Raw genomic sequence first — 72,089 nt, forward strand, 5'->3', positions numbered from 1 at the left:
TTTAAATATATTGTAACTCATCAAAATACATTACTTTTTAATTTTAGTATTTGTAAAATTATTATTTCTTATTTTAGTCCTTACATTTTTAACAATCGTTAGTTAGATCCATTTTGGGTTTGGAGAAGACAACTAGAGTGGTCTACATTTTGAAGGAATGCTTTCAGTAGCTCGGGGAAAAGGAAGTTTTGGATGGTATATGGCATGCAGTTGGGAACGTTTTACATCCTTTCTCAAGATGGGAATTGGGATTATGCATTCTTAGCTCAGAAATTGGGGAATTATATTTCGAATTGTGCTTAAAAATGGATACCTTGTTATTGAGTTATATATATGGTTCTGCTAGTAATCTTTCTTCGGTTTTATCAGTTTAACACATAATCAAGTAAAACTTCTGGATACTTTGTAAAAGTCAAATACTATGTTGAAAGAAAATGTTTAAAAACAAAGAGGGGACACGTTTTTTATTTTAAATTAAAATAACTACATATCATTTATAATAATAAATATATTAGTTTATTTATTTTATTTTAAAAATTTATTAATTTAAAATAATAAAAAATTGTCGCCACTTCTCTTTTCGTCCCTTGCAAAACCCTCTTTACGAAGCAAATGTAACGGGCTGCAGCAGCTTACTAATATATTGTATGACCATGCAATTGGTCATGTGGCATTGAAAAAGCCAGAAAATTGGGTACGTTATACTGATAAATTCACAAAGTTAAGGAATACTCAACTCAAATAGCTTCGTAAGATAAGAATTACTTTAATTTTTATCAGTTTTTATTTTACTATATTTATATAAGATGTGGGATTTCAACGGATATAAAGGTGTATATGAGTTTGCATCACTGGTCAGGAAAGTGACTGTGATCGGTTGAATTTTAGTTCTCGTGTTCATGGATCGGGTAAATCCGATTAGAAACTAAAATAAACGGGTAAAGTGTTTAGGTGTAGTCGGGTCTTAATGATTCAAACCTAATCATTTATGAGATGAGTATTGGGTTTGTTTTTTATTTTATTTTATTAGATGAACCTAATCCAATTTAATTACATATAAAAAATTAAAATTTTTTATAGTATTTGTATTTTAATATTTTTAAAATTTTTATAAATAATTTATTTAAACAAAAATATTTATAAGAATAACACTTTGTCCATGCTGGGTTCCATGAAACTACAGTCGTTCTAGTATGAATATTACTTACATGCGAAGATTGAAGAGAATAGGTAAATCTTATGATCGAAATCATAGTGGAAGTGGTCTTCAACTGGTTTCTTTCGGACTCTTCCAACGGTACATCATTGTATCGTGTTGAATGTTATGACTAAGAAGCCGTACACGAAGATAAGAATTACGTGTTGAACTCGTATGACATGGACTACATTAACAATAATGGACAAATTTTTATTTTTCACAATTCTAGAAAAATAGACTAGTGACCTTTTAAGTTTTATCAACTACTAAATTTCAAACAGCATATCCTATTCTTTCCATTAATATATTAAATATATAATAATTTGTAAAAATAATATAACGGAAAGAGAGAGATATAAAACAAAATAGATAATATCATGAAGTTAAAAAGTAATATATATATAGAATAGGATCTTCTTACAATGGTATAAATCTAAAAACTCTTATATTGTATATATAAATTTTTCATTTAACTTAAATTTAAGTTGTTAAATTTAAATTAAATGAAAACTTATACCAATGTAAGATGATCATATATATATATATATCGGTAGAATTTTAATATAAAAAATATTATTACTCATTTTAAAAAGATGTGTAATTTTAATTTCTTTTTTTATTTGAAAAAGTACAAACATAATAAGTATATAGAAAACTAAAACAATGATACAGTATATTCAAAAATTTGTCTGTGAGAAGTTTTACTTGTAACTAAATTTTTTAGTTTAAAAAAACATGATTGGTGATTTTATATAAATACTATAATCATGTAATTTTTCTTAAAAGACCATATCTTGATAATTTTAAATATAAAATTCAATATATAAAAAATCCCAATTTAAAAAGAGCTAACTTTTAAAAAGAAAAAAAAAAGTTGAAGGTGATTGTTTTAAAATTATTTTAAATTAAGTTGGTTGAAAAATCAATTTCTCTATAACTATTTTTTTTTTTATCTCTATTGTACTTCTATAAATAATAGACAAGGATGTTTTCACAAATAGTTTTAAAAATACATTGATTCAGTGAAAAGCTACAAGAAACATGTATTTCAAGAGGAAAAAATTAACCAGCCCCTATTATTGGGAGACACTATAACATAGAAAAATAATTTACACTTTAAAGTGAAATAACATTTCAATTTTAGATTATATTATATATATATATATATATATATATATATATATAAAAGATAAAAGCTGAAAGATAATTATATATAATATCATATATAATGCTACATTTTTATAAAATTAGTTTACATTTTTTTTTCAAACACAATAAATATTATTACAATATTAGGCAAATACACACGTCAAAATTTTATTTCAAATGAATTTTCAGATTCGAATATCCATATCTATTATATGGTCATAAATAAAATTTTTAGTTAAATATTCTATTTGTTGCATTTGATACAAAATTTGTGTAAAATGGAGGTATTTTTTTAGATTTAATTCTTTTATGTGAGCAATTCATTTTAGTGAATATTGTAAGAAATTAAAATAATTAATTAAAATTTAATAATAAATAAATAAATAGTTAGATAATTATTTATATATATATATATATGAATAAAATTATGATTTGAATGATTAGTTTTATTAAAACTATAAGTATTGATTTTGCTTTCTAAAATAATCTATTTTAAAGGAGTAATACTTTAAAAATAATTTTTGAAAGTGTATTGAAGGATCTATAAAGAAAAATTAAATTTTTATTTAAAATCATGAGACTTAAGGACATATTTTGATCAATTTTACCCAAAAAAGTATTAAAATAAATTTTAAAAGTTATATAAATATTAAATTATATTTTCTTTTAAAACACTTCCAAACGTTTTCTAAATATAATATCCGATTAAATGACAATTAATTTTTTTTTATCTCAATCTTATTACATTGTAATTAAGTTTGTAAATATTGTTTGTTATTTATTTTTTTACCTTTCTTTCTTTATTTTTATTTATCAAAATAATAAAAAATTTATATGATAATTTTTTATATTTATGATTTTTTTATCATTTTTGAATAATTTTTTATGTCTTAATTAATTTTTCTATGACAATCGAAAGAAGGTGTGACTTAGTAAGCAACACACGTTAAGATTATAAGAAAAGTTAAAGTTTAATCTTTACTAAACAAAAAGGATAAAATATCATAACCTTACTTAAGCTTTTAATTTGAAATATTCAACACTCACTCTTATTTGGAAACTTCTCGCTCAAAAGGTTCAAATATTTATGTGAAGACTCCTACTTAACAAATTGCCTACAAAATCTAATCTAAGTAGGTATAAAGTACTTTACACAAAGGACAAAACAAATTGTATTTTTTATGGTAATGTTTTTGAAGATGCTACCCATCTATTTCTCTCATATTCCTTTGTAATGCAACTATGGCATCAATGTCTACAATGAGGAAATCTATTGCTTATCTTTAATTGTCACATATTAGGTTAGCTAAATAAAATTATTAGTTTGTTAGCTGACAAATAATTGAATTTACTAACTAACCCGAACATTATCAACTTTCATCAATTTTTTTATAATATGCACCACTTTTATTTGACCTCACAACTTTACCATTCTATTTAGTTGTCTTTTCACATCATCAATGAACATTTGTAACACACTTACTAAAACTTTTTATTTAACATATACATATAGCAATATCATGAGAAGTAATTAATATAGATAATGAAATACCTTTCATTACCCCAAGACGTGATGTCAAAAAGACCATAAATATCAGTGCATATCAACTTTAGAAGTTGATTGCTTCTTATGGTTAAATTCTTTAATGTGTATTTAGTTTGTGTTCTTTTAATACAATCCATACATACATCCCAACATAACCTTGATTTCCTGTAAGTTCCATGTATTTTTAATGGTATTGTAATTCACCTAGAACTGACCAAACTTAGGAGGGAATGAGATCATAATGAACTGTACTAGAAAGACTTCTTTTACCTTCATGCCTATTGATTTCAACTTTCCCACTTGATTGATCATATCAGTCATATGGTCATGAATAGGTTGTGACTAATCAAATTTTTTAATAATTAGCTCAGTTAACAAGGTATCTAAGCTGAACTTATCAATAATGTCTAATTGTGCATACTCTTTTACCTTTGACATAAATTCTTTGGCATGCTCAGTCTTTGTCATTGATGGCTTTATATTTTCAGCCATAATAATTTTCAGTAAGCTCAAAATCAGCCAACTAGACTTTTTTCTAGCCTTATGAAGAGTCTTTTTCTCTTTTATACTAGTTTTTGTAATGGCTGCAGGCTTTTCTTTCATAATTATTACTGAGTCCATGTTCATAACATCGAGCTAGAATCGAACTTACTCAGCCCAATCATCATAGTTTAGTCCATTGAATTTGACTATACCACTGCTTATGCGATACATATTCACGGAGACTATAATATTTAATACACGTTTAACATTTATGTTTTGAATAAACTTAATAGATTCAAACAATTAACCAACATCAATTATGCATCAAACTTTACCTTTGGGCAGTACTTAAATACACAATTCATCTATAATGATGTTAAACAAACAATCTTTAATAGACAATTCGCCACACTCAATCTAATATGCAAGCTATCTTTAGATAAACAAACATATTATGAAGTACCTACATGTGTCTTTAATATCATTAATCATAAGTAATGATCTACCTTTAGATGATCTTCTAGCATTATAATTAATGAACTAAATTGTTCATCCTTAATTTTATGTTTCCATACAACATTATACAGTTTTAAATTATTTACAACATACAATTAAATATTTAAATAATCTTTTAAAGGCATATCACTTTGGTGACTAACAAGTTACCCGTATAGTTAAGCATTAAATTGTGAACTTTCTATTATGATCATACAATTTAGAATTAACTAACCTATGGATTTAATAACTTTGATGACTAAAATCTACTTTGATGTAATTCTAAAATGATCTATAAACTTTGTGAAATATGTTTTATATTTCGCTGGTGAAGTATGGTTATGTTTTTCTTGAAGTACGACTGTGCTTATCATTATGCACGGGTATGCATACTTCTATATACGTTACTTTACAAATTTAAGATATAATATTTTTAGCTTTCAAAACCTTAAAATTTTTATTTATTGAATCCTAAACTATTATACAACATCAAAATAATCGACAATCAATCCTATAAGCACAGTTATTGGCTAACCTTAATCCTCAAAACTTCTTTCTTAAGGTTCATACAATTTGGAAAAACTTCAATGGAAAACTAATCTTTTACGAAAAGTTACAAAATTCACCACCAATACTCTGATACTAACTATTAAATTTTAATCTATTATGTAATTGATATCTTTAATCTCACAATTATGAAATTACTATTTACATTGATCTTGAATTTTATTGATCTCACGTTGACATATAGTTTTCACTCAATTCAATAGTTTAGAAAGCACTAACTTAAATTTATTGTCTCTTGATGTGATCTCTCTTTAATGTTCTTGAACTTTTGATATTTTTTCAATTATTCGATCATAATGACATGTAGTTCTCACTCAATTCAATAGTTTAGAGAGCACTAACTTAAATCTATTGTCTCTTGATGTGATCTCTCTTTGATGTTCTTGAACTCTTGATATTTTTTTCAATTATTCGATCATAAACTACAGTATTGATAGAATTGGGGATAATACTAACTTATGTTATTGTTATCAGATTCTCACAATTTAACAGTGTCATTTAAGCTTATTTGTATGACTGTTAATAGTTATTGGTTTATCTCAACTAATTTTTTCTCTTTTAATCTGCTTTTGTAAATTTACCGGTATCACTAGTACCTTATTAATAATATCTATATAATTACTGATAAAAAAAAAAAAAAAACCAACACTAATATAATAACTAAATGCCGGATGAATTAAAAAAAAACAAAAAGTTTATGAATGATGCGAATCGTAATTTACAAGCAAGCACTTGGCGTCATAAGTCCTAAATGTCTGACTTAGATACCTCTCATGCGCTATTCATGATCCTTAATAAGTTAATATTGGGATGTACGAAGCAAATTTAACTAATTTCTTTGTTAATATAAGTTTCATAAGGGAGTAATATGTACAAATAAGCTGATAATAGTGGAATATTGATGTAAGTGGGTTAAAGCATCTCTTGCATCAATCGAACAAAAAATAGTGTTTCTCAAAGACGAATAAAGAGCGAGGGGTTGAGTGAATCTTAGACTCCATCTACAGTGTAAATAACTAAACTCTTAATATTAGTTGGAGGAAGTAAAGGCAAAGTTCACCCTTAAGTCACCTACCCAACATTCTTTTCATTGAAAAGTAGTGTAGCTGTAACATATTCCTTTTCTCTACCAACCAATGCAGAAGGCTGATGAAAAAGATTGTAAAGAAATTAAGTGCTCACTCGTAGGTGTCAAGCAAGAGAGATTCCCAAATTTAGCACCCATGAGTCTACATTCACTTTCCAGTTTCTTCTTTGTTCTCTTCGTAATAATTACGAAGGAAATTAAACTATATACTATAAAGTTGTAGAATAGAAGAAATAAAAAAGGAAAGAAAATAATAATACCTATATTATAAGCTCAAATTTATAGAACCGTTTAAGCATAAATGTGCAACCCTTCTACTTGTATCTTTCAATTAGCTTGGATGTTCCTAAATCACAAAATCATCTGCAAACCCCTCACACTATTATAAGCATGTTTTTATATATAAAAGGAACAAGAGAGACAACAGAAAATAAATTTCTAAATTGATATTATTTAAGATGTATTACAATAAAGTGTATATATGATATTGGAAACATATATCAATATCGCCAATTTATAATAATAATAATAATTACTATTATTATTAAATAAAAATATATCATTAAAAAATAAAAAATTTAGAGAAATAAAAATACGGATTCCAAAAAAAAAATATAAACTACTCTAAAACACAAGATCATACACTTTCGCATATTCTAATAAAGTCTTTGTATTTATACAAAATTGAGCAAAATAATAATAATAACGCTAAATCAGCAAAATCTCATGTTTTATATACATCAAATATACCCCAATCAAAAATAATAAATATAAAAAACAATATCCGATAAAAGAATTAATCCCATTCTATCATTCTATTGTAAATATTTTCAGTTCAAACGAAGATTAACTTCTGTGATGAATATGTCCCAACCCAATGAACCTGTAAGCCTCAAAGCAGAGCGATGATTGAACGAAGAGATAAGAAGAAAATCAAACACAGGCATGGCCACCACCGTCACAAGTGCAACCACCGTTGCCAGAGATAATATCATTATCTTGTCGAGGTTTTGTGCTGAGGCAACAACACATAAGACCCACCAACAACATGAATCCCCATGCAGAAGCCAAAGCCTGTGCCCAACTCAAGTAATTCTCCATTATTTCTTCTTCTCATTTGCATATATGGCCTTAGCTTTCTCGATCTCTTCCTTAGATCTTCATTTCCTTCCATCACCTAATATCATAAATGGCATCAGTAAGGTTAGTTGAGCCATGAGAATACCATAGGAGTGCTGTGATATGATACGATATGATATGATATTTACCCTTTAGAGAAAGAGAATAATGGCATCAACTGGGATGATGATGATGACGACGACCATGATGATGATGAGAGGTTTGAACGAGACATGGTACTGTCGCACATGGTATGAGCTTGAAAGAGTCCGAAATAACATGGGCCAACCTGTGAAATTTATAGCAAGGTTTCGACTATTAATTAAAGCCACAACTTTATTTGTCATGTTTTCAAATATTAAAAGTAATGTTTAGCATAAATATGTTTTCGGGGAATCTTATGATTATAACCTATTGAAGGTTAAAGGTGTTATTTCTTTAATTTATATTTAAGTTTACATGAAGAAATGTAAACACTATAGGGATTATAAACCTTAATTAGAAATAAGTTTTAATTCTGATTGAATCAATTTGATGAAAGAGGTCCACATAAGGACTCGAATCTATTGTTTCCTTTGCCGGTTGTTTTTCTATGTTTTCGATTGAAAAATGACAACATTGTCTCTTAATTATTAGTATTTTTACCAAAGTGTTATTTTAATTAAAATATAGATACTAACACTATTAAAATTAAACGTCAAAATTTTAAGTTCCCATAATTTTTCATGTTTTAGATTTAAATTTTTTGTCCAAATGTTAGTTTTTTTTTTTATGATAATTACCTCTGCTAGCAGGTCCTTTCGTGTGGATCACTAAACTTTTGTCTCGTACTCTATTTTCATTGAACTCTTACTTTTTTTATTTATTTAAAAAAAAATTAGTTAAAAATTTATCGCTCTTTTTTCTGTCACTTGTTTTGTGTTCGCTCTCTTTATTTTTTTTATTTTTCTTTCTTTCTATGTTTCTTCCTCGTCCTGTTTCAAGATATCATTTTATATTATTATCAACATTGAGGAATAAAAAAAAAAATTACATTGAGGGCCACTATTGGGGATTAGAATTGGTAGAAGAGAAGACATAAACAAAATGATGAAGGAAAAAATAAAAAAATAGATTTAAAAAATTAACTAAAAATTATAAAACTTCTTATTTTCTCTTAGCAATGGTGTATTAGACTAATTTATCTTTATTGCCTATTTATTTAAGAAAATAAAAATAGCAGTAAACAAAAAAGAGGTGAGTGGAAGTGGAACTTTATTTTATTTCGCGATCTCTTTATTTCATTTTTAACTTCGCTAAACTTTAGACTATTAGCCCATCTGATCTTGCGTTGCTGGATCACATACAATGGAATCACGACAAGTAAAAAGTTGCCATTTGACTTTATTGAATCACACATTAATGCTTTTCGTACTTTATTGTTGAACATAAATAATAGTTAGTATATGGTATGCCTCCTTTCAAGCTCACCTTTTTAATCCTCAGCCATGATCAATTGCATCTCGCCACCACAAAACTATGATTCGGATTACATAGCTGGATCTTGCTGTAAAGGTAAGTGTAGCAATGAGCTGAGCTGAGCTGAGCTGAGCTGAGCAGAGCCGAGTTCTCTTAGATTTAAACCTGACCAATGTTAAAATTTAAATTTTGAGTTTAATTTATTTATTAATTTAATGTATACTTTCTTTTCAGACTTAAGTATGATAGGAAAAAAAAAAGTCTCATTTTAATCTTTTATATCTTTTCTAACTCGTTAAAAAACTATTTTCGAATAGGTTGATGGACATAAAAGTTATTTTTACACTATTAAAAATCAGTTATTAATAATTTAATATTAAATTAGTTTTTCCCAGTATAGATTTAAAAAAAAAAACTTAAATTGTTAGTATAGAGATTATGAATTCACACTAATAATATAATATATTATGCTAACAAATGATTGTGTTAGTAAAAAAATATTATATTATCAATATATCAAATGTTAATATAATACATTTATATAAATCTTCAAAGTTTGTATTAACAATTTATTTTTTATTAGTTAAATACTATACTAATAATAACTATCTTATCACTTAAAATTTTTTAATTTTAATTAAATAAATTTTTTTATAATTTGTAAGCAAATTAAAAAAAAAATTATGTACAATGAATTATCCAACCCTTAAATGTGCAACATAGAATATATGGGTAATTTGGGATAAATTTGACTTATCTCATTATGCGGGACAATTTGGCAAGTAATATGTAACCCAACCAATAGAATATGGCTAGTTTGGTAAGTTGACTAAATATAACTTGTTTTGAAACTAATAAATTCACAAATATATTTACACTAACTTGTTTGGAGGAAAGAAAATTTTCTAAATTACAAAGATTTTTACTAAACTTTTGTGGTAGAAAATAGATTATGTTACAAAGAGTCTCATTCTTTACTGAAAAGAAAACTACATTTTGAGGAGTTTTAATAAATTATAAGTAGAGTCTTATTCTTCATGGGAAAGAAGACTGTATTTCGAAGAGTTTTAAAGGTCTTGAGAAGACCCTTAGTTTCTGTTAAAGAATACTGCCTTTCAAAGAGTTTTGAAGATTTTCATGTCACATTTTAAAGAGCCAAAACGTGTTGAAATAAGAATCTAGTAAGGAAAATTATTCTAAGTCCACAAGATAAGGTGGAACTCACTGATTTTCCCTAAAACTTGTCAAAAAAGGAGTTGAAAAAGAAAATTATTCTAAATCCACGAGATAAAGCGGAGTTCATAGACTTCTCTTAAAACTTGTTGAAAAAAGAGTTGAAAAGAAAAATAATTCTAAATTCACCAGACAAAATGGAGTTCACAGACTTTTTCTAAAACTTGTCAAAACAGGAATCGACAAGAGAAATTATTCTAAATCTAAAAAGTATGATGAGGCTCAAAAGTGATATAGAAAGAACTAAAAGGTCTAAAGCAACTACCAAATCAGCAGTTACCAGTAGTTATCGTCAATTAGGGTCAAAAACACAAAGAACTTATCGTGAGTGACTGGGTGACAATGGTTACAGAGAAGCTAAGATCACAGGCACTATCATGAGTGGTTATGAATAATAGATGGCAACGGTTGAAGGCAAGTACGTGCAAAAAGCGGTTATAAGAGACTCACAAAAGGAAGAGAGGGATTAAGATACATTACCTATAAATATTACAAAGCTTTACATTAAGAATGACGCTTTTTGCTCTATACACCTGCACTTAAATTTTTTGCATGCTGAAATTCTGTACCGAGTCAAATACTAGTTACCAAAAGCTTCACAGTCATTGGTGTTCATTGTTACTAAGAGACGTACATTATTTTCTCACACATTTACATTCATGCAATTTATTTTCAGTTTATTTTATATTTTTTTTATGCAATTTCATTCTTGTCTAGTACTTTCTGTAATCTTTTCTACATGTAGTTTATTATTGTTTTACTCTTATACTATTCCTGCTTCCTTTGTTTTAATTATTTGCTTAATAACATTGATTTCATTGTTGCGTATAAAACATAAAAAAAAAAATTAAAGAAAATCTAAAATTCAACCCCAAATTACTCTTAAATTTATTAATTTATAATTTACAATTTTCACAGTAAACACTAACATTTCGACTCCTCTGAATTTAGAATTAAGACTACACTAATAATTTGGTTTTCATCAAATAAAAATCGTACCAACAGAAGCAAACTTAATGCCTAGCTGTTTTCGGTTAGTATATATTTGTTTGTATATATGTTTATGTAGTGTGATCGAAAATGCCACAAGAAACAAAATAAAAATCAAAAGAGAGGAAATATTTATGTTCATTAAATTGATATTATGTTTTCTCATTTCAACATGTCTTGGTTTGCATATATAGAAGGAACTTGGATACTTAAGTATGTGATTTTAGGTCCAATCACAAGATTCATAATAAAAAATAATGTTGACAAAACTTCGCATTAGTGTCTGATTGTATCTTGAAAAATTGGTCTCTCTCGCCTTTGTTCGTTTGAATTGTCTGAAACCTTCTTGATGGATGATTGGTTATTGTTTGTGTCAGCTGAGAGGGACCTATTGTTGACATTAGTGTGACTATGATGACGAGTCTTGCCTTTGTTTAGTGGCACAGGTAATGGGTTAATGGGTTTGAGATTCTAAAGTCTCTCAAGTTTTGCACCTATGAGTGAAATTTGTTTAAGGACAATGGCTCTACATGTAAATATTATTGTGTATATTCATGGAAAATCACCTAGTTCCAGTTGATATATTCCATGAAGAGTAACGTAATTTTAATTGGTGTTTATTCTAATCCCATCATTTTAATTTGTACTTCAAGAAAAGTCATATAATGACAATTAATTTCTATTTGTGTAAAACTACGTCTAATGCAACTCACCTGTCATTAGTAAGCTTAAGGCTTAATTGGGTTGCGTCTAGTCTAGACCAAGCATTTCTCTGCGATGTCATTGTCAAAGATTAGTGCTTTAGGAGTAACGCCGGAAGTTGATAGTTTTAGCATTAGGAATAATACCAAAGCAAAAACAGGTATTGAGTGATAGCAATATCAACGCCCCAAGCAGATTATAACCATAAAAATGTAGTGGTCATACAATGCTTTGATACGTGTTACCTGGTAGAAAATAACTTTCATGAAATTTTAGAAAAGTTGTAGGGGACCATGGCTCCCTACCCTAGCCTCAAGAAGAATCTGATTGGTCCCAACAACCTCTTTAGTCCATTGCAACGTTGTAAACAAAAGGACGTGGATGTCTGGTGTCCCCAATTTCTTTTCCCATTGCAAAAATAAATTTCTTCCTGAATGCTAACTGCATGTGAGAAATGCTCGATTAATTTGTGTGTGTCATTTTTTAGATCGATTAAGTTCTTATATCAGGCAAAATTGGTGTGACTAACTCTTAAAAATTTATTCTTATGGTTTGTTTGGATTAGAAGTAAAATGGAGCGGAATGAAATAGAAAGGAAGTAGTTAAAAAGAAAATAGAGTAGAAATGATATATTATTAGATGGATAGAAATGAAATGAAAATAATATTTTTAATTATTTAGACGAGTGTAAAAAAGAATAGAAATAAATAATTCAATTATATAAAAACTTATAATATTTAAAAAAATAAATTTAACTTTAAATTTTGATATTTTTTGTTATATCTTTTTTCTGTTGATATAAATTATTAATCATTTTTATAATTTTTTGGTTATATATATATATAAAAGATTGCACTGCAACTCCCCCTCCATGCTTTATGTTTTTTTTTTTTTGACAGCCCCTCGATTCCATGATTTAAATAGAAAGGGAATTGTCTTGATTTGAGGCCCTTGAAAAGAAACCCGTTTCATCCCTGAATTTCAATCAAACCAAACCAGTGAAATGATAAAAACTACATTTCAATTCTTGCAATTTCAGCCCTCCCAATTTCAGTTAGAGAAACGCAGTGTTGATACTCACAGTTTTCTGACACCAAAACAATAGGAATAATAATCGGTAAGATCTAAATAAAACACTATAGCACTAATTCTCATATCCATTAAATTAACAACCTTGATTTACATTTCCATATCTATTAGCATCTAAATTCTCATACTTATCCACATTACAGGCAAGCAATTCAATTAATTAAATACAATTATCATACCTTTTTACAAATTAAAAGAAAAATATATAAAAGAAATATAATACAAATTACAATGATCACCAAAAACAAAAATATAATATGAACATCCAACGTTAAAGTACTAAAGTCAAACATTATAAATTATAATATCATTTTATAAAAATAAAAATAAAACAAAATGCAAAAAATATAGATGTAGGGAAAAAATTAAATATTAGGTAAAAATTGATATAATAGTATTATAAATTACAATATATTTAAGACAGAAAATTAGAAAAATATCATATTAAAAAAATCTAAATTTAACATTGCATGTTTATTATATAATAATATACAATAAAATATAAATTACACTCACTCTTACTGATATATTACACATTAAAATAAAAATATACAATAAAATATTTACTATTTTTATTTTTGTATAAAAATGTATTAAATTAATATACTTAATACGTCACATTCTATAAAAATTAATAAATAATATAAATATTCAAATTTGTTAACAAATACTAACTCAATGTAAGGTGCAAGTAAATGAAAATAGATACTATTGTTTCTATGTCCATACAATTTATCAAATATGTACTAAATACGCAAATCTATTGAACAAATAATTATCATAGTCCATTGAGATAATTATATATATTCACATCAATTATTATTCTCGTTACCATTCTTTAATGTCAAAGGGCCCATGATCGCTCTAATCCAGCAAAACTCCTTCCCTTCTCGCAACGGCAAAGGGTAAGACCTTTCAAAATTACAAGTGTAAGTTGACCAAAAAAACGTCTCAATTATACCTTCATTTTTGTTCTAGAAATGTGTCAACTACTTTTTAGTCTCTAACTTTGCATAATATCATTTAGGTAAATATTTTTCCTTCAAAAAGACAATCACTTTAGTTGTTTAATTCAACATAAAAATATAATAAAAAATAAATAAATTGAATGACATTTTATAAAATCTGAGACCGAAAATGTCAGACTAGTATCTAAAGAACTAAAGTGGAGGCTTGCTCTCACCAGTTTCCCTTACACAAAATGCAAAAAGTTACAAACACATGGACTCAGTCTTACTGGAGCTTGTCCATGCATACAGAAAATAAAGCAACAGCATGTCAAACAAAATAACAGGCAAAACAAAGTCAACAACTGTGATGCAAGAACTGAAGTTCTACTCACCCCGTGCACTAAAACAAACAGCTTTAGAAACGCATCACACAAGGCAAGCAACCATTTTTTCAATCTTTACCGGAATGCAACCACAATATCAAAATAAAAGAAACCTACAAATATGAAACATACAAGAAATTGAAGTATCTTACATCACCAATTTCTAGAGCAATTACGAATTTTGACAACTAGAATGGTGAGCGAGTCTAGATTACAGCGTCTATCAATATTCCAATGCTTCCGCTAGATATGATAAACAATGAGAACAGTGTACTACAAAAACAAGATGATTCCTGAAAATTTACAATCTGTTGATAGTCTCCAATGGTTGGCAGCCGTCCCTAGAGTGCTTCATTCGAATAAAAGGATATTACTTCGACTATAAAGCAGCAACACCTAAACAAAATTTACATCACTTCAGTTTTGAAATCAGTATCGGCATAACAAAACACTACATAACAGGTACAAATATTTCAAATTCAAGAAGTTAGAACTTCATTATTTCCAAAAATCACGTTAGTAATTGAATACAGGATCACAATTATACTCCAAAAATGACACCACAAAAGGAGCATAACGTGAACATGTCAAACTGAAAAGAAAGAAAGCAGGTAATGGCCCCAATCAATAAATGCATAAACCTCCAAGATTCAGTAGCCTGAATGATAGATTCAAACACATATACAGTAGGAGAAAGAAGACTAGTCAGGAAATAAAAGAGTAAATAACCAATTTTGTTAATAGTGGACAGCTGGCTCTTTTAGCAATATAAATAAGAGCACAAAGATAGTTAGGAGTTTTTTAGCTTTTGGAGTTGGAATAGAATATACTGGTTTGGAGAGTGAGGTCTCTCGAATTACCTCAGGTTATTAGAATCTTGTAACAATTCTTCCTACTCCTAATCTGTACCACATTGGTGTAGCATTGGGAATTAGGTTTAGCAATAAAGAAACATTCTTTCATATTCAGTTTAACATTTGGTTCTATCACTGAACCTGAAGAGACATCTAAACTCTCATCCAGAGAAATATAAAATTCCAAGTTCACACTTCAGCACATTAGTAAGCCAAAAGTCATTAAAAAAATCTGACCCTAAACTCCCTAGTAGCTAGGCATAAGTAAAAAAGAAATATAAAGTGATGACATATAGAAGGTAAGGAAATCAGCATTGAGCACAATGTAAATGTACATATCTCCGGGGATCATAAGGTAGTCTATCACTTATTTCATTTCAACGTAATTAAAAAACTGAGCACATTATTAAAAGTTTAAAACCATTCATACACCCAACAGTGATGGGAGAAGCATGATAGTAACTTCACATTGAGATTCAAGACTGAATATATTTATCAACCAGAAGGGATGAACCCAGGGGTGAAGAGTGGAGTTTGTGTCATTTTCAAACCACACTGAATTTTATTAAGAGAGCTTATGCTTGTTTTACAAGCTTTTCCACATGTACAAAATAACATAAAATAACATCACATATAAAGCTAAAAGATACAGAACTAAAGCAGTAACATTAACAGTCAGAAACATCCCAATATATCCAACAATATTATTAAGAAATAAAGATAAAACTTGGGTACAGTTCCTTATGTGTTGTTTACTGATCAAAATTAGTGTTTTACCTCAGTAATATGCAATAAAATTAAATGCAAATATTCTACTAAAATAAAACCCTAACTTTAATTGGTAAACGCTAACAGCACCTAAAGAACAATACATAAGTTATGTCCAAGAAATAAATGGGAGGTCAACTGCATGCAGAATGGGATGTCAAGAATTCTAGCAATGCCAAAATAAAAAACCTGTAATGGACCCCCAGAACCTCAATAGCTTTAGGATAGGATTACCTCCCTCAACCTTACATCTTTCCTACCTTCTCCTCATCCCCCCAAGCCTTTCTATACCACACCTTCAGTCATGCTGCTCATCCTCTCTCTCCTCCAACTCATCTCCTTCCCTCCCTATAAATAACCCACTCAATTGGCAGTACTCTCTTATCACATAATCATTGCTATAATATCTTATGGGAAATACTCTCCTAATCTCCCTGTTCTTCCTTCTTTCATGCACTTGCCACTCCTTTATATTTCTGCTTCTGTTATTGCACTAATTCCCCCCCTAGTATAGGCATTGCTTACATGTCTATCACAAGACCAACCTTTAAAACAAAATAACCAGCCTTCCCATATGGAATGTTCGTTTGACCTAAGTTTTGATGGTGCATACTGACTAAGAATTAGATTTATTTATCATATGTGAGATCATATAATAATAATAATCGAAATCTGTAACTTTAGAGGCTACATTTTCACCCTAACACATATAACATACATATCTGTTATGCAATCATTTCAATGTATAGTAGCATTCTACAAATTTTGTCAATAAAAAAAAATCACTAAGCATATGAATATGTACAAATGCTAAGTCAGAGAGCACTCACATCCAAGTCCAACAAATTTTATGCAAGCTAAAGCTCACTATAATTGCGCCATACTGCACGAAATTCTTCACGGAAGGTGTTTAGACGAGCTTTCAAGTTAGGTGTTCTAAAGCTTGCATGCAGGATGGTAGCTGAAAAATACAAGAAAAGTCAACTTATAACAAGATTGTAATCGCTAATAATATTGAAGTTTAAAATTTCTTAGTGTGCAATGTACCAAGAAGACCAATAGCAAGTGCCCATAAAACAGTCAGGAGACCAGCAGAAACAAACCAAAGGATGAAACTTGCTGCAGAAAAGGGGAGAAAGTAGCACTTGAATAAGAAATTGGACTAGTACCAAGAATTGACAGAGCATCCTAAATTATTAAAGATTTAAAAAGACCATCACAGAGAGTTCATTTACCAGAAGAAAATATCAAGACAAACACCCAGCGTGGCCGACCACATATATAAATTGCTCTCTTTGCTGATGGACGTCCACGAATAACAGGCCTGAAATTCAAATAATTGATAAACATTCATAACATTCCAATGCTCTACATAGATGATAACAACAAAATATGCTTACGTGAGAGGAGGTCTCATCTTGGCAGCTAAATGGGGTGAAAATTGTCTAACTGTTCTTGTTACCTTCTCACTAAAGGTACCTGCAAAGCTGCACAAAATTGACAATTAAATTGACGTGCAAAAAATGTATAAAACAAATAAGTGGACCCTAAAAAAACAAATAAGTAAGCATTTCCATTACAGCAAAACAGGACAGATTAAATGAAGATTTCTGTTAGTAGTAGGCCCAAACCTCTAATTAGACAAGTTTATGTATGAAGAGGGTAAGGAACCAAAAGGCCCAAAGATTTGAAGAAGCCCAATTAGTAGGGCAGTTGTAAAACAATCAATAATTAGAAAAAAGAGAAGGGAAGCCTGGGAATATTCAATGTATTCGTTCAATCTTTCCTCAATTGTGGGTAATTCAATCCCAGTTGAGAATATTCAATAAAGAAAAGCCTTTCCTTCTGTTTGTTACTCAAGAATTGAATCAGTTTCTTAAAATTTCATAGTTCAAACTTTCTCTGACTTCTATAGATTCTCAAGATTGGGTTCAATAATTTACAAATTCTCCAGATATTTGTCCAGTTGCCCATCATCTGAGCATAATCACATATCTGAAGTCATACTCAAAAAACTTTCGAGTAGTCCATTGTATTCAACAGCTGTGTTAAAAGCCCCGAGTTATTTTTTATTCTCTTTCCGGTAGCCATGATAATATCACAGCCTCTTATAAATGATTTTACATTGCTACTTTCCCTCTGAATACAAGACTAGTGGTGTACTAGATAACATAAATTATTGTTAAATCCAAGTCAGGAGCAAAGGTATTGACACAGTTGTTTCCAGTAGTCAGAAAATGAACAAAATCAGAAATACTAAAATCTAAACTTGATCAAAGCATTTCCTTTCCTACCATACCCACCTTTACCATGATACAGATTAAGACCAATTTATTAGTCTATACATCCTATAAAAAAAAAAAATAAAGAACCAATGTACTTCCCAAAAATTAAGGTAAAACTATTCTGTTGACCATTGTCAAAATAAAATCAATCATTAACCTGCTATCCAAATCTCGCAAGAAAGGAACCATATCCATAGCTAGAACTAAAACTATCAGTATCATGTGATTCATCATTCATATACTGCTAACTTTATGGCAGAATCCATTACCGTGATTGAGACAGCAATAAAATCAAATTTTATCATCTGGAGAACCAATTCATATAAAATTTTACCACTTCACCTAAGGCTTCCAATAAGCATGTTTCTTCGTACGCACACACTATGAACAATGCCCAGACTATATATTCAGCATTCTACCAAAGGCAGCACAAGATTTCCTTAACACAGCTACCCTCGCAAAATAAGGCATCTATATGGTTAGCCTAAAAGTAAACAGGGTGACTTGATATAATAAACTACACCATGCTATGGGAGGCTTTGTTAATTACGATCCCAAAATAAAAAAAGAAAGGTATAAATTACCAGGTTGGTCGCAAAAGAACAGAAGTCAGATTAACAACCCTAAAAATGGCAACAAAATCATACGTTCTAAACTGAAACAAAACCTGCCCCCCTAAACAGCACACAACACCCTTAGACCACAATGTTTGCAAAATCAAATAAACTTCAAAACCAATCATCTAATGTGATAAACAAAGAGAGCCTGTAACACTGCTCACCTGTCATTCAGAAAAGCAATGCTAAGTGCCGTAAGAAGCGCAGCTACAATAGCAAGTGGCCTCCGAAGAAAACCCAATACTACAATCCAACATGTCGATGATGAGACAACATATCACCAAACATGAAAATCTAAATACATATCCATCATGCTCACTTACTGAGAACAGAAACAATCAAAATGAAGTAGTTGGTCCGGTAGCTGCAGGAAATACAAGCACAACCATCATTATATTATTTTTTAACCCTAAAATTTTTATACGCTGATAATACAGAGCACAAAATAACAGACAAGGTTTTCCCCGATTATCCATAATCGTATCCAATACATGATGATTAAATCCTCGTTATTCAAAATTCATCACGGAATCGTCAAATTAAAATAATAAAATAAAACATAAAGCATCTACAGTAAAATTTTAAAAAATATAGTAAAACCTCCAAATAAGATTAAATTCATAAAAAAAAAAAGTAAGATCACAGAAAAAAAATCATATAAAAACCAAAAAAACAAGGGAAAAAGGAAAGTTCGTTCAGCGAATAATCTAACTTGACTCCTCTTGAAAAAAATATATATAAAATAATCAAAAATAGAAATTGCATGGATTGTTCGATAGCGATTAAGTAGAAAGGAGCGGGGAAGAGGGAGGAATGGTACTAGTAAAGATTGCACTTGAGGCGGCTATTCCATTTGGAGGAAGATCTGGGAACAGTGAATCGCGAGAAGAATTCCGACAGAGGACGCGGCGGCGAAGACCAATCAACCTCGCGAAGAGCGTCGATCAGATCCTCCGCGGTCACGTTTCCCCAATCCATTCTCTCTCTCTCTCTCTCTCTCTCTCTCTCTCTCTCTCTCTCTCAGCGCTATGGGAGAGAAACTTCTTTGGTGTTGCGGCGATTGAAAAGGACAGTGAGGAACAAATTGAACGGAGGCGTAGACGAAAGAGAAAGTTAACGAAGGGAAGGAAGTGATATCAGTGAAAGAAGAAAGACGAAGGAAACTGAAAAAGTGTGAAGGGGAAAGAACCACAATAGCTACCGCTTTTAATTTCTGACTTCAATTCCTTCGTCAGTTTGGTTTGGTCAGAAAAATACCAATAAAATAAAAAGTGTCTGAGCCCGGGTTCGAACCGGGGACCTCTAGTGTGTGAGACTAGCGTGATAACCAACTACACCACCCAGACGAACTTGTACTGTCATAAGTTTTAAATTAACTTGACTAAATTAATAGATTAAAAAAGGCTTTACTTTTTCATAAATAGAATGAATAATAAATATTGTATAAATTAATCTGTGTCAGAAGGTACACTTAATATATGATACAATATTAATGTTTAAAGTAAATTTTTATCTCTTTAATTAATATTTTTTTCTTATAATATTTATTATAGTCTTGTGGTTGATATTTGATCGAGATTTACCCAATTAATTTGAGATATATGATTTTTGTTTCATAGGTTTTAGTTCACATATGACTTTTGTAACATTTTTACGATAAATTGTTCTTCTTTAAAAAAATATTCAATAAATTTATTGGTAAGTTAGTTTAGATTCTTAAAAAAATAAAATTAAAAAAAATTGGAAATTGTATAAAAAGATTATAAGAAAATTGTTGAATTGCGTATCTAAATATTTTGAAAGACAACAAAAAAAATAAAATTGTAAAGTTAAATATCTGAAAAGGCTTTACAGACAGTGTCAGTATTTAAAGTTTTTAGCACATATTACATAGAAGTTAAGTTGTACATTGAATCTTTGATATGAAGTCATGATAATTTTTTATAATTATACACAATATGAATATACAATTTATATAAACCGTTTCCAGATCTAAATTCATATATTTTACAAAAGATTCACTCACAGTTCAAAAATATTTTTTACTAGAGAAAAGCAAAAATATAAGAGAAACTTTAATTTATCTAATTACAAAAATATACACTGATAATTTAGAATATTTTTAAAATATAAACAACACATTAAAACACATTTTTATTATTAGTTGAGATATATTAAAAATTATGTAAATTACACTAAGTCTGACCATTAATATTTTAATTTTTAAAAAATTTCAACTAATAATTAAAATTATATTAAAAAATATGATAAAAAGTATGTTGAGATAAACAACTCTTTTTTTAAAATTACATAAAAAAAAAGATATACTAAAAAATTATTTTGATAATTTTAAGTTCACTAAACTTTTTTTCATATCATTCTTCATAAATAACTCCTATTTACAGAACTTCAATGAGTAAAGTATCATATTTTAAAGGTCTAATACAAGAGGTACATTTTGATCCTTCATAAAATACATAAAAGTTTTCTACAGCAAATATAAATAAATATTCTATTCCATTACTACTTTACATAGGCTTAGTTTGGATGATTTTTTAAAATATTTCTTATAAAAATAGTATAAAAATGACTAAAATATATTCATAAGTTTAAAATAACTTATCTTTTTAAATTTTAAAAAAGATAAATAAAAAATTTTCAAAAAAATTAGAAAAGTGTAAATTTTTTAACTTATAGAATTTTATTTTTTTATTATTTTTTTCTGCAAAGATTTCTCTAAAAATTTACTTAAAGTGGATCACATAAAAAAGTTATCTTATTTTAAACATACACTTTAGTCATAGGAAATTATTTTCATTAACTTATTTTTATCCATTCAAACCATGTTTCAAAAACAACTTGAATAGTAGGAAATGCCTTTGTTATCATAAAATATTTATTGATCATAGGTGAAGTAATTATTTACTCAATAAATTTAGGTTTAATTGTAAGTAAATATATACAATATTAAAATACTTATGCAATTTATTTGCACCTTATATACATATATATATTTGAGAATTTATTGTGTGAAAAATTTAATGGCATATTATCACTTATGAAAAGTTTTTTTATATTTTTTTATTATTTTTTTATTTTTAGAAACTTTATTCTATTATTTATTGTAAATTTTTAAATATTGAATAATTAGTATCTTTTAAAATCATTTATTGTGGACATTACTTTCAATGTTTACTTGTTTTTTCCTTTAGTACATTGCCTTCTAATGCATTTGAACTATCAAATAAAATTATAAGATTTTATATATTAAAATGAGCTTGACAAGGTAATATTATATATGAAGTTATTATTATTATTCCTTAGATGTTAAATAAAGGTCGATAATGTTTAAAAAAATAAAGTTTAAAATTGAAAAGAAAACAAAAGGTGGTCAAATCACAAAGTTGATTTGATATAGATAAAGTCTATGCTTCAATTATTTTTTGAGAGTACTTATATGTTTCTCAATTCAATTCTATTTAATTGTTTAACAATTATTAATCATCTAATTATTATTATCATTACTTAATAATTATAGAATAATGATCTATATGTTACCTTAATAATAATAGAAAACAAGATAAACAAAAATATGAACAAACATCATATTTGTTAATCTTAATTAACTAATTGAAAGTCTTGACGATAGATTGATCCTCTTACCTCCTAAACTCAAATTATCTCTTGATTTCATTAACTTATTAATGATATGATCACCTATAACTTGGTTAACTAGGATTAAATCTTGATTAATCAATGTAAGAATATTAACAATAATAAATAGTCAATTTTAATTAATAAATAATGTCAATTGTATAAACTCAAATTAAGTTCAAAGTGAGATATCACAAGAATCCACCTTAGCCTCATAGCAAGATGTATTATATTACACCAAGTCATAAAGATAAAAACAAAGATAATTAAGTACAAAAATATAAAACATCCATAATAACAAATAATAAAGAGAAAACTCTTCTGACTAGTCTACTCTAACAAAAGAATAACTCTGTGGTGAGAAAGCGATAAAGAGATTAAGTGAGGAGCTTAGGATGGAAGATTTAAGATTTTAGTGTATAGAGAAAATGATAGATCAGGTGTATCTTTACTAGAAAGAGTGAGACATTTTATATAGAGTGTTGAATTTAAAAATATAAAATGGCAAAATGTCAATTTATAAACATCTATATTGAATACTGTATAGGATTATGTTGAAATTAATTTCAAAATAATATCATAGGTTTGTGTATAGGAATATGATCTATGGAACTTAAAGATCCTATTGATAATGTTTTATCCGTAAGGATACAATGAATTGATAAAAGTTCTACTAAATAGATGACTAAAAGAATCTTTACAATTCTACTGTTTGTTAAATGATTTTTATTGGTGTGTGTTCAAATATATGAGTGATTTTAATTTTTACATTATTATCCTTAATTATTTTAATAAACAAATATGTTATGACCAATCAAGTATAAGAGATATTAGTGATGGAGGAAATTTAGAACATCAAACCTCTGAAAATGATAATTTTTCAATTGTATTAAGTTGTTATGGAGCTACCAAAAGTTTTAAATAGTAGGACTCATCTTTAGTAATTGTAGGGTTGAAATAACATTGCATTGAATATAGGTTGAATGCAAGATTTTCTCTCAATGAAAATGTAATGCCCAATTTGGATGTCTATTGTGAATACTCAATTATATCTAGTTATATTTTCATTTAATTAGAAATTAATTACTATATTATCAACAACACAAATTATTAAAAGCACATTATCTATTCAAAGGACTTCTCTTTTTACACGGCTAAGTTGAGGTGTAATAAATATGTATTTTAACATACTTTTACAGCCTACATCTTCATGCTTGACCATTATTTGTTATTTTTACACTAATTTCTATATTAATTATGCATATTAACATAAAAAGGTCACAATTGGGCTATTTGTACATTTTTTCCTAAATTGAATGGAAAATAGGGTTTTCTTACAATCAGCACAGGAGATCTTTGACCATATGCACAATTGTGCATATTGCGTTGCACGGTTGTGCTTACCTGCAAGAAGTCCAACTATGAAGAAATATTAGGGTTTTGAAATCTTATTAAAGGAACCTCACAGGTGAAGACTTAGGCTTCTTTTTTATATCTTTTTGACATATTCAATCTTGATTTTGGCCAGCCGCTAACGACTATTAGAGCTTTGGGAGCGCATTTTAGGATCAAGAGCTTTCTTCATCTATTCTCTATTAGAGACTTCTCTGTTTTATATTTACTTTTCAAATAACTATGAATTGGTTAATTATTATTTTGATTTTCTATTATATTATGTCTAGTTAAATCTATAATTAGGGCTATGGTAAATTCTTTGTATGACTCTATGAGATCTTTGTGATTAATGATAATTTCATATTTTCTTTCTTAATTGTTATTTATCCTATTTGCTATATTTATATATTCAAAATTGATAACTCTTAAATATATCATAATTAATTATATTATAGGAGATTGTATCATAAATAGTTAATGGACTTATATGATAAAATGAGACAAAGGATTAGGTAGACAAAGTTTAGTTCTTCTCTTTCAATCATTATTAAATTAACACCTCGTAAGCTTTTTATATTTTTTTTCTTTCTTTTATCTTGCATGACCATTAGTATGAGTGGTTGGCAATCATAAGAAAACTAGAATTAGAATTAATCTAAAAAGTAAACATAGAGAAGTGTAAAAGTGAAATCATACATCCTATATTTTTCTCAATTAGTTTATTATTAGAGGTTGCATTGTTTTAATTCTTTTTAATTACTTTCATATTTGAATCCTTGTTTTATTTAATTTTGCATCTCTAATGTTTATACAATTAAATTAAGATATTCTTAGTACTTAGAAACAATATTTGTAGAATGATATTTTGGGAACTTATTTTATAATCCCTTTATTACTTTTCAGCAAGTATATTTGCTCATGAACAAAGTGGTAGTAGATCTAGTTTCAAAACTAAAAAGTAAGAGAAGAGAATTTACATAGCATAGATAAAACAATATAACTAATTAACATATTTTAGTTTTCCATCTATTTCTAAGTCTTTTTTTTTTTTTTGTAGAGGTCATTTTTTGGTTAGTTTGGTCTCACATTATATATATATATTGGGAGGTACCGTACCATAAGAGGGAGGGAACATATTTTTTATTTCACTTTTCTATCTTGGGGATCGGTATTGGCATTTTCTTTTTACAAATTCTCTCTTATACCAACCTCAAATGTCCCCGCATTGACACACACAAACTCTTACACTTAAATCTCTCTAGAAAAAGGGAATCTTTAACTAGGAAGGTGGTTAACATTCAAAAGAAGAAAAATAGTAGAATTAGACATTTTTTAGCAAAAGTTAAATTTTTTCCTAAGGAACCCATCGTTTTGAACAATTTTGTTTTTCTCTCTTTGAAGCTCTCAATACAGGCTCGTTTCTTATCCTCTTTCTTTGTTTCTTGAATATTATGCAATTCTTATTTTTCACATTGCATGATCTATTCTCTATTGTCATTTACATTGTCGTGACAAATTACAAAAGTATTTTTCATTATTATTTTCATAATTGATATGTTAATAATTTGAAATTCACTTTCAAAGTTTTTGAATTCTTTAACTTTAGTATTTTCATATAAAATTATGGGGCTTTTATAGTGAAGCAATGTAACACCATAAATTAATTTCAAAATAATAAATTTCACAAAATGAGAATAATTAAAATTTTATTTAAATATAATTTTCCATCTCAAAGTTTCATCAAGTATTTCAAAATAATAAGGGATTACATGTTTATATCAATGACTGCTATAGGACTAATTCAATTACATCGTAATTTCAAAATAAAATCTAAGTTCTATAGCAGTTTCATTCATCCCTTCATTGAGCTTGGTGCTGATCGTCTTGGTCACCTAAAAAATAAATATAAGGATGAATACTCTACACTATCCAACAAACACAAATATAGAGACTCACCTTGCACACTTCATGTGTTTGCTAACATATTCTACTTAATTATAAACAATCACAATCAATACTTTCAATCATTCCAAATTAATTTACAACCAGTGCACTCACTGCACCAACAATATTTCACACACACACGTGCACTTACTGCACATAGCCACTCTCACTATGGCATTATGATCACAGTTTCACACTATGGATGGTCGCCGATTGCTCCTGCCTCATGGATACCACGTATGCGGTCACGAATCGCTCGATAAAGGTGTTGGTCAATAGTCTAGTCAGGAGGAAAGTGTGTGGCCTATGGTGCATCCACGCTCACTATCAATGTCACCACCACTCTCTCTTTCCTAAGGTATTTCTACCGTCCCCATCTTCCACATTTCTAATGTATCGCTGAACCATTCATAGCATATTTACAACTGCATTTAACATGCCTTTTCACACACATTTTTAGCCACATATAGTATTCATATTCATACACGGCACACATGCCCACATTCATTCACGTTACATTTAACTCACAACATAATCCACATTTATCAATTTATTCCATCATACACACTATTCAACATTCATTACTCTATACTTCATTCAATCTTTCTACCACAATCTCACTACAATCAATCAATTCTACTAAAACATACATCTTCCTACATTTTAATCACCCACATTACAACATACAATAAATTAACAGAGTTCAAGCACAAAATGAGATAGGGTAGAGTCTCCATCTTACCTCAAATGAAGACCCACACACCAAATCAACAAGAAAGACGCTTCCCACACAAATTTTATCCTAAATACACGGAAGAATCCCATGAGAACCAAGGAAAACCAAGAAAACAAAGAATAAGGGTGAGAAACCGAAACTCTAATCATTAAAACTTACCCCCAAGCGTTCACAACATGATTTCAATCTTCAATCTAACTCCCGAACAACTTTAGAAGCAATTTAATCGGTGAAATAAGATTTTGGATAGGGAAAATCGAAGAAATTTTTAATAGAGGAATAAGAAATGAATTTTTCAAACCCTAACCCTTCAAATACCCCTCTGGTCACGACACTCTTGTTACAACAAAACACTCTTGCTGCAGTGAGGGACCTCTTGCTACATCATCGCTGCAGCACGAAGGCGACAATTTCACACCTTCCTCCTAGAGCTCTTTTGTTATAGCGAAAACACCCTGCACTACACACCACATATGACAATCCACATATATATTAATAATTACAAAATATTACAAAATTTAGGGTGTTACAAGCAAAACTCACAACTTATTTGCTTTTATTCATTGTTTTTCTTTTCTTTTAGTTTTTATAGTCACAACTTTTCCTTGTTATGCAACTATTGGCAATCTATTATTACTCGCACTCGATCACAACATAATGAAAACAAGAACACTCAATTGATATTCATAGTTGAATCACATTAAATTTTGTTCCTTTTTGGCTTGTGAAAGTTTGCCTATAGTTTGTTATAGGTTGAATCGTGTCAAATTTTGCATGTATTTTTCTTTGCTCTAGTTTATATTTAGACACCTCACGACACCGAAGACACTCAATGATCATCAATATCTTCTAATATGTTGTTCAATAAAAAAAAATTCTCTTACAATACAAAATGCCAAAAGAAAATAAGCATTTAGGCATGATAGGGAATTATTCATGACATGTAGGTTTAAAGGTTGATTTCTTCATAATGATTTAGGCATGCTTATTTTGGTATGACAATTTCAATTTAATAGGAAAAATAAGTTTAACATGACTTTTGGCCTTAGGTTGCCCTTAGTATGTTATTTTACCATGCATTATGGAATTTGGGCTATATATTCTAAATTAACAAGAAATAATGAAATTATATATAAAACATAGCACAAAAAAAATTTAATTTCAAGATTCAACATTCAAAACATTTTAGAACAATATTTTTCTTACTTTAAGAAATGTATTTGTGAATATCAATTTTTTTGTTACCCTCAAATATTTTTAAAAAAGAAAAAAAAAGTATATATACTAAAAAAGATAAGTAAACAGGGTTGTTTTAACAAAAAAAAGAAAAAAAAACTTGAAAATTAATTTGGCTTCAAAAAAGAAAATTTTGCATTATACAGGCTTATATCTAGCACCTAGAGTAAGCTTTAAATATGAGAAAAAGAAAAATTCACGAATTTAACATTTTCTAAAAACTCAAAAAGCATAAAATAGACCATATAAATAGACAAGTAAGAAATCTACAAGAGGGGAGGGAGTTTTTCACAAAAAAAAAAAAATTAGAGGAGACAACCAACTTTCAGGAAAAAATAAAAATATTTTAAGAGATAAGGGCCTTTTCTTAGAGGAGATCTGAGGGGAAAAAAAAGAAGAGAATAGAGCAAACCTTTTCTGGGGATAGAAAGAAAAAATACCAAGAAGAAAAAAAAAGTAGAGAAAGAAATTGATCCAAAAGAGAGAGAAGAAATTGCACCATTTTAGCCACTCATTGTCCTCCATTGTTGCTTAGATCTAAAACATTCCTTAATCTTCTAAGATATGGGCATTGCTCATAAACTCACGTTCTAGAACATATTTTGAGTTTCTTTTTGCAAAAATAAATTATGTAAAGTAAAGAATGAATGATAGAGAGACGGAAGGTTACAGACTATTTGAATAAGGTTTCTTTTTTTTAATATTATAATATAATGTTTAGAAAAATTTAAGGCTTGAGACACATTGAGCTCTACAACACCCCCTAGACGCGTAAGGTCTACCCGTGAATACGCCTACACACATTCCACACAAAGTTAATTAAATCATGTTTTTTTTTATTTATTATTATTATTATTATTATCATCATCATCTAAATTTTTTAAACAACATATATTAAAAAAAAATCATAAAGTAATAAATATCCAATAAATAAATAGGGCTGACTTGACTTCTTTTATGTTATTTTATTTTTATTTTGTTAGTATTATTATTTTTACTTATTTATTGATTTGGTTTTTTTTTAAAAAAATTTATTATTACCTTTTAACCATTTTTTTAAATGAGATTTTTAATCTTATTTATGTTAGTCTATTCCAGATGAAATATTTTAATTTATTTATTATTATTCTTTATTATTTATTTATTTATGTGTTGACTATAGAGATATAAATAAAGTCAGGCCTAAGCACAATTTTTCATTGCCTCATATTGATGTGCTGGTAGATATTACAACTCAATATTCATTCTTCTCTTTCATGGATGTATACTTGAGCTACAATCAGATCAAAATGACCAAAGAAGAAATGGAGAAGATCACATTCATTACACCTTAATGTACTTTTTTGCTACAAGATCATGCCCTTCAGTTTGAAAAATACTACAGTAACATATCAAAGGTGACATGACATGATGCACAAGGAGGATGAAATCTATGTGAATGAAATGATTGCCAAATCAAGGACCGAAGAAGACTATGTTGTAAACTTACACAAGTTTGAGCGATTGAGGAAACTCAAATTGCGGTTAAAGCCAGCTAAATGTTCCTTTGGTTTGAAACAGGGTCGTTCTTGGCTTTTTGGGACCCTAGGCGAAATAGGAAATTAGAATCCTTTAAAAAAAATTATAAAATGTAATAAACAAAATAAAAGCATATATTAATAATTTTATTAAAATAATATATTTTTTTAAGTGGCTATAATTTTTTCTAATAAAATTATTTAAAAAAATGTTCTTTCATTGAAACATAAAAAATGGGTTCTATAAGCATTCTAACATGCAAAATCATTAATGATAACATTAACATCAATATTTTCTAAAAATTCTTTATCGATTGATAAAATTGCGAGACTATTCAACTGCTCTTGTGACATTGATGACCTTAGGTAAGTTTTGATTAACTTTAACTCTAAAAAACTTCTTTCAATGGATGATATAGTCATCGAAATCGTAAAAAAATTCTATAAGTGATTAAAATATTTAGATAACAATCTGCAGATTTGACAAACTCAATAACTGTTTAATTTTTTTGGAGAAAATTAAAATTCTCAATGAGCTTTAATGCTAAGAATAATAAAATTTTAGAATTAAATGAAGTTTTGAGTTTATAGAAGTCAAGGAATCGACTACGTTTATAGCAAGTGAGGTACGAAGAATTAAAATGTCTTTTTTGTTTTGTTTTGTTTTCCAACTGCAAACTGTAAGAGCTAAAAAAATTTTCAAGTGAAAGTAGAACACAATTTTTACTTTGGACCTTGTTTTAAGCTTGGGACCTAGGCAATCGCACCTCTAAACTACCTTCAACGCCGAGCCTAGTTTGAAATTAGGCAAGTTGTTAAGGTTTATAATCAGTCAAATGGGGAAAAAGGTTGACCTAAATAAAGCAAAGAAATCATTAAAATGTCAACTCCTGGCATTGAAAAAGAGGTTCGTGGATTTTTAAGGAGATTGAATTATATTGCCTTATTCATATGCCAATTATCTGTCAGTTGAGAGCCAATTTTACGTTTTTACGAAAAAATTAGTCAATGGAATAAAATGATGATTATTAAGAAGCTTTCGAGAAGATTAAGCAGTATTTACATAATCTTCCGATATTAGTATCGCCAGTACTAGGGAGGTCACTCATTAGAAAGAGCATGTCATTTATTACTTGAGCAAGAAGTTCAATGATTACGAAGCTAGATGTTGAGCCACACAACTTGGTTAGTATAAAAAAAGGACCCAATGCATATACATTTTTGAGAAACCAACCCTTATTAGAATGATTGCTTGATGTCAAGTTCTCCTATTAGAATATGATATTGTATATGTTACCTAGAAAGCAATCAAGGACAGTGCTCTTGCAGATTTCATAGCTCATCAGTCGATGACTGATTATCGGTCAATACAATATGAATTTCTTGATGAAAATATAATGTTGTTGTTTAATAAGAAAAAATCTTCAATAAAAGACAAATGGGTCATAATGTTTAATGGTGTTTCTAATGCGTTTGGACATGTGGTACTATATTGATTTATCTAAAGAAGCAATATATCCTAATCACAATTAAGTTATCGTTTAATTGTACAAATAATACAGCTGAAAATGAAGCATGTGCAATGGAAATTCAAGCAGCTATAAAATTAAATATCAAAATTCTTGAGGTATATAGTGGTTCAACTTTGGTCATCCACCAACTCAAAGGTGAATGAGAGACTCGAAATGCAAAATTGATCACTTATTAAGCATATATCAAAGAATTGGTGAAGTATTTTGATGAAATTACTTTCTAACACATTCCTCATGAGAAGAATTAATTGGTTGGTGCTTTAGCTACTTTGTCATCAATGTTTTGAGCTAGAAAGAATACATGCCACTCATAAAAATGGACCAACTTGATCATCGTACCTACTGTCAAATGATTGAAGAGGAATCACATGGTAAATCCTAGTACCATGATATTAAGAGTTATCTAAAACACCAAGAATACTTATTAAATGTTGTTGATAATGACAAAAGAATACTAGGAGAGTAGTAATGAGTTTATTTCTAAATAAAGATGTGCTCTATAAAAGGGATCATGATATGATTCTACTCATATGTATGGATGCTTCAAAAGCATGAAAAATTATGGAAGAAATTCATGAAAGTTCATTTGGAACTCATACCAATGGACATGCCATGACAAAGAAAATTCTAAGGTCTGGATATTACTGGTTAATAATGGAGGCTGATTACTTTAATTACGTGAAGACATGTCATAAATGTCAAACATATGCTAACAATATTAATGTTTCATCAACAACTTTGAACCTCTTGTCATCACTGCTTCATTCTTGTTGCCATTGACTATTTCACAAAATGGGTTGAGGCTGCTTCATATGCTAGTGTGACTCAAAATGTGGTGGTAAGATTCATTAAAAGAGACTTGATTTGTCAGTATAGCCTTCTAAGCAAGTTGATAACACACAACGACACTAATCTAAATAATAAAATAATGAAAGAATTATGTGACAACTTTAAGATTCGACATCACAATTCATCCCCGATCACCCAAAGTTGAATGGAGCCAAAGTCGCCAATAAAAATATTAAGAAGATCATTCAAAAGATGGTGGTGACATACAAGAATTGGTATGAAATGTTGTCATTTGGTTGAACGCATTATGTCACAGTCAGTTATACCAAAGAAGGATGAAGAAGACTTTTGACAAAAATGTTCGTCCACAAAAATTCAATGAGGGAGACATAGTACTCAAAAAGATTTTACTAACACGCAAAGATTATCCGAACAAGGGATCTCCAAATTATGAAAGACCATATGTGTTGAAAATGACTTTCTCAAAAAGAGTTTTAATCTTCACAAACATGGATGGAGAAAATCTTCCAAACCCCATTAATTTTGATGTTAAAAAATACTATGCTTAAAAGATAATAATAATAATAATAATAATAATAATAAAATAGCTCGCTAAGTTGAAAACCTGAAAGGGCGACTTAAGTAAAAGTTAAAACGACTCGGTGAGTTGAAAACTCAAAAGAGTGGCTTAGGCAAAAAATTAAGGTAAAATAAATTCTACTCTAAACTGAAAACTTAGAAAGACAATTTAAAAGAAAGGTGAGCAAGACTTTATTTGCAAGAAAGTGCTTCAAATTGGGATAATTTTGAGAGGTTGAAGCAGAATCGAGCTGGAGATAAATCCAAAATATCATACTAGGACAATTCTATTTGGAACTTTTGTTAATGAGTGGTTAATTTATATGAGACACTATCACTATTCATCTGGAAGGCATCACTTAAGCGGCATAATATTTTACTATTTTTGTAGTCATTCTAATTTTTTGTTTGATATATTTGTTTTTTCCATTACTCATATCATGAGTCTTCTTTGTAAATTAACCTTTTTTTTTTTATTATGGTGATCCCATTTTTCTAAAAATATTTATCTCTTGGCCTTTATCATCTTCTATTTAGTTTATACACCACTTCGTTAATTTGTTTACTCAAACTCTTCAACAACATTAACCAACGATACTATTGATATTTTAGTAATTATATACTAAAAGAAAGTATGTAAATTGTTAAAAGGGTAATAAGAAAATACAATTACAATAATATACTCTAAAAATTCACATGGTAAGTCTGATAAATTTTTTAATAAATTTAGCATGACAGAAAAAGTTGACTCCTCATAACAACTAATTGTCTTATTTACAGATATACTGTACTTCATCTCTCCAGCTTTCTAATGACTTAAATGGATGTTATTTTCTTTTGTGAATTTTGTTTAAAATTGATTTTCAACTTGAGTATGTGCATATGTTGTTTCATCGCTCACTTATGCTTAGTTTGTTTTGATGAGCACATGTTTGGGTCAAGGTAGAAGAGGACTACTAGGTCACTAGTAGCAATGGAAAGGAAAAATCAAAACAAGTGAAGAAAAATAATATAAATATTTTTCAGGGAACTAATATAAATATTTGTAAATTTTAATTTTTAAAAAATAAAATATAAAAACAATGATAATGTATTAATAATGAGCTCAATTTTTGTTATCTAACTCATCACTTAATATAGAAAAATTGACTATAGGATTATTTTAAATATTTTAAAACTGTTAAGAACTAAATCTTAATAATTTTTTTAATAACTAATTTTAAATATGCTACTTTTATAGGGATAAAAACATAATAAATTATCTATTATTTTATTTTTTATCAATTAATTATTAAATATTAAACTCAAATATTAATTTTATTAAAATTTCAAGTGATTAAGTTTCATTACATTAATTTTTAATAAAATAACATTTTTTGTGTTAGTTTTGAAAAATCAAAATATTTATTTAACAAAAGATCTAAAATAAAAGAGAAGTTAAAATAATTTATTTCAAAATTTTATCATTTAAGTATTAAATTATTTTAAATTCTTAATGCAATAGAGAAACTTAATTATATTTATAAAATTAAAGAAATTTATGTAATGTTTAAGAAACATATAAGGTTTTCATGAAGAGAAAACATGTGCGCTAAAAGGATTATTTTTCATATTTATATAAAAATAAAAGTTAATTTTTCAATCTAAATTATAACTATCTTTCACATGATATAATTTTATTTATTTGTGTTAGGTAGGACTTTATAAGTTATAAAATACAAAAATTAAGAATTTTACATAAGTTTTAAAAATAGAAAAGAGTTTTGCATTAAAAATATAAAATAATTTGGAGGTTGGAATAGTTTATTATATTCTTTTTATTGAGTTTATATTATGTTATGTGTAAGTTTTGTTGATCACTAGAATGGCTATGTTATGTTACATTGCCTTAATTTTGTGTAGTTAAAAAGTGATATTTTTTTAGCGAAATAAATAAAGTCTTTTTATATGAAAAAATAAATAAAAGCTAAATATTAAAATATGAGATTATGAAAAATAAAAACGAGAATGAGAAAGGTACCCAAAATCCTCGATGATAATTTTTGGTGCTATAATTTGTTTCATATATTTTTTTAAAAAACGCCTGACAAAATTTAGTACTTTAATTTAATTTTTATAATTTTCAGGTGTTACATTTCTAAATTTATGTATCTGTCTTATTAGTGATTTTTAAGATTTTATATATGCGAAATTAATCCTAAAATCTCATATTCCTGTAAAATGATTAATCACAGACAAACCAAATCATATTAATATGTATTTTTAATACATACTGTTAAAAAGTGAGGTTAAATATATTTTATAACTATTTAAAATTATTATAAAATTATATTAAATATATTTTATGATTTTAAGTTAATAAGCTAAATTAGCTTCTTAAATTTTGTCGTCGACTAACATTGAAAAAAGATAAATTCTACAGTATTCTTAAAAACGAGGGATATTTTATATGTAAATCAATTGTAACTATTAATTTTAATAGTATAGTTAGTAGTATATTTAAATATATATATATATATATATAAATATATATATATATATATATATATATAAATATTTTTTAATATCTTAATATAATTAAAAAAATTTGATACTCTCAAATTTAGAAATCCTGTGGCACCCAGCTTAAAAAAAAAATCCATAATACCGTAACATTCTTGTGATGTTGTTGCGTGCGCTAGTTAGTACTAACAAACAACAACATGAGTGCTCAAACAAAACAAGGCATAATAAATATCTAGCGCCACCCACGCGGACGATAGATGATACCCCACGTGCAGTGTGCTATCAATAATTGCTTTTGTTGCTCCGAAAATGAATCTCCACTCTCCACTGTATATATTAACTCAAACTACTACATTACGACATCAACGCAAGTAGGGGAATAACAATTCATAAAAGCCAAACTACTTAACCCTCACTTCGCCGCATCCACCCACTTCCTGTCATATCCCTAGTTTCTTCCCATTCTTCATGTTTCCAACAAGGTAGTTTTTTCCCCATTTTCTCAGTTTTGAATGAACTTTCATGTCAGAAGATTTCATTTCATTGCATGAGTGTTGTACTTGTAGATGATCTTCATAGCATTGAACATTCCCAATGCATGCATTAGTTAGCTCAGTGATTGTCTTTTTTTATTCTGTGTGTCCTGCAGATTTCGGCTGTGATCTGTTTGGTTTCCTTCTGATTGTTTACTCAGTGGAAAAAAAGTAGAAATTAAATTAGTTGACCTTTCTGGGGAGTTTTGTAGTGAGAGAAAGTTGCAATTTCTCTTTTAGGATAATGGCGAGTTGTTCTTCAAATTTTGCTTTGGCTCGTGGTGTCAATGTAAGGAAAGAAGCTGTTTTGGGGAAGCTGGGAAATCAAGATTCAAGTTTGAGTAAGTTGAGTTTCAGGGTTGTGTTGAAGGAGTCTGCATTTCCCGTCCTTTGTGGGAACAAATGTGATAGATTATATGTGTCTATGAAGAAGAAAGAAACATTTTTTGTAATGAGTATGTTGCAGCCTCCGGATGAATCACAATCTACTGTAAATACTATAGGATTTTCGGAAGGGGGAGGTGATAGTGTCACTAGAAAGGGCCACAAGAATTCCGATAGCGAGTTAGGTTCCAAAACTGATAGAAATGAAGATAATGGAGTTGTTTTTGATGGTAGTGGTGGTAATGGGAGCTTTGGAAGTGGTGGAACGGGAGATGGCAATGGTGGGGGCGGCAGTGATGATGACGGTAATGACAAAGAAGAGGAGGAATTTGGGCCATTACTAAGATATGAGGAGGTAATGCGAGAGACGGAGGCTCGTGGGACTACCCTTCCTTTAGATATGATAGAGGCTGCTAAGAGTGTGGGAATCCGCAAGGTGCTTCTTCTTAGATATTTGGATCTGCAGGTAAACTTTCTAAATGTTTATACATTTTCCCCTTTCTTTCAAAGTTGAGATTATGTAATGTGTTACAAACACCAACTCGTGTCAAATAGGATTAGCATTACCTTGGACTTTAATATTGTTATTTGTGATGTTGTAATTGTAGGGATCTGTTTGGCCTCTAGGATTTTTCATAAAATCATGCTCTATGCTTCGGAATCGAATGCTGGCTGATCCATCGTTTCTTTTTAAAGTTGGCTCAGAGGTTGGTTTGGCTTGTCTTATAGTAACTGTAACTTTCGTCATTCATATATTTAATGGTAAAACTGCAGTGTCTTGAGTTATCAAATTATTTGACTGTTCTGTGCAGCATATGACAGTAAGTGTTCACTGTTGACAATTATTATGTATTAATGTGCTCTGTTTAAATGAGACGCTAGGACATAGTTGACTATGGTACTAAAATAGTCTACCTATGTAAAAAGGTATCTATATGCTAAAAAACATTGTGCTGTGTCCCTCATATCTTTGAAGGTACAACTGGTAGTTTTTAAGAATTAAGATTTGCTGTCTGCTGTATGTGAAAATCATTAATGAAATTGGCATAGTTGAGTAATTTTGAATATTTGAAAAGCATTTATATAATTTTTCTCCCACATGATATGCAGATCGTCATTGATACTTGTTGTGCTACTTTTGCTGAAGTTCAAAAGAGAGGCAAAGACTTTTGGGCCGAATTTGAGTTGTATCTTGCAGATCTTCTTGTTGGGCTGGTTGTTAATGTTGCTTTGGTAGGAATGTTGGCACCCTATGCTCGAATTGGGAAACTATCAGTATCTGGGGGATTCCTTGGTAGAATGCAGAAAGCATATGCAGCTTTGCCTAGCAGGTTACTCATCATACCATTGGCGTGGCATTGTTTTTTAATGTTAAAATTTTTATGTATGTTTCTTATGTGTGTATATTGATAACAATTTTGCATCTTAAACAGACATGGAATTAAGGCTACTCATTTCTTAATTGCATTGTCTTTGGAGGGTGAAGAAATTTTAGTCTAAGTTTTATTCTGCTCATTTTATGCAGTGTATTTGAAGCTGAAAGGCCAGGATGTAGATTTTCTGTACAGCAGAGACTTGGAACATACTTTTACAAGGTAACAACCGAAAGGTCATTTTATTTCTATTAAATTATGGTAAGTATCTGTTGAGTATTCATTTTTGTGTGCATTTCTAATTCCAGGGAATAATGTATGGAGCTGTTGGATTTGCATGTGGTATTATAGGCCAAGGCATTGCAAATTTGATCATGACTGCAAAGCGGTATGGGTTCTCGACTAGAGTTCAGTTCAGTTCACATAACTTTCGCTGTTCAGACGCCCTGTCCCCTTCCCTCATACCCCAAGTGTTAAAAGACTCTGTTTTTGTCCTTTTTAGTAGTGTGTCTGAACATGGCCATTTGGATGAATGCATCATATATTACAATGATGATTCTGTTAATAAATAAAATTTTGACTGAAAATTAATCAAAGCATTGGGACATTTTTGGTAATAGATGAGTGTACATTTGTTTGAGCATTTATTTGCTTTCGAAGAGTTGATTGATATTAATGCAAGTTTAAATTTGATTCAGTATTATGTAATAAGTGAAAACTCTACTAAATTGATAAATGTGCAAGTGGCACACCATTGTAGATCCTACGGTTTTTCACTTGACATAAAATGTTTTCTGAGCAGACTTTTAAACAGTTGACTCCATAAGGTTTACTTATAGAGTAAAAGATCTACTAAATTGATAAATGTGAAAGTGCCACATCATTGTAGAATCTAAGGTTTTTCACTTCACTTAAAATGTTTTCTGAGCAGACTTTTAAACACGTGGCTCTCTAAGTTGAGGATTTTCTCAGTTTTTATAAGCTCTACTTTAGCAATATCTGTAGTCAACGGGAGATCTCAACAGGCTCCATATAATTTACTGATAGAATAAAACTGTTTTACATTGATGCTATATAAGTTGTATCTAATAAATAAACAGTGTTCATTATGAATGATACTTTATGTTTCACTGTTTGCAGTGTATGAATCCTTTTTTTCCTGAGCAATTAATTTCTCACCTGTTCTTTCTGTATACCAGGAGCATAAAGAAATCAGAAGAGGACATACCTGTGCCACCTCTTGTGAAGAGTGCTGCACTTTGGGGTATGATATTGTTCTTTGTTTAAAGCTGTTACATGATTTCTAGTTCATTTCTTCTATACAGCTAGAAGACAACATATGTTTTCAATGAATTATTAAGAAAGTCATTGATTTTTAAGCTTATTATAAAGTTAACACATATGAATAGAGTTATGAGGCCAAATTTAATGCCCTTCATTGTCAAGTCTGATTCAATTAGAGAATAAATAGTAATCATATTAGGACAACTAAAAGGTTTATTTTATATTTTTGAAATATGTGTTTTACTGTGAACGTTTGAAGCCGTTTTATTGATACCTAGATATATTCTTTCAACATATAATTTATTTTAGTTCTTAAGATGTTTGAAACTTTAACTTATATATTTAAAACTGTTTGGTTCAATTAGAGTAGTAGAAAATGCTAGACATATTATCTACTCTGCATTTTTCCTTTGGCAGTTTTTGAGCCAGTTGAAAACAAGTGAGAAAGGAAACTATTTTTTTTTTCTGGCGACCTGATTTTAACTTCTCTCTCTCTCGCTCTCTCTCTCAGTCTTTAGCCCCTCCCACAATTAAAGAAAAAGTTAAAGGGACCTGTCATCATATTTGTGTATGATTCTTGTGCTAATCAGCCCAAAAAGTGTGTTAAATACGCAAATGTCATTTGATATTGGTCCAATTCATGTGCATTGTTGATCACCTAGATATCTTATACTTAGATTTGGTGTATTCTGAATTACTGCTATACCAGTTTGAGCGCTGTTTCATCTTTGATCGACATGACTTCTTGTATTTCATTCCTGTCTGTAACATGTTCCCTGTTCCTGTCTCTCTGAACATCCGTGGCAGGTGTGTTTCTTGCTGTTTCTTCGAACACACGATACCAGATCATCAATGGATTGGAACGTTTGGTCGAAGCTTCACCACTGGCAAAGCAGGTTCCCCCAGTTGCTCTGGCTTTCACAGTTGGTGTGCGTTTTGCCAACAATGTGTATGGTGGCATGCAATTTGTTGACTGGGCTAGGTGGAGTGGGGTGCAATAACTGGCTAATTGCTTTATCTTGTTCTGTGTTATAGCCTTGTAGATGTGATCTTTTAGCCATCGTTTTTCTTAAATATAATGACCAAAGGTTGTATTTTGCTAATACCTTGGTTAAGGTTGCATGGTTTGATATAGAAAAATTTTCTTTCTGGGATTATAAATGTTATCAGGCCCTAATTTAAGAGACTTTAGCAATTGTTTCTTCTATATTCTCTTGCATCATTTCGGCATTGCTTCATAATTAGCCATAAAGGTTCAGTCTTCTGCTGTACTTATAACACAATCATTTTTGGTCAAAACATACATCTCTCTCTACAACCAAAATGAATTATGACCAAGGGCGCATTTAGGTAACTAGATTAATGAAGAAATTCTAATAGTTTATTGCATACGTGATTGATATCATAAATTTGACAATGAAGCTTATTGAAATAATGGAAAAGTTTATTAAAATAAGCTGAAAAGAGTTTGTGGTAATCAAACGCATCCTAAAACTAGTCAATATTTGTTCTTGGAACTTAATTTGTGTCTGTTGCTTGATTTAAATCTCCAATTTAGCGGTAACTCCATTAGTTTGCTGAAGCAACAACAAAAAAAAGTCTGTACAATCAACTCCCCACTTTCATAGCCCAATCGGTGTCTCTAATTTACCTGTAGTGATTATTCTTTCTCAAAAACTGTAAAAAATTCACAGCTAATAGCATATAGTAACTCAACAACAAATAAGCTATTGGCACTCAAATTAAAGGAAGAAATAAAACGGATGAGAAAGTGAGGAACTGGCGCTTTTCTTCCACTAAGAGAATTTATATATTTTTTAAGGCCAACCATGTAACCAACAAATTTGGAGGCATTAGAACTGGATAAACAACTTAATTATACACTTGTTTAATAAATTTTTAGAATATAAAAATATATGAAATAAATTTGATCATAATATGAATTAAAATAAGTTAAAAGAACATGATTATTTTCATAATTTTTATAAGCTCTTTTAACAACCTTTATCGTATTATCCGGTTTCAAGTGATTATTGTAACATCAGGCGTATGTTAATTCGTTTTTCAAACTAATCAACAGTGATTAAGGTGCCTGCATTAAGAAATGTTAGGATATCTATAGAAATTTATATAATGGTTAGTTTAGAGTATCTTAGATGATTTTGAAAATAATTTACATATTTGCTTAATATTTCTTAATTTTCTTCCACAAATAATTGGGTTTATGATTCTAGTCTGTTTTCATATACAAATTTGAAATCTTGTTATTAAGAGTGGATAATTTCATGTTCTTGTCATATAACAACGTGTTTTTCCCCTTTATAATGTGCTTTTTTGAGCTTTCATATCAAGTTAGAATATTATTTTTCCTCCTTTAATTATTTTTCCAATCAAATATTTTTTTTTTATTTTTTCATCAAAACTCAAATCTTTTAACCAAAATTAGTTTTTGAAAATATCCAATCGAATCATTTTTCTTTTTATTAAAGCATCATGACTGTTTGAAAACCATTAGAAAAGCGATCATCTTTATTGCTTTCAAACCTCAGTTTAAATGCTTGTATTTTTAAATTTAATTTTAAATTATTCTATTAAACTTATTTTTATTAATTAAATTAATTTTAGCACATATTTTTAATATTTTTGTATTTATGTGTATTTAAAAATACTCGTGGAATAAATGAAAATATTTACCAGTATTAGTATAAGTAAGAGTTAATGTTTTATCTTTTTTTAAATGTATCCTCATATACTTACATTTTAAATCTAAAGAAAAGTGCGCAAATTAATTTTATAAATTTTATAATAAAAAAATTAAAGTAATCTAAAGGTGGAAATCCTTTGTAGATATTTTTTTAATAAATTTTGATTTTCATATCCATGTATTGCATTTTTATTGTATTTTATCACATATTTTTATTATTATTATTATCTTTGTATTGCCCATTGCAGGATGTATAACAACCTTTTTTCTTCTTCTTTGAAACAGAATCCATCATACCCAACATGACATTTTTACAAAAGCCCCGATAAAACTACTATTTTACTAGATAGGCTGACTATAATAACACTCGGTGTTATTAAATTTAGTGAAAAAATAAATTTTTAAGAATACTATTAACTATAAAAAAATAAATATTATTTTGAATCTCAATTTTACCTTTTGGTAAAATATATTAATCTCAATTCAACCTACTATTACTTTAATAAGAACCATACAAAACTCCTATTTCCACCGAGTAAGTAAGCTTTATAGATCACTATGTTTAGTGTGTATTTGAAAACTCATTAAAGTTAAGTTAATTACATTCCAAAGTAAAAATTATAACTTGTCGAATTAGAATAGACTCATATTTAAATAGATTTGATATCAATTTAAATACATGGTAAATAAAAAATAAAATAATAAAAAATTATTATTTACTATCAAATCTCTAATCTCAATTCTACCTTCCTATTAAGATATCTAAATTCTAATAATTTTACAAGAATTATTTTCAATTATTCATCAACAAGTAATAAATGATTCTAAAATAAATTTTTAAATTATTGTCTCATAATAATTATTTTCAATTATTAAGAATTTTTTGATTTAATTGTCTAAATAACAAAATTTATATCAAGCGTGTTTAAAAATAAATGAATTATAAATGAAATTTAAAGTAAGTAACACAACACACTTCTTGACTGAACTTATAGGAGAGAAACTTATGGCATATAAGTTTACTCATTCAATCCTTTATATTATTATTCTGTTTAACTCTAACTTCAATTTTTTTGTAATTACCAATCATTTATACAAATACTATCAATATCCAATGATAATGTAATATTAATATTCTTTTATCTAAATTAACATTCACAATGGTCATGTAAGATATCAATTAAAGAAAGTATAAAACATATATGAACTTGTTAATTTCATAACAATTGCAACTTGTTCACATTGATGTTGCTAGACCACAAAGAACTCTATCACTAAAATAAGTCTTTATTATATTATTTTTATTGATGACCTAATAAGAATATGCTGTATTTACTTTCTTAAATACAAATAAGAAGTAGTTGGAGTGTTCTGAAAATTCAAAACACATGTTGAAAATCAAAACAATTACTGTATTCAAATTTTGAGGTCAAACAATGAAAAAAGTATATAGCTAATCAGTTTTAACAATTCTGTTATGAAGTTGGGATCGATCATCAATTGATAGCTTCTTACACTCCTGAACAAAATAGAGTGAGTGAAAGAAAAATTAGATCAACTATGAAGATGGTCAAGTGTATGCTTCATCAAAAGGAATTACTAAAGAAGTTTTGGATTGAAGCTGCAAATTCATATGTGTTTATTAAACATAGAATTTGTATATGAGTTGTACAATATCAAACTCATTTTGAAGCATGGTTTGATTTTAAACCTTCTCTAAAATTTCTTAAAGTATTTAGTTGCTTGTGCCACTCACATGTCCCCTAAGTTAAGCAGGATAAGCTATACAAAAAAGTTGAACCCAAAGTATTAATTGGCTACAACACAACCTCTAAAGCTTATAGGATTTTTTAACCTCAAACTAAAAAAATTCTTAAAAGTAGAGATATGCACTTCATGGAGGATAAAAAATAGTGCTGAAGTGACTCAAAGAAGAATTAAAATATTGTATTGGAGTTTGAAGATACAATAGATAATTCACTTGTTTGAGACATAAGGTCGCTTTTTGACATCTATCAAAAAAGCAATGTAGAAGTGTGCAATATAGTTGTCTGTGAACTTGTCTATTTTAAAAAAGCTACTATGAAGAAGAAATAGTTAACTGCAATGGAAGAGATGTTCATGATCGAGATAAATCAAACTTGGGTGTTGGTTCCAAGATCTCATAATAGAAATGTTATAGGGGTGAAGTGAGTGTTTCGAACAAAATTCAATCTCAATGATTTCTTAAACAAACACAAAGCAAGACTTGTTATTAAGGACTATTCTTAAATTTTTGGAGTTGATTCTCGAAATACCTCTGCTCTAGTAGCAAGGCATGACACAATAAGGTTGCTACTTGCCATTGTAGCACAAAATGAGTGGTAAAGTGCTTTATATAAATATCAAGTCAACCTCTCTTAATGATTTTTTTGCAGGAGAAGATTCATGTTAAGCAACCAAAATGTTTTGTGATCAAAGAACAAGAAGATAAAATCTATTTGCCAGAAAAGGCTTGATACATCTTGAAACAAGCACCTAAAGTATGGTACAACATAATTAATGATCATTTGTTGAGTTTAGGCTTTCAAAAAAGTCAATCTTAAGCAATAATCTATGTTAAGTGTGTTGATGCTGATATCTTAATCATTTCTTTGTGTGTTGATGATTGTTTGGTGACAAAAGCAACCTAGCACTAATTAATAAATTCAAGCTAAAAATGAAGAATGTCTTTGAGATGACTAATCTTGGTCTTATTGCAGATGTAGTAGCTATGAATCAAGTTATTTGGTTGAGAAATATTTTAACAGATTTAAGTCTAAAGGAAGATAAAAGCATAGAAATTTTTGTTGATAACCAAGCAACAATTTCAATTTCACATAATCATGTATTTCATGGGAAGACTAGACATTTTAATGTGAAGTTGTTTCGCTTAAAAGAAGTTTAAGAAAATGGTGATGGAAATCTAGCTTATTGTCACATAGAAGACCAAACTGTTGACCTATTTACCAAATCTTTTTCATTTAGTAGGTTCAAATTTCTAAGGAATTAGAAGCTAGGAGTTTGTAGGAGTGTTGCATATTTTTAGGAAGGTTTCAGATTTGTTTCAGTTTGAATAAGTCAAATTATTTTTCTTAGGATTTGTTATTACCTATTAGTGGATAAACTATTTTCTATTTTTCAACTAAGTTATTAGTAGTGGTTGCTAGAATCATGGGGTATGACCTCTTTGTCAGTTACTTCTGAATGTATTAAGTTATATTACAATAAATATATTGTATTCGAGCTAATACTCTTTGTTACTCTATTTTGTTATCACATAAAGTTCTGCTTCTTCACTATTTTTCTTTTCTTGTACTATTGCTTTTACCTCTTAAAACCAACAACTTTCGTTATTATAGACCCAAGTGAAATATAATCAATATTATCTATAGTACTAATTTTTTTAGTAGGAATTATATGCTTCCTCTCTATGGGACAAACAACTTCCTTTGGTATCCTTCAAGCATTGCAAACAAACATTAATTGGACCATATTTTAGTGTTCCACCAACTTGGATGAGTTTAGTACCTATGATAGCTCTTTGTTCATTGATTTTTCTTTATGAGAAAATCTATGTTCCTTGGACCAAGAAAACAACCAAAGAGACTAAAAGATTGTCAATTGAACACAAAAAATTGGCAAGAATTATGTTCTCTATTGCTTACGTAGTGGTTTTAGGCCTAGTTGAGGATGCACTAAAATATGACCCATTTGAATCACTCATAAGCATTGGTGGCTTGTGTTAGAGAATGTGAGTGAGCTAAAATATCAGACAGATCTTCATCAATGAACCATAATCATACAAGTTGACTTAAGGCTATTGAGTTATGAGTTTTTGTTACTTAATGTAGGACTTTTTCACTCTTTCTTTACCTCAATTGCCTTATGCTACACTTTGCATTATCTAGCCTAGTTGAGGGCTATGCTACAATTCCTATGATGGAGTTACTAACCTCATACTCGCCTAAGAGCATGAGGAAAACGGGTAGAGCAACATTTTTCTTTAGTTTATTAATTGCCAAATATTTTAACATTATTCTTATAAGGATCATATAGGCAGTGGCAACTAGAAGTGGCACAACAATATGGTTAGGTGGCAATGACTTGAATAATGTTAACACTTTTAAACTTGTAGATAAGTTCTTATAAGAGAAGAAAAATAGTATGAAAAATAACATATACCTCTTTTCAAAAGTTAAAATTAATTTATACTTCTCTATTTTTAAAAAGATAATATTATTTAATTTCTTTAAAACTTTAAAAAATAAGTTATTCTTAACTTATGAAAAAAGTTTTATTTGTTGTTTATATTATTATTTTTCTTACACATAAATTCACCCAACTAGTAACAATTTCTCAACAATTTGTGTTTCATTATCTCTCTCAATCATATAACTTAGTCATATTTTACATTATTTTTGTTCCTTTCTCTCTTTGCTAATTGTAGTGGAAAAACTTGTGTAATGATGTAATCAATCCTTTTTAATAGCTGCAATGGTTTTAATAAATAAAAACCTGAATAGATTTAAATTATCTAATCTCCTTTGTTAATCCATGCACTTCAACCAATAAAAAAAATATGAATAAATATGTGTTGTTTAGTTTTATTTACCATTAAAAGTGTAGATTTTTACTAATGGAGGTTGGTTCGAGTGACAAGTGGTTCAGTATTACTTAAGTAAGGTCTTATGTTCAAGTTCTTTTGGTATGTAAAAAACCTCCAGTGGTAGACTCACCCATCACATTCTGGTGCACGACCCACGTCAGATCTAGATTTAAGGGAAACAATACGTCATTAATCTAGTTCCATGTATAAATTTTGAGTCTTAATTTTTAAATCAAAGTATTTTTAAAAGAGAGCATTTTGATCTCGACATCACTTAAGTAAGGTCTAATCTAGTTTCATGTATAAATTTTGAGTCTTAATTTTTAAATCAAAGTATTTTTAAAAGAGAGCATTTTGATCTCGACATCACTTAAGTAATGTCTCGAGTCAAGTCCTTTTGGTATGCAAAAAAACCTGGTAGACTCACCCACCACATCCTGATGCGTGACCCGTGTGAGATCTGGATTTAAGGGAAACAAGATGTCATTAATCTAGTTTCATGTATAAATTTTGAGTCTTAATTTTTAAATAAAAGTATTTTTAAAAGAGAGCATTTTGATTTAGATTTGACTGTATAATATTATATTCAAATTTTATTATAATTTTTAAATTTTTTTCTAAATTTAATCTTTTTAGTATATAATTTAACCTTTCTTTAACTTTAATTCTTTTAACTTCTCCAATTAATTAGGATGAAATAATATTTGAGAAGAAAAAAGAAATTGAAAAATCTTTATTACATTTACTTTAACTTCCACTCACAAGTTCAAGTTGGGGAGAGCTTTATCATTTGTGATAGTTTTATTTATATAAAATATTATTGTTTATAGTAAATAATATTTGTAGTTTAAATAAAAAATAAATAAATAATTGTAAAATTTTAATTTTGAAAATGAAATATTATAACTTGATTATTTCTATTAATTTAACTTTAAAATATGCAACTAATTATAAGTAAGATTTACAACTAAACAAAGCAACTATATTAGAAGTTTGTTATAATATTTCATTTTAATTTTAGATAAATTATTATAATTTATAATATTTCACCTTAATACTTTGTTGAAACTTTAAATTATATTAATTCATTTGTGCTTATTGCAGTTTTATACTATATTTGAAGTTTTTTTAAGATTAAACCCTCACTTTAGTTCTTGACAGAGTTTGAGTTCATTTTAGTCCTTGAGATATTTAAAATGTTATGGTAGTCCATAATTTTATTCTCCATTGTTCATTTTAGTTCCTAAGTTCAGATTCCATTAAGAAACCGTGACAGAAGAATAAGTTGTTACGTTAAGTGTCACGTCATGTCAAAAGCCCAATTGATAAAAACGGCGTCGTTTTAAGAAGCTAACGTGGCACCTTTAACTTTCAAACGACATTGTTTTGTTTGAAGCTCTTACGTTTCTTTCTTTCTTCTATTATTGGGGTATTTGCTTCCATTATTAGGTTCCTTACTTCCTTGCACGATTTAGTTTTCCAACACTTTATATGTTCTATTTTTTTTCTAGCGAGTTGCGAACGTTGCAAGTTTTGAATCTATCTTTCAACTTGCTGAATGGGACTCTACCTCTGGATTTTGGTGGTGACGTCATGTATTACTTGAACATTTTTCACAACAGATTTTTCAAGAAAATCCCATCAGAATTCGCAGAGAAAATTCTGGGCAACGCCATCGTTGACCTTTTCCTTGCTGTTGTTTCAAAAAAAGTCTTCTCCTCTTGCAAGTGTTGCAATGCCAAAGAAGTTTGATTCTCCAATGACACCAAGTGGGTCTTCAAAACAAAAACAAAGTGGTCTTTTTATTGTGGTGTGTGATATTGTTGGCATTGAAATCTTAGCGATGATTTTCATGTACGTGTATTGGTTGAAGAGAAAGAAGGACGTGGAGAGTGAAATAAAGCATGAAGCAGCCATAGTAAAGAGTGAGAGTTCATCATCAACCTTGGAGTTGAGAGAATTTACGAGGTGGTTGTATTTGAGAAAAAGAGTGAAAGAGGAAGAATCCTCAGAATCAACAAGCTCTTCTGATAGTGACGTAGAGGGTGGTAAACATGAGGGGCAAAACCAAAAGGGTAACGAAAATCAGAGTCAACGATAACAACAGCAACAAGAGAACAAAACGGGAACTCGATACTATTGATGAGGAACGAGAGCTTCAATTAGAACAACATTGTTTCACAATCAAAGGTGTCACGTATCTTCCAAAACAAAGTTGTTTTGCCAACTGCGCTTCTAATGTAATACTTAACGTGACAACTCAGCTTTCTGTTACGGTTTTTTAACGAAGTCTGGGTTCAAAGACTAAAATAAATGACAGAGAAGAAAGTTTAGGACTAACGTGACATTTTAAATATTCCATGGACTAAAATATTAGACTTAAACTCTTTCAGGGACTAAAGTGAGTGTTTTGTCTTTTTTTAATGAATATTTTATATTATATCGTAAAAATTATAAATTATACTTTAATTATTAAATGCTTGTAATGAGAGTGAGTATGAAAATTTAAGTATCTAGTAAATATGAAGATGAGAATGAAAGTTATTATTTAGGGGGTATAAGGATAAATATATATAATTTTTTGAAATGTGAATATATAGATCAATATTATAAGTATGTAACTTAACTTTATTTATTGTGATCTCTAATTCTTTAGTTAAGAGTTTGGAAGAGAATAAAAAAAAAAATGTTTGAAGGGAGAAGGAGGAGAGGAGAAGAGAGGATTTAATAAGGAGAGGACAATAAAGAGTTTAATATGTAAATGACATTATTATCTTTTTATATTTTTTATTCATATATTTTGTTTTTTTTCAAAAAATAAAAATGTTTCTCTTTCTAAAAATTAATATTTTAAAATTTTTTTATTTCTATTCTTTATAATTTTTAAACAAATTTTCACTCTAAAAATTAAATTTAAATAAAAAATTTATTTTCTTATTATTTTAACTTTAGACCATGTTGAATATTTAATCTAACAAATAGAAATATAAATAATAAACTTCATTACACGAGGCACTAAAACTAAAAAAAAAATAAAATGAGAAAACTAAAAAAATCAAGGATAGGAAGGTTTTAGAGTTTAAAAAAAATCTGCTAATCTTAGTTCTTACAATTAATTAACTTCTAAATAAGAATTAAATCTTACTAACTCTTTTCAACCTTTTTCTTCTCTTCCTAAATATAAAATTTAAATAGATGTTGGGTTAACTTAAAAGAACATGCAATGTTTTGATGTATATATGAAAGTTTTTGTCAAACTCAAGTGAAGGATAGCATGAGTTAGCATATTAGGTAACTCACAGATAAGTTAGCAAAATAACTTGTTATACTAGGTCTTAAAAATGTGAATATTTAAAAATTAATCCTTATCAAATTTTGCAGATAAAGGATATCAATTTCTTAGATATTTAAAATAGGTCATTCTTTAATATAATTCTTTTTAAGGTTAAGAAAGAACGTAATTGCTTATTCACGAGGAACCATATCATATTTTCTCAAACTCACTCTCATCTTTGTTTTTGAAGAAAAAGTAAGATAATCTTCTTTTGAAATATTATCGTAAAAGCTTTGTTTAATTTTTCTTTCTTCTATTTCAATTCCTTTTTATTTTTCCTCCTTAATAGTATGCAAACCCGTTTGTCATATCTACCATGAACTCTAAACCTACATAACCATTCTTCATTTCGATTGTTATATTCTCAATTGTAAGTTTTTCCTATTTGAAATCATGTCTAGTCATCCTAATTATCTTAAAAATCAGAATAAAGGTAATGATTATAGAGATTTTGTTGAATAAGAAAAAACGTAGGAATTCACTTCGCTGTAAATTTAGCTTTAAGCCATAATTTTTTGCTTGATATAACAAACATACGCTTAAGCTAATCAAAGACCGAGATGAATTTAAATTTTTCGTCAAAATTAGCTTAAGTCATAATATATGAGCTTAAGCAAATTAAAGACATATATGAATCTAACACACATTCGCTTAAACTAAAGTTATTCGCTTAAGCTAAATTTAGACAGAGATGAATATAATTTTTTATCAAATTCGTTTAAGTTAATACACATTCGCTTAAGCTAATGAACGACCGAGATGAATTTAAATTTTTTCGTCAAAATTAGCTTAAGCCACAAACCATTCGCTTAAGCTAATAAAAAAACATATATGAATCTAACATACATTCGCTTAAGCTTTTGAATTGTGGCTTAAGCTAATCTAAGACAGAGATTAATCTAAAATTCTTGTTACAATTTGCTTAAGTGTATAGTTTAGCTAAATTGAATTACAACTCAGTTAAAGTGATATCTCATTTAAAACATTAATTGTTTTTCTATAAATAGGCTTAAATCTATGTTATGATTAGTAAAAATAACAGTAATAAAATATATTTGGCAAGCACAAAGTTGCAAACATTTTATAAGGTATAATAACATTTTTTGTTGTCGGCTTTGAGGCAAGGATATTGTTTAATTGAATTTGACTTTTAATTGCCATATATCTCCTACTTCATGTTAATTTCTAAAAGCTTAATCATCTTATTTATACAGGGTGACATGATTTGAATTTTGTAAAAAGTGTTCAGAACTTGATAATATATAAATAAATACATAGAGAATAATATGAGCAATGTAGCAAGAGGTAACTCATACAATAAAATTCTTACTAATAATGTAGCTTACCTCTTTACTCCATTTCAGAACAATGCTTAATTTTTCACATAAGCATAAGCTAAAATGTTTTGCATAAGCATGTATAGTAACTTTAAGGTTCAGTTTAAACTTAGCTTAAGTATGCTATTTTCAGTTGAAGCGTGAGATATTTTTAGCTTAAGCATGCGATAATCTTAGCTTAAGCCCAATATTTTAGTTTAACCTAGAATTTATTCGCTAAAACTCTATTTAATTCGCTTACGCTGGACTTATTTTGTTTAAACTATATTTATTTTGTTTAAACTAAATGTTTATCGCTTAAGCTTTAACTTGTTGGTTTAAGCTAGTATTATAAGCTTAAGCGATATACAATCCACTTAAGCCAAGGACGTCATCGCTTAAGCATATTATCTACAGTTTAAGCAATATATGTTCAGCTTCAGCAAAATAGTAAGCTCCTATCATTACATAAGCAAGACAACAAATAATTAGCTACATTATTTTATGAACTCATTCTTATCTTCACCTAAACTTGTATATTTAAATTTAAAAATAAAATATATTTTTTCCTATTTGTTAATTTACCATAAAATATTAGTAGTCTAATTAAATAAAATTTAATTAATTTGATCATATTACTTAGTTAAGTCATATGTTACGATCACAAATCTCAAACTCAAAATAGCACAGTATAAAAAGTATATTTTTTGTGAATTTTAATTTTTTATTACTTATTATAATTTTAATTTAAACATACATTTCAATTATAAAAGTTGACATTAACCCTACGAATGATTTGGTAAAGCTTTTTAATATTCAAAATCTTAATTAAGTAGCTGAAATGACCGTTAAATAACACATTTTTCTTTTGTTAATGGTATAATTAGTATTTTTTATAGTGGTATTGAACTTTTTTTATAATTTCAGTAATAGTATTTAAAAGCTTAAGCCAAATTATCATAAAAATGGTTAACTTATCATTGGATTTAGAAGAATAGTGAATAGAATAAAGTGAAAAGTCAATCAAATTTGTTTCAATTTTTGTCTGATACTATTTTCAAACATTTTAATTACTTTATCTTATTATGAAAATTTTAAAACAAATTTTTTAAATTGATTTTAATGAAAAATTTTTAGTTTTCAAAAGCTTACGAATATTCATAACTACTTTTGTTTTATTTTGTACTTATTTCAATAAGTTTTTTAATATAGTTCATTATATAAAATTTTATGAACAAATTTAAGGTATGATAACTCAGACAAAATAGTTTATTTAATAATAGATTAATTAAGGCATGTTCCCACACAAACCCTAAATTTATGGCAGAAGTCTTAACTTAAAAAAATATATTAATTAAGCAATTAATTAAACTATATACTTTAAATATTACTTTGTATCATACAAAAATGCTTGCGACATTAAAATTTGCATTCTCTTACAAATGATCTTAACAAAATTTTTAACAATAATATCTGCCATTGCATGAATTTGCTTAACAAATTTAAATACTTTTAAAAGCTTATTTAATAGCTTGATTCCTACATATTGTAGTCTCCATTGTCCATTCCTTGCTCGTGTCTTGACTATTAGACTAATTATTTTCTTATAATTTGCGTACCTCATATGGTAAAATTTTCATATATATTGTTAAATATGAAATGAGAAGTTATCATATAGTTTCCATTGTTCATTCCTTCTTATGATAAAACCTGTGAAGAGACATGCATAGAGAGCTTGATTGAGCTCTTTTTCTTTCACATGGTAAAATTTTCATATAATTGTCAATGATGACTTTTGATACATATTAATTTCAAAATATAGTTTGTGAATTCATATAAAGGTTTTTGTTTGGATTTATAACCTAAAATGTTAAGAAGTTAAAATTTAATCTTTATCATCAACTCTCCTTCTATTGGTTATAATGGAAGGGTTTATTTACCGTGATATTTACTTAAGCTAATATTCATCGCTTAAGCTATTATTGTACTGTATTTCATGGCTTAAGCGATTTATGTCCTGCTTAAGCTATTGACCTTTAGTGAGTAATTTTTTTGTCTATAATTTTAGCTTAAGTGAAAAAACACAGCTTAAGCAAAAGTTGTAGAATTTGTGCAATGTAAAACGACTATTATATAGGAAGAATATGAAAAATATTTAAAAGGGCATTGAATAATATATCAATACAAAATCTCATTTTCATGATGAATTGAGACTATAAGAGTGAATGTAAAAGTCTTAATTCTAAAAATCATAAAACTTCATAAATAGGGTTTGTGGAGATCCATCCACGCTTGAGATGCCTTCATAGGGTTAACCCTATTATCCATATCATATTGTCTACGCCTCTCCCCATCTATAAGCAATTCATATGCAGCTTGAATCTTGATGAACCTAGCTTTTGCTATTTCACCTTCCCCAAGGGTTCCTCTACCATCATAAACATCTGGATGATAAAATTTGGCTAAACATCTAAAAGCAATCTTTATTTGCTCGTCATCAGCATCTCCTTCCAATTCAAGTGTTTCATATGGAGGATTTTGTTCAGCCCAATTTTGTGGCTTGGCCACAATTCTCCGTTGATTCACGCAAAACTAGAAATTCGAATTGAAAGAACCGATTATTTCAAAAGTTATTTTTTATTATGTATTAAAACTGCATTTGAATGAGCATCTGAATACATATTTTCTTAAAATAAGGTTAAAAGATACAACATATACAAAGGTAAAGAAGGAAAAATACAATATATAGAGTTTTGAAAACAAGACATAATAACTTTTTAAGATACAAAATAAAAAGTTGTGAAGGTCTAAAGAGAAATTTTAAAATTTTTATGAAAGATTAAATAATAAATATGTATAAACTTGTATTATTGAGTTATAGGTAAAAGATCTAAATTGTTTATAGATTTTAAAATACATCTAACTATTTAAAAATAGTTACTCACTCTTGAGTCACTTATCTTGCTAACTCATGCTAATTTTTATCTCAAACTCATAAAATTACGTAAATTCATGGAGTAATCGTAAATTTGACTTATAAAGTTGAATAATAAATTTATAAAAATTTACTATATAGAAAAATAATATTTAAAAAGCCTCAATAATGAAACACAAAATAACGAAGTATAGTTACTGTCGTCACCGCCGCCAAAATATTGTGATCGCTTCCCATAAAGCATTTCACATTTTAAATCCTCGAGTGATGTGATGAGACACAATCTATATAGTTATAACATCAAAATATGCCCGTAACAAATGAAGAGTGAAAGAATTCTGGTTGAGGCCTATAAGATTACTCTATGCTTATAATGTAGGAATAGCATCATACTTATACAACAATGAGTTACACATATATAATTAGTTTTCAATAAAAAAATATTAACAATTCATTTTTTATCAATAACAATGAAGCCTTATAAAAAAATATATGAATTTAATTTTTAATTTAATATTTATATTTGTATAAAGTTTAACTGGTAATTAGAATTATGTCAAAGAGAATCTTTTTCTCACTCTTCATTGTTGAAACATTTTAATTATTAAAACATGAAAAAAAAACATTATATAACATGTTAAATACAATTATTTTTATCTCTTTCATGTGGGCGAGTGATGAGGGAGTTGTCCACTATTGAAGTTGAAATATGAATTCCCTTGATGAAATATTTAAATGGGATTGGGTTAAAGCGACCGTAGAAAAGACGAAGAGCTAACTGTTTGGTCCATGTTAGTGCGTGAGGCGCTTACAATATCCATGTAATTAGTATTATATATGAACATGCACGGACCGTACCAATATCCACCATGCACATTTCCACACTCCTTCACTCCACTCCGCTCGCACCAATTCTTGAAACAAACCATGACCATCGACACTCTCCGTCGATTCTTCCTCCCATGTTTCTTCCCCACAAAGCAACCACAACAACAAAACCCCGCGTTCTCAACCACCAAGAACCGCCCCAGCACAACCACGGTAACAACAAACCCCTCTTCACCCTCCACCTCCTCCTCCTCCTCCACCGCCACAAACACCGCAGCCCCACCACGTCCCTCAAAATCAATGGTAATCGGAACCATCTTCGGAAACAGAAGAGGACACGTGTGGTTCTGCGTCCAACACGATCGCCTCTCCCCCAAGCCCTCACTCCTCCTCGAACTCCCTCTCTCCACCAACCACCTCGTCCGCGAAATGCGCAACGGCCTCGTCCGAATCGCCCTCGAGTGCTCCTCCCCCACGCGCCCCCACCTCCCCCTCCGCTCCGTCCCCCTCTGGACCGCCTTCTGCAACGGGAAAAAAACGGGCTTTGCCGCTCGCCGACGCGCCGGCGACCGCGTCCGATCCATTCTCCGCACCATGCACTGCGTCACCGTGGGCGCCGGCGTCATTCCCTCCGCCTCCGGCTCCGCCTCCGATGAACTCATGTACATGCGCGCCAACTTCGAACACGTTGTCGGTAACGCTGACTCCGAGTCGTTTCATCTCATTAACCCGGACGAGTGCCCCGGTCAGGAACTCAGTGTTTTCTTGCTCCGATCCAGACTCGGTGCCACGCGTTAAAGACTCGGCGTTTTGTTTATTTATTTTCTGGTACAGACAGGAGCAGAGTTTCGTAATAATAATAAAAAAAATATATTTATATAAAAGAAAATGAAAGAAGGAAAGAAAGGGTATCTTTCGGGTTTTTTTTAACAGAAAATTATTGGTTTTCTTTGGGATTGTCATTTTCTTGTAGAGAGGAGTTTCGGTTTCTCGTTTCTCAGATCTGAGTATTGTACAATTTTCTTTGTTACAAAGTTCTTTTTTTGGGAAAAAAATAGGAGGGTGATGGGGATGGGGGTTAAGTGTGTTGATGTTGGTGTTGTTACCCCCATGTGATTTCTGTGTAAAGTTGATGAGATTTTCTAGGACTAATCTCAGTTGCCAATATTGTATTCTTCTTTGCGTTTGTCTATAATAATAATGTAACAGGGTTAAACAGGGTTTGGTGTAGCTAGGAATCTTTGTTTCCTATTTCATTTATGGTTTGAGTTTTGGAATTTTGGAATTTTGAATAGATTACCTTATCAGTTTTGATTCATTTCGATTTCTTTCCATTACTATATGAATCTGTGGTCTTGGAAGATGCATTAATTATTTGCTTGGTATCTTAGTGGAAATGTATATTTTTTTGCATTTCTCTTTAGATTTTCGAATATTTGATACTGCTGCTCGTTATAAAATGTTTGAAATTACTTGCTGTCAATATTTCTGAGGACAAGTTGAATATGTTCTCTTTTCGCATATTCTATGCTATAATTTTGTGTCATGTATAATGTAATGAAAAAAAATACCAGCTAAGCTTCTCAATTAGGCGCGTAAGATGCGGATGAACCTTCTTTTTCGTTGTACTCATGGTTTCAACGGGGTGGCATAACCACAATTCACTTTTTGAGTCCAACCTTCTCAGCTTTTAAAGATCTTTCTTAAGCTAAATTCATGCAATTGGGGACCAGTCCGTTTCTAGAATTTCAACAAAAGTAAAGAAAATGGATCAATATCTACCTGACATTTTTCTTATGGGGAACTTTGTGGCAATCATTGATGCAGCTTCAGCACAACGAGGATGCTTTAGTTCAGCTTAAAATACGTGGAAATTTCCAGCTATACAACTAGTATCATTCCTATCAGAACTTGAATACACAATTGAAGCATACCAAAATGGTGTTACTTCAATGCCTAGTGCTATAGTTTTAAATTGCAAACAACTTCACGTGATGTCGGCTATGATTGAGGACCACATATTGGCCCACCCTAGCCAGCAATGCAATTACAACTCTAAAATTATCGCAGCCTCAATCACTTGGTGTGTAAGAACATGTTCCGCAAAGTTAAAGTTCTTCGACTTCAAATATGTTCAAATAGGCCAGCTAATGTTTCTGGCAACTTCCCACTGAATTCCAGAGTACCAAATAGTTCCCATATCTGAACTATTTAAAATTGACACTATACACCATAATATATATAATTTCTTTATAAAAACTAATTTAAATATACTAATTGTGTACACCTTTTTTACACTATCATTTAATAATGGATTATTATATTAGCTAAAATTTTTAACTTTTGATTAGCAAAAAAAAAATTCTTAACTTTTGTAATAATTAATATAAAATTTATATTTATGATGTATTTTAATTAATTGGCACTGTACTAAAATTATATATATACACACATGGATGTCTAAAATATAAAAATACATTTTTCCTTAAAATTGATTGGTGGAAATAGGTGCCCGTCAAGGGCGATATTTTCATTACAACTGTTTGGATTGTAACATCACCAAATGACTACAAAATCCATTTTGTATGATGAAAGAAAAATGAAAGAACCTTTTTTAGGCCAATACACAATAAAGAAGTGAACAATATGAACACGGGAAGATTTTATAAATCTAAAAATCTCGACCACTGAGGATTTGCTTGCACAAGCAGTGTGTTTCTTATTGTATGCACTTGATAGGCTATATGTGTTTGTGTTTGTGTATGTGGTAGCAGTGGAAGTGTTGTTGGTGCTTTTGGTGAAGATGTTGGAAGGAAAAGGTGTGGTGCGAGAGACAGACATGTCAGAGGATATGCAGAGCTATGTTATGGAGTTAGCTCACCAAGCACTCGATGCACACGAAGTTTCTGATTGCCAGTCCATTGCTAATTTCATAAAGCAGGTCTATCTTAAATTTCACACCCATTTAACTTTTTATTTTCTAATTTACATGCTGTCTTATGATTAGTATGTTAATTTAAGTGCTGCTTTCACATTTTTGTGCCTTCAAACGTTTAAATTTTTTTAAAGCTATAAAGTGAAAAAAACTAGCAATTCAACGTGCCTCTAACGTTTCCTAACAATTAAGAAACATCAAAGAATTATTATTTTCATTAACACATGCTTAATTTTCACAGATGTATATTTACTCACAAATGATAATATATGTATGCATTAAAATTTTTTAACTGTTAATATTAGTATTTAAGAATGATTTTAATTAAACAACTAAGAATAATATATTATTTTATTAAAAATATTTATTATACTATATTTATGAAATATTTATTTATATAAAATTTTATCATTAAATACTTCAAATTAATTCTAATACCTAATGTTAATAAAACAGTAAAAGTATATAAATATACAGCTAAAATTCTTGGTTCAACTATTTTTCGTCCTGTAAATGGACAAAATTAGTTGTAGTTTTATAAATGCTTTTAGTATTATTTTTTCCTTAATTTTTAATGTTAATATTTATTACATGAATTACTATAGCAAAACTCTAATTTTTGTTGTGTCCCCTGAGAATTGGGAAGCAAAGGAAATGTCATAAGCTCCTCTGCAAAAATATGTTGTGCAAAGCATATTTATTTAATTTCACCCTACCCCGAAAAAAATTGACTCTGGTATATAATAATAAAATTTTTAATGTATTTAAAGTTATACCATAAAAATTTATAAGTAAATTTTTATAAAAATTATAAAATATTATATAATTTAATATATTAATATTATAATTTTTTAAAATATTATTTATTAATTTTTTATTATGTACTCTTGAGTATAGTTTAACAAAATTGAGATATTAATATGCTTTTCTGTCATGGTAGCCAGAGAGAGCCTGATGAGGAGCGGGTGCGAGACGAGAAAAAAAAATGGCTTCTGAATAAATTATGAAAATAAAATAAAAATTATTTACCAGTTTGAGTAATTTTTGTCACGTGACACTGTCATTATATATATACGGTATATATTTGCAAAATTTATATGGCTGTCTTGTGCCACTATGTTGAGTTTCACATGTTGAATAGGCAAAATTCACCAAATGCTGACACGCCCCACAAGTTTTGCAAACTGTTTTGTGTTATGACTATGCATGTTTCGCGTATTATATATATATATATAATCAGTAACAATACCAAGGGGACAAAAGCTGTTACAAATAAGTAATTATCTTTTTTATTCTATTTTTAGCATGTAATTTGTAAGATTGCTCTGAACTGGTAAAAAAACCAGAAATGAAAGCTATCCCCTCCTATAATAAAGGAATGTAGTAAAAGCAAAAGTTTCAAAGACTAGTGCATGTTTGGAGCAATTTTGAAACATTTTTCTTTACTAAGACGTTTGCATTAATTTTTCTTATAATATGATTACGGAGACTAAGAATGGCTTAAATAAATAACTCAGCATATAGCACACTCTCTCCTGGAACTTCCTTCTCCTCTGGTAAGTGATAAGAATTCTCATGATTTGGTTTAGATCATATGTCACACTTTGACCATAAAAAAAGAAGAAAAAGTTAATTGACAGATGGAAAAAGGGTAACTCCATTTACACTTATATATTTATTACATTTTTATTTAAATAGCATTTTATCTCTCTTATAATTATATCAATATTTAAAGTATTTAAATTAAAGTAACAATAAATATATAAGTATAGCAGGAAATACTTTCATCCAACAAACTACAAGATTCTACTATTATTTTTAAAATATTATAAAGCTATCTCTCACAATATCTGGTACTATCAAGTGTAGAAAGAATTTCAATATGAGAAACTTTTAGGAGAAAAAATAAATAACGCCCACATGGCCACAATACTAGAATCAACCAAAATGTAGAATCACTGATTCATTATAAAGCCGTAAGGTATTCATTATTTGCCATTCTAAGTTACATCACAAGCTATAATGAAGTGACTAATGATAGGATGGGCCTTCAAAAACCTAATATATTAGGCCCTACTTTATTCCCACCCTGATGTAACTCAATATCAACAACAACCACACCTTGTCTTTGGGTGAAATTATCTAAATGAATCAAATAGTTTACTAAGTTCTATCAGAGTACAAAGTTCCGAAGAAATCATGTATCAAGGTCTTTTTTTCTAATTTTTATTAGAAAGGGTCATTTTCTAATGGTTTCGTGTAAAGTTTTCTTCATTCTTTCTTTACCTATTTTAATTGAAATGATTTCATTTCATCTACTTTTCTCATTGGAACGTATCTTCATTTGATGATTTATTCCTTGAAATAATGACTCACCCAAGTGTTCAAATATTCCACATGCCTCAAAAGATTTGCATTCACTTTACTGTATCAGTAAATACTGCAACAGTTAATTATGTCCATAGTTTTGTTTGTAAATTATATACATAAGTCATAACTGAGTGTTTACATAACTACACTGATATCCTTGTGCTTTGCCGCATATAACATGTATTTAATCTTTCACTTGAAACTATTTCATTTAATTAACTTGATAGACAGAAACTCGATCAAGCATATGGACCTGCATGGAATTCCGTGGTGGGCAAAGACTTCGGATCTTGCATTACACATTTATGCGGAAGTTTCATATTCTTTCGTGTGGAGATGATGGAATTTCTCATCTTCAAAGATGGCAAGGACTTCAGAGAAAGCAGGGAAGAAGCTATTGGAGTGCTGCACAAGGCTTGAAATTCGTGATTCGTAAATTCCAAAATTCTTGGACTATGTTATAGAACAATCTAAGCTAATTATTCCTGTTTGGCCTGTGTAGCGCTCCAAATTTTTGTAATAATATTTTGATATATTAATATAAGTATATAAGTGAATTTTCATGCGTTTGTATGTTTGATTTATGTATATAATGATGTGTATGTGTGTGTAATGACGTAAACATGTATGAATGTGAATATGATTGTGAAGAGGTCCGTATACTATGGTTGAAATGTGATGTGGATTGTGACTCGGCTAGAATTGATTGAATATATATATATATATATATATATATATATATATATATGCAGGCTAAGTGTGGGTGTTGCATGATATTCTCGCTGTAGTAATAAGGTCATGGGCGAAGAGCATGAAATTGTGTCATTCTCGCTGTAGTAGTGAGAAGGCACTGGGGAGAGAGGGGTGAAACTGTTGCGTTAGTGAAGGGTGCATTTTTTGGTACAATTTCACTGTAGCGAGATTTTGCAGAAACCAGAGTGCAGTTTCCTCTGAGATTTTTGTTGTAGCAAGAGAGGGTGTCACTGCAGCGAGAATATCTCCCTGTAGGAAGAGTGTCTTGACCAGAAGAGTATTTGAAGGGTCTAGGGTTCGGGAAACGTATTCCCACTCTTCTCTCTTCATTTTCCTTTCGATTCTCTCAACTCAAAACTCATTTTTATCGATTAAATTGCCTCAACGGCCGTTTGGAAGCTAGATTGAAGGTTAGAACCACATTTGAGGCGTTTGGAGGTAAGTTTTAATGGTTAAGGTTTCGGTTTCTCATCCCATTCATTGTTTTCTCGGTTTTCCTTAGTCCTCATGGGATTCTTCCATGTATTTAGGACGAAATTTGTGTGGGGAGTGCCTTCTTTGTTGATTCTGTGTGTGGGTCATCATTTTGAGGTAGGGGAGAATCTATCCTATCTCATTTTGTGCTTGAACTCCGTTAATTTGCTATGTGTTGTAATGTGCATAATTAAAATATAGGAAGATGTATGTTTTAATGAAATTGATTGATTGTAGTGAGATTGTGTAAAGTATAGTGTAAAGATGTTGAATGGTGTGTATGATGGATATGGATTGTGTTGGAATTGGTGTGTGTATGGGATGTGAAATGAGTGAATGTGAGCATACATGCTGTGTGTGAATGTAAATATTGTTCGTGATTGAAAATGTGGCTAAAATGTGTGTAAATGGCATGTTAAATGCGATTGTGAATATATTGCAAGTTATGAATGGTTTAACGATACACTAGAAGTGTGGAAGATGGGGCGATAGAAATACCTTGGGTAAAAGAGGGTGGTGGTGACACCAACAGTGAGTGGGTGCATCACAGGCCACATACTCTCCTCCTGACTCGGCCTCTGACTAACACCTTTGCCAATGGACTCTTGACCGCACACATTGTATTTGTGAGGTGAGAGTTAACCGACGACCATCCATGGTGTGAAACTGTGATTACAGTGCCACAGTGACTATGACTACGTGCAGTGAGTGCACGTGTGTGTGGATTGTTTGATGGTGCAGTAAGCACACCTGTATGTGGATTGGTATGAAATGCTGAAAAGTGACGAATGTGTTAATTGATGCATGATTTGAATTTGGTAGTGAATATGTATGATGTGCGAAGGTGAGCCTCTGTGCTTGTGTGTGATAGTGTAGAGTACTCACCTTTACATTTATTTTTTAGGTGACCAAGATGATCAACACTGAGTTCAGTGAAGGGATGAATGAGACTGCTATAGGACTAGAAATTTATTTTTGAGAACTCTAATGTAATTAAATTAGTCATGTAACAATGATTTGATGCAAATTGTAAACTATCGTTATTTTGAAATATTTTAATGAAGTATATCTTTGGAAACTACTTGAATAGAAATTTTTATTTCTTCTATTTTGCAAAGTTTAATTATTTAAAAAATTAAATTAAGGTGTTATACCCTGTGCTAAACTTGTTCAATCTTTTAGAAAAAGAGGAAAAAGTTATATAAAAGGAGAAAGTGAAAACAATTACCTTGGTGCCTCCCAAGTATTTCTGGTTATCCACTTAGAATATAGACAGTGTTTGCCCATTACTTGTGTCTATCTATTTGTAAGCAATTTTACAAGTGCAAATTCCAGTGTAATACACTTTCTAATGAACATAATCTATATATTTACCCATATTGATAAAATCAAGGCATAAGAAACGTATAGGGTAAGAGTATGAGTGTAAGAAAAAATAATCTTGACTTTTCATGCATAGTTTGCATTATCAAGATTTTAACTTGTTTGAAGTTTACTAATCTTACATGCACATAATTCTATGGTTAAAATTTATTTCTCCGGCTCATCATAAGATGTTTATCTCGCTTGATATGCTTCCATATGGATAGGTAGATAGATATAGTGCTTCTTTTACCTGTGGAGCATGTAGTGGTTTATTACTCAGCATTCACTAGAGACTCTTCTCATCTGCAGCAGTGCCTCAATGGAACTCCAATAGCAGTTCAATCAAATACAAAATACACTATAGTATAGTATTCTTCAAGTAAAGAAGGATTTCAATTTCATCAAACTGATTTAAATGCTCTATGAATTGGTCATAACATAAGGAAGTGGTAATCTGCATCCCAAGGATTAAACACAATAAACTTATTGTTTCTAAACCTCAGGATGCAGATTACCTGATCCGAAGCCAATACTGATTCTTCCAAGAAGGTTTGAACCAACGACAATAGAAAAATGCAGCAGGGTGGATTGAGTTGAGTTCCCTCATAACTTAAGTATCTGAAATATATAGCTCTTTAAAGTTAAGATATATTCTTGATGAGTTCAATGTTGAAATTTGGGTCCATTGGACATAAATTATTTGTCTATACTCTAAATAAGAACTGTTTATATATATATATTCGTTTTCTTTTCTAGCCGATCATATACCATACCTACTACTTTGCAAAGACAACAAAGTATTTGCTTAAAACTTTCCAAATTATAGATTTTTTCCATGTATAAAAGATTCTTTCGAAATTATAATTGGCATATATTACATTCCTGTGATTACAGAAAGGTTTTCATCTCTACTTTAGTCCTTTTCTTTTTGTGAACACTTTACCCTTGTTTTAATCTTGGAAGGCATAGCATTAAAAACGAATCAAAGGACCATCTTTTTTTTTTAACGCTCTTGTGCGTGCAACATTTGTTTTTAACATAGGAATAGATTCCAATAATATAAATTCAGGGATGATATAATATGTATATTTTTCCATTGCTAAAGTTAAGTGTTATCTGGGGTAGTAAAGTCTTGCTTGAATTAACTTCTCGTTTACGAAAGTTTTTCAAGAATATGACTATTTGATTTTTAAATTAAATATACAAGTCTCTATAAGTTTGTTATTACTAATGAAAAGCTACACGAGGGAACTTAGAGCTAAGATACGTAACGTGATTTTAATTCATATGGAAAGTTTTGATTTATTTTATTTTTTATTTCAATTTTTTTTACTCTAAGTACGTATTAAGAACTTCATTCAAATTTCATTTTTAGGGTATGCTTCTACGGCTCTACTTCAGGACCATATTTCTTGAAGTTGAAGTGGATGGGTATAAAACCTCAATTTGTTAAGGGTCATGAGCAAAAGCTAATAATAAAAGTAGGCCATATGGCATGGTGGGTGTATTATAGTGGAGGACCATTTTCATCCTGTTACTGGTGTCCAGAAAATAAAGCAAATTTCTGGTCTCTTTTATTTTATTTTTATTGTGAATAAAATCGCAATTAATTCTATAAACTAAAGTTGCTGTATTTGAAGGTGTACCCATTAAATTCTGTCGGATTTCTGTAATTTAAGAACATTTTGTGATTTATTGATAGAATTTAATTGTATCTAAGCACCTAATGATGATAGCAGAATTCCAGCACACTGCACATTTCCGGATGGTATTATGTACACTGCACCTAATGATGAAATTTATGTGTATTCATAGTTCAAACTAATAAATACATGTAGATTCCATCGCAGCCAAGGAACCAATTAAGCAAAGAAGGGAAGATACTTTGGTTGTAATCAACTAACTCCATATTGTTTATCTTTGATAGTTTTAAAGTAAGATTCTTAAAATTATTATATGCAAATGGTTCAATTTCTTAATAACATAACTATTCGCTACTTAGACACATATTTACTCTATTATTTCATTTCCATGACCACATTCTTTCTTGAGGAAGGAAAATTGTGAATTGTGACTTGTGGCTTTCTATGCATAGATGTCATTTGGTTATTCTCAGGACGAAACACACTTGTTTTCTACATGGTTGCATGGGAAAAGGGGGTTCTAAAAGAGAGAGAGAGAGAGAGAGAGAGAGAGAGAGAAAAGAAGACAAATTTTATATTTCAAATATTTATTTAAAATAAAAGATATAAATTAATATAAATTTGATATATTAATTATATATTTATCATCATAAATAATATATAATTATTTAATTTTAAACTAAAAAATATATCATCACCATTCTTTCTCTCCTAATTGAAGTAAGGGTCTATTTTTATTGATGTTGTAACCTCTGCCGATACGTAGTAATTATTTTTTTACTCCCAGGAAACGCACTTCATAAATCTTATAAACTCCTTTTCACACGTCTTAACTCCTTGTAAATTAAACAAGCACCAAGTCAATGATTTTTATTAATTTTATTAAAAATACAGAATAGATATTTAAAAAAATAACACGTTATTATTAATTAATAAATATCTATTTTAATTTTTCAAATAAGTGTAAATCACTTTAATTTATAATTTTACAAAAAAAATTCATTTTAATATTTAATATTTTTAATAAATTATCATTTTAATCTTTACATAAAAAATTAAAATGAAATTGTTATAAAATTAAAAATAAAGTGATTTGCTCTTATTATTTAAAAGACGAAACATATATTTATTCATTAAAAAATTATAATTAAAGATGTATTTTACGATATATATATATATATATATATACATCGACTTAAGGTGTTAAAGTTGATTACTTATATTTTACAATAATTTTTATAAAATAAAAAATTAATTAATTTAACAATTAGTTTAAATATTTTTATAAATATATTAATTTTATAAAATTTATAAAATTAATAAATATTTTATTAATTACTTTATTTTAATGAATAATATATTTTTAAAATATAAGATGATATTAAATTTTGAATAATATACTTATAAATATTTAAATTATATAAAATTTGATATACATAGTTATAAAAATGATATAAGATGATGTAATTAATTAATTTTAAAAACATTATGAAGTCGTATAAGTATTTAAGTTTAATGTGAAGTCAACTCACAAGCTTGTTCTGTTCAGCTTGCAAAATTTGATAAGGTTAAGTTGGAAACCTATACTTGTCAATCTGCTTAACCCATTTTCACTTAACTCACATTTTAATGAGTTAAATAAAGGCGGGATGGATTAACCCGTCGAATTAAATATTTAAAAAATAATATTATTTAAAATAAAGATTTTTTTTATATTTAACATTTTTTAAATATATAAATTTAATAAATATTAAAAGTCAAATTTTATTGTTAATAAAAGTAATTATTTATGTGAGTTAAATTTAATTATACATACATATATATATATATATATATATATATATATATTCTTTTTTTATTATTTTAATTTTTAAATATTAAATGAGTCAACTACCTATTAGTAAAACGAGGCAAGTTAATATTTTTAAGCTGAGTAAAAAACAAGACAGATTGAAACAAGACAAAATAAAATCCGTTTTGCCATCCCTGTCCTCCGTATGTATAACTTTACTAATTTTCATGAATAAAAGATAAAACATAGTAATTCTTTCAAAAATCCAATAGTAATTCTTTCTCGTTTAATAAAAGATAGATACTTAAAAAAGTGACTCTGACGTTCAAATAAATAGTAAAACAAGAAGAGATTACAAATAAATGATAGCATAATATAACTTTTATAAAAATACATAATAAAAGATAAATAAATAAATAATAAATATTTATTAAAAAATATATTATTTAATATTATCACTACATTAAATTATATAATATTTTATAATTCTTACTAAAAAATGCTATACACATAATCTCTTAGTACACACTTTTAAGTAAAATTAATTTTACATCTTTGCCTTCTTTGTATATGCATGAAGAGATGTGTCTCCTCTCTTCCCCCATACGGCATACTCATAAGATAATTAAGTCAACCCAATAATCTAGCTGGGTTGTAATTTCAAATGGGTTGGGCTTGGGTCCTTGAACTAGTCCACACAATACCTGAATGCATGTTTAATTGATCCACAACAGTATATTAATAAGTAAGTTTTAAATTTTTATATTAATAAAAATTATCATTTTATTCAATTTAAATTTAAATTTTAAATATTTTTACTACATTTTTTAAGCCTACCTAAGAAATCATACGTGTTGTGTTTGGATTTAAATCCTTTGTCCTCTCTTCGTATCCTTTTCGTTTTCTGTCCATGCAGTAACATTGTGACGAACCAGTAGAATTAACTGCGTAAATTTTAATTCAATTGAACGTCATTCGTTAAGTTACACTTCTTCCTACATTCGGTGTTGCTTAACCGAAACAATGGTCTTGTTTTGTCATTATTAGATTAATACAATAATTTTGAATATAATAACTACTTTTGAATACATAAAATCAGCACTAGAAGTTGTACGTTATTTGAATCTCACATTGTCGCCCAACTATATTAGGCACTGAGATTGAGGACAGCATCTATAACTGCAATTTAAAACGACCAACATTGACTTCTCAAAGAATAATTAAGAGTGTCTTTAACAAAATTATTCAATAAGCTAGCTAAAATTTAATAAGCTATATAATTGATATATAAGCTATATAATGCAAGTTTATCAAACATACTCAAAAGCAATTAACGAAAATGATAAACGGTACTAAAAATTTTAATAAACACATTCTAAAGTAATTAAGAACGCTACTAAAACCTTTAATAAACACACTGTAAAGCAATTAATGAAAATAATAAACAAATTATAAAAAATAATCTATTAAAAGGATAGAGCCGTTTGGAATGAGAGCCAATTGCTTGATTTAGGAATTATAATGACATAAAGTTATTAATATTCTAAGAGATGTGATGCGAACGTTGGGTTCCATAAGGTGCTTTAATATCTAATTACATACATCTGATCCAGTTCTTTTTTAACCAATTATACGGTTGGTCCTCACTTTTCAAAGATGACGATGTGTTTTGTTGACTGCTTTTTGATGGATTATTCTTTATATATAGATTACACAAAAATAGTAGTATGAATATCTGCGTTTCAGTGTGATTGAAGCTTTCCTACAGTCTCTAAAATCTCTCTCTCCAAAATATGATAATGAACTGAAAGTGAAAGGAAGCCCCATTTGCATTTGTATTTTGTTTTGGGGTATATAGCACATTATTCAATTCGTTCGGGTATTCGATAAAGCTCATAGTTGTCCCTTGCTCAGTTGCATCTAACTCATGAATTCGTACATAGATTGATGTAAAGAATCTTTTAACCAGTGTGACATTACCAAATCATTGCTAATGAAAGTTGAGAACGTGTGTGGTGAGAAAGTCGAATCAACAATGCTTATTTTACGCCTTCCAAACAAGGATTTCGGAATTTGGCTACGAAATTCATTACATAGAACATGAAAATGAAACAAATCTTGCATGACATATCAGCATATTTATGTGCTTTGTACTTATCCTGACAAGGCCTTAATTAATTCCCTTTAAGCCAATGGAGGCAAAACAGTCCCTTAAGATTCTCAATCATTTTTGGTCTTTAAAATTTGTTATATTCATAAAAAAAAAAAAAATCAGTTATCAAGAACTTAATTAAGTTACTATTGTGATAATTTTTTACAGAGTTTTTTTTTTGTATTTTTGTTTTATTTTATGGTAACTTGATTTTTAACACAATAATTACTATCAATTACCAAAACTTTCTTAAATATTTTTTAAGTAAATTCCAGAAGAGACTCATAATAGACTTGAATGAGAAAGGAGGAAAGGGGAAATAGAAGAGATATAAAATGCATTATAGGACAATATATAAATTTGCCTGCTCGTAATTCATGTTTTGAAACCTAACAAATTAAATTGATTTAAGGAGACAATTATTTTAACTATAAAATAAATTATGAAATTATATAATACTTTTCTAAAAGTATTAACAAAACAAAAAAAAAAAAAATGCTAACATGAAAAGATATCAAAGGATTGGTTTTTAAAAAATTATATAATAGATATAGAATATGGTTCATAAAATCTATAGCTATTACCACTGTCGAAAGAATATATATATATATATATATATATATATATTATCAAAGATAGTTTGTGACTGTAATGTTAAAATTAATTAAAGACCTATCTTAACTTTATTTTGAGAAGAATTTATTTTATTTAAACTCGAGTTGAGAATATAATATGGTTGAAGTAACCTTATTAAAGAAGATCTTTTCATATGTAAAATTTGAATTTGAAAACTTCCTTAAAAGGAATATGTATCGCTTTAATTAATCAGCTGTTAGTCTATTTCATAATGACAAAAGCATGAGTCATAAATTTATGAAGGAGAAACCAAATTGCTAAGGTGGTGGAAAATAAATGCATGTTCTTTGTCTGATTTGATGAGGGTGAAGGTTTTCTTTTTCTTCTTTTTTATTTGGGTCAAGAATTAGGGTGAAGATCAAGCAAGAACGAATAATATCTGGACCCTCATCCTTTCTTTCATGCTTGCACTTTCGGTCACTTAATAGCATACGTAAGAATAGATGCTTACACATTGAAATAGAGCCACAAGGGCAATTAATTAATCCATCTATCAATTCAACTTCATGCTGCTGATCACAAAATTGTTTAGTTTCTAGGCAAGTGGCAACACTTCCATTGCTAGCTACGGATTTTACTCTCCTAAAATAAGCAAATTTATATAATAGAAAAAATATATATTATTAAATTAAAATATCTTGTAAGTTGATTAACTTTAAATCAAACAGTGAACAAGCATGTGAACTAACTATTATAGAGTTGTTTCAACTAAAGCAATGATCACAATTTCAAGTTTTTAAATATATAGTTGTATTAAATGCTGAAAGAAAGTATTTTTTATCCAAAGTAATTCTATTTAATTAAAAACATACTTAAATTGTAGCATACATGTAATCTAAAAAGAATAAAAATAAAACAGTGAATACAGCCTTATTTCCCCCCCCCCCCCCTTTACACGTGCTAATGGAACATATGCGCGTGTCTCTTTCTGCACTATTAACTAGGATCCATCTTTTGTACATCATGTGCTGTACTTGAGGACCATAGGAATGATATTCTTGAAGTTGATTTAAAAGGTATAGGATCCCAAAATTGTTAAGGATAAGCAAGTAATGATATTGAGCAAAAAACAACGTAGATCATTAAGCCTGACTAGGACCATATATTTTCTGCCAATTACGGGTTTCCACAATTATAAAGCATATGCCCCTATCTCCACTACTGTCTTTGTTGAAGCATGGATGTGTTGAATGGATGCAATAGTCTCGATATAACGTGTGATGAATTAATTTAGATCAGAGTATTCAGGTTGCAACACTAATAGCTAGCACATAAGTTTGAATAAATAACTTTATTAAATCCTTTTCCCCTAACTCATTCCTAGTATCTTATGGATCCATGTGTTCACTCAGATGTATCTGATTTAGATTAATCGAAAATTAAATGCATGATTATTGTTGGGTTTAAAATTGACAATACTAATTTTCAGTTTTCCACCTCCATTTTAAAACTTGTGCAAAGTGGTTGATCTATATTAGGTTTCACAAAACCTTACAAATATAATTTATATATCTAATATAGATATTCTTTTAATGTATAATCCGACCTATTTTTAGAATGACTTAGAGTTCGAAGGTTTTTTGAAAGTTTATTTTATAATTTTTTAAAATAAATCAACACATTTTGTTTTTAAATAGGTTAATAAACCTTTATTTTTTGTCCAGACTAAACAAGCTTCTTCAAGAACTAATTTTATTTGACTAAAAAATATCTACATCATAGTAAGACTATAATAATATGTTTATATTTTTAAATAGACTGACAAGTATGTATAATCTTAAAAGGTTATAAAAAAATATAAAACAATAATATTATTTATATTTATTTCACTATGTTATTTTTCAAGTTTAAAAGACTTTTGGCCGTTGATAATTGTAAAAGTTATTGTAGTGATCCATTCTTAGCTTAATATCGTAAAATATAGTCCTTGTTAGTTACAAGTTCAAATCAAATGAAAGAATCTTTGTTATACAACAATTAAGTCCCAATATGATAGCATAAACGCCACATATCATTTCATGATTTGAATCTTAATACCTAAATTTTGTCTTAATTAAACAGCTACATTTACTAAGAGGAGAATATTTTGATTTGGTGTAGGAAAAAAACAAAGGAGAAAAAACAAGACATAATTCGAATAAAGATAAAAAAAAAAGGAGAAAATAATACAAATAATATATAATACAACATTGCATATGATAAAAAAATATTTATAAAGTAGCAAAAAAATATTTATAATAAGTTTTTATTAATAGTTGTAGCATTAAATAGTCTCAATACATTGCATTGCATTTAATATGTAATTTTTAATATAAATTAACTTTGTGTATTCAACAATTTGTATTTGATGTGTTATATTGGTGATTTGATAAGCACTAAGTAGAAACTATTGTAGTTGGTCAATCCTTGAGTATTGAAAGTGGCTTGAACACTTAGTATTAACATTTTATAAAGTCATTAATGGAGGTTTTATATGGTCTCTCATGGTGTTTGGTCAACTCAAGAGAGGGGTATCTTTACAAGAAACACTTTAATGCTCAAGTCAAACAAATTTGACATGAATAAAAGTATAGTGAGTGATGATAAGTACCTAAGTTAAGAAATTTCATATTTATATGTATTGATGGTTTTTGCGTGGGTTTGTTGCCTTCAACACCTAGTATTGTAACTATCGAGTACAAAATTTGTTTGCCGTTCGTACAGTGTGTCATGACACATCTAATAAAGATAACATTTGTTAGAAATGTTAGATAGTGGGCATATGTGCGTGATGGTTAAACCACTTCGATTATAGTTGAATTTGGGTGGCAGTTTGCCCATAGTGATCAAGGATTTAATAACCAAAGTAGGAGTGTAGTTGGACATATAGTCATGGTCGATTTTGAGGTTAGAGGGAGCTTTGCTTTGGCGGTGGATCTGTACAGTTTTGTTAATTTGATTGAGGTCAAATATTTCACATTAGATCAATAATGTTTATGGAATAACTTTATGAGTCATGTGACTCCATAAGGTACCTTCTTGGATGTAAACATTTTGTTGAATGATACACCTATCCATTAGATACTTTATTTAAGGTAAAAAAAAAAATGCTTTAAATGAGACAAGCATTCTTGAGGTGATGCATGAAATAATTTTTTTCTATTTTTCTATTTTTAATTTTCACTTATTGACATAAAAGAAACATTATTATATATTTATTAACATAATTACTCATTACACCAAACACTACCAAAAACACACGAAATACATATAGATTTATAGATGAATTTTTAAAGTTTACAGACAAAATTTTATAATTATAGACAAATTTACAAACAGAAATTGACTCATTTATAATTTCCTTATCAACAAATAAATATAGACAAAATTTTTCATATGTAATATTTTATTTTATTTTTTTTTTCTTTTATTTACTTGTATAATTATTTTTCGTTATTCTTAATTATCATAATAATTTATAAGCATAAAAAAAATTATAAAATCAAATTCAAAATTCAAAAAATTATTTAAAAAATATTAAATTAAAATGTCATTACAATTAAATAAGTAAATATCTAAAGTAATAATGTGAAAAATAAAATAATAATAACTATCATGAGTACTCAGTGTGATCATCATCAAGAATAACGTCATCATTATCAGTAAAGAAGGAGGAGTAGGATGAATGTTGTATCACCCCAAATACTAGCGGTGCTAGAGCCGGTGGGGGAGGAAGAAAATGTGTAAAATTGCTTACTCTCATGAGTTTGAAGTATGCATGCACTTGTTGCATCTGCGTATGTTGCTGCTGC

The 72,089-nt window shown here is 28.9% G+C and overlaps 5 protein-coding genes and 1 non-coding gene across 7 annotated transcripts; 3 read left to right on the forward strand and 3 right to left on the reverse strand.

The window, feature by feature from the left end:
- Positions 1-14,271: 14,271 nt before the first annotated feature.
- On the reverse strand, positions 14,272-20,191 carry LOC113861884 (PRA1 family protein A1-like). Of its 2 annotated transcripts, none has more exons than XM_027494975.1 (9): positions 19,990-20,191; positions 19,794-19,957; positions 19,297-19,337; positions 19,138-19,216; positions 17,472-17,558; positions 17,307-17,395; positions 17,119-17,190; positions 16,902-17,032; positions 14,272-14,845 (listed from the first exon to the last, which is right to left on the reverse strand). In XM_027494975.1, exons 2-8 carry the CDS (start codon positions 19,949-19,951, stop codon positions 16,929-16,931), a joined length of 630 nt encoding a protein of 209 aa, XP_027350776.1. In that variant the 5' UTR covers positions 19,952-19,957; positions 19,990-20,191; the 3' UTR covers positions 14,272-14,845; positions 16,902-16,928. The 2 variants fall into 2 exon arrangements, with proteins under 2 accessions (XP_027350776.1, XP_027350775.1); XM_027494974.1 differs by having other exon boundaries at positions 19,794-19,963; positions 19,996-20,190.
- A 54-nt stretch (positions 20,192-20,245) lies between these two features.
- On the reverse strand, positions 20,246-20,319 carry TRNAV-CAC. The gene has a single exon. It is a non-coding gene; the product is annotated as a tRNA-Val (tRNA).
- A 14,892-nt stretch (positions 20,320-35,211) lies between these two features.
- LOC113863023 (protein RETICULATA, chloroplastic) lies at positions 35,212-39,511 on the forward strand. The gene is made up of 8 exons (XM_027496395.1): positions 35,212-35,342; positions 35,510-36,243; positions 36,386-36,484; positions 36,888-37,108; positions 37,303-37,372; positions 37,459-37,538; positions 38,350-38,414; positions 39,242-39,511. Exons 2-8 carry the CDS (start codon positions 35,638-35,640, stop codon positions 39,433-39,435), a joined length of 1,335 nt encoding a protein of 444 aa, XP_027352196.1. The 5' UTR covers positions 35,212-35,342; positions 35,510-35,637; the 3' UTR covers positions 39,436-39,511.
- Positions 39,512-52,674: 13,163 nt separating this feature from the next.
- On the reverse strand, positions 52,675-54,279 carry LOC113862413 (NAD(P)H-quinone oxidoreductase subunit T, chloroplastic-like). Its single transcript, XM_027495499.1, has 2 exons — positions 54,163-54,279; positions 52,675-53,007 (listed from the first exon to the last, which is right to left on the reverse strand). The coding sequence occupies exons 1-2, from the start codon at positions 54,277-54,279 to the stop codon at positions 52,675-52,677; spliced, it is 450 nt and encodes a 149-aa protein (XP_027351300.1).
- On the forward strand, positions 54,278-54,976 carry LOC113862414 (protein MIZU-KUSSEI 1). The gene has a single exon (XM_027495500.1). The coding sequence runs from the start codon at positions 54,278-54,280 to the stop codon at positions 54,974-54,976; it is 699 nt and encodes a 232-aa protein (XP_027351301.1).
- A 2,005-nt stretch (positions 54,977-56,981) lies between these two features.
- Positions 56,982-59,903, forward strand: LOC113863911 (dynein light chain 1, cytoplasmic-like). Its single transcript, XM_027497693.1, has 2 exons — positions 56,982-57,119; positions 59,715-59,903. The coding sequence occupies exons 1-2, from the start codon at positions 56,982-56,984 to the stop codon at positions 59,901-59,903; spliced, it is 327 nt and encodes a 108-aa protein (XP_027353494.1).
- The last annotated feature ends 12,186 nt before the right edge of the window (positions 59,904-72,089 follow it).

The sequence above is a fragment of the Abrus precatorius genome, unplaced genomic scaffold (assembly GCF_003935025.1).
Source record: "Abrus precatorius isolate BTA unplaced genomic scaffold, Abrus_2018 Scaffold3, whole genome shotgun sequence".
Lineage (NCBI taxonomy): Eukaryota > Viridiplantae > Streptophyta > Magnoliopsida > Fabales > Fabaceae > Abrus > Abrus precatorius.

Coding starts and splice junctions, on each gene's coding strand:
- LOC113863911 (XM_027497693.1), top strand. CDS start 56,982: ATGTTGGAAGGAAAAGGTGTGGTGCGAGAGACAGACATGTCAGAGGAT. Junction 57,120..59,714: donor TTGCTAATTTCATAAAGCAG/GTCTATCTTAAA, acceptor CTTGATAGACAG/AAACTCGATCAAGCATATGG.
- LOC113862413 (XM_027495499.1), bottom strand. CDS start 54,279: ATGGTTTGTTTCAAGAATTGGTGCGAGCGGAGTGGAGTGAAGGAGTGT. Junction 53,008..54,162: donor ATACTAATTACATGGATATT/GTAAGCGCCTCA, acceptor TCGAATTTCTAG/TTTTGCGTGAATCAACGGAG.
- LOC113861884 (XM_027494975.1), bottom strand. CDS start 19,951: ATGGATTGGGGAAACGTGACCGCGGAGGATCTGATCGACGCTCTTCGC. Junction 19,217..19,296: donor TTTGATTGTTTCTGTTCTCA/GTAAGTGAGCAT, acceptor GTTGGATTGTAG/TATTGGGTTTTCTTCGGAGG. Junction 17,559..19,137: donor ATTGCTTTTCTGAATGACAG/GTGAGCAGTGTT, acceptor AATTTTGTGCAG/CTTTGCAGGTACCTTTAGTG.
- LOC113863023 (XM_027496395.1), top strand. CDS start 35,638: ATGGCGAGTTGTTCTTCAAATTTTGCTTTGGCTCGTGGTGTCAATGTA. Junction 36,244..36,385: donor TTAGATATTTGGATCTGCAG/GTAAACTTTCTA, acceptor TTGTAATTGTAG/GGATCTGTTTGGCCTCTAGG. Junction 37,539..38,349: donor TTGATCATGACTGCAAAGCG/GTATGGGTTCTC, acceptor TCTGTATACCAG/GAGCATAAAGAAATCAGAAG.
- LOC113862414 (XM_027495500.1), top strand. CDS start 54,278: ATGACCATCGACACTCTCCGTCGATTCTTCCTCCCATGTTTCTTCCCC.